The 72089-nt window shown below is 38.5% G+C and overlaps 1 protein-coding gene and 1 pseudogene across 1 annotated transcript in view; one reads left to right on the top strand and one right to left on the bottom strand.

Annotated features, from left to right (window-relative positions):
* Positions 1-31154: 31154 nt before the first annotated feature.
* Positions 31155-32205, top strand: LOC109437953 (bifunctional methylenetetrahydrofolate dehydrogenase/cyclohydrolase, mitochondrial; annotated as a pseudogene).
* A 35952-nt stretch (positions 32206-68157) lies between these two features.
* The window catches only part of PAX1 (paired box 1), an 8860-nt gene continuing 4928 nt past the window's right edge, over positions 68158-72089 (bottom strand). Inside the window, exon 5 of the mRNA XM_019717476.2 lies at positions 68158-68383. Within this exon, the coding sequence (XP_019573035.1) occupies positions 68292-68383 (92 nt within the window). The 3' untranslated portion in view covers positions 68158-68291. The remainder of the gene's footprint in view (positions 68384-72089) is intronic.

Raw genomic sequence — 72089 nt, 5'->3', positions numbered from 1 at the left:
CTTCAATAGATGAATGGATAAAGAAGTTGTGGTATAATGGGATTTATAGATGATGTAATACAGAATTGTACACCTGAAATCTATGTAATTTTACTAACAATTGTCGCCCCAATAAATTTTAAAAATAAATTAAGAAAAAAAAAGCAAAACAAATAAAAAGAAGTTGTGGTATATATACACAATGGAATACTATTCGGCAGTAAGAAAAGATGAAATAGGACCATTTGTGACAACATGGATGGATCTTGCAAGTACAATTCTAAGCGAAATAAGTCAGAAAAAGCAGAGAACCGTATGATTTCACTGATATGTGGTAAATAAACCGAAAACAACAAAAGAACAAGACAAACAAATGAGAAACAAAATCTCATAGACACAGACAATAGTTTAGTGGTTACCAGAGTGTAAGGGGGTTGGGGGGGTGGGAGATGAGGGTAAGGGGGATCAAATATATGGTGATGGAAGAACTGACTCTGGATGGTGAACACACAATGGGATTTATAGATGATGTAATACAGAATTGTACACCTGAAATGTATGTAATTTTACTAACAATTGTCACCCCAATAGACTTTAAAAAAAAAAATGGGCAGAGGATCTGAAGAGATATTTCTCAAAAAGGACATACAAATGGCAAATGAACTGGAATTTTTAATTCACAACCTCAATTGTGGGCCATTTTGCTAGATTGTGCATTGCCACAGAGTTGCCAAAAAGTGAGATTCACCAGTGACCCTCCTGTGCTAACATTGCTTAGTTACTCTGTGTGGTGAACTGCACGCACATTTTCTGCTAACAACTCTTGTTTTCTTCTCACCCTTGCAGTGTGAATGGACTTTACTACCTCATGCAATGAGTGTCAGACTTGGCCATATGATGTATTTTGGCCAATCAAATGGGGCAGAAGTGACAGTGTACAAGTTCAGAATCCAGACCTTAAGAGTCATTACATGTTCCTTCATACTCTTCTTGAACTTCTGCAACAACCAGAAGAAGACTAGGCCCTGAGTCATCACTGTTCCCAGGATGAGAGACAGATGCAAGAAACCAGAACCCACAAGCAGCTTGAAGCTAATCTACTCTCACTGATCTTCAGTCCCACAATAAAGAAAAATTAATTATTATTGTTTGTTGTTGCTGTGATTTTTATAATGTTTACTACATAGTTTTATTGCAGCTGGTATCTGACCAATACACCCTGCCAGAGCTACGAATCATGTGAATCTGTTTGGTCTCTGTTTTAGTGAGTCTTGTACCTTCAGCTCCATCAGCAACATTATCAATTTATTTGAATTGATGTTACTAAGAGAAAAAAGATGTCATAGAAACACTGTCAGCATTTCAAGAGAGATTGTTCCATATATCTCATGTCTAAGAACTTACTGGTAAATAGATAACAGTTTGACTACCTTATAAATGAATGTGAAGGCTGATCACTTCACTGTACACCCGAAGCTGAAGCTGAACAATAATTAATGTCAACTACAATTTCATATATATATGTAGTTACAAGAAGCAGAGTACAGCATTAGGAATAGACAGTGGAAATGTAATGGCTGTGTGCGATGTCACAAGGGTAGTGAATGGAGGGAGAGAGGTTGTCACTGTGTGAGGAATGTAAATGATAAATGTCTGACTATTACATTGTTTTGTGCACCTGAAAGTAATTTAAAAAGTTAAAATTAATTAATTAATTAATTAATTAATTAATGTGGGGGAAAAAGGGAGGAGGGATTGTCCTTCCTTATTATCTGCTCTTGGTTGAAAGATGTGAATATTTCTCCATTATGGCCCGTATAGCTCCAGGATTTGGGACTCAAGTGTGCTCCCCTTCCCCCAAAAAAAACTTCGTGGGAAATAAAGACATCAGGATTTACCGTGTTTTTGTAACTCTGTGTGAAACCCATGACATCTTAACAGTTTGTTGATAAACTGTTCCACTGGCTGGATGTAAATCTAGACAGATGCCTCCTGCCTCTTCCACCACACCACGGACTTGTGTGGTTTCTGAGAAGCTCTTCTCTTCTCACATATGCCATGAAAGCCTCTTTGGTCAGAGTGGGAAGCACAAGTATAGCTTTCGAGAGTTGGAGAGATATCTCAGTGTGTTGCTTCTTTGGGGTCACACTTAGTGACCCAATTAAAGAAATTGTGTTCAGGCAGCTTTCTGACAGAACATGGCCTGGATCAATAGAGAGAAGAGCTTCTGGCAAGACCATGTCCCAGCAGGACCCCCATTTCTTCTGTGAAACACTTGGAGACCATATAATGTCATTGGCTCTCCCAGATGTTTATATAGTGCTGAATTAAGATATAAATATCTCTCCACTTTTCTAAATGGTCCTATGGTTTTATGATATGCTATTTACCATTTTCAATCTTCTTCCAGCATTTAAAGTAAAAAAAGAGGAAATTAAGACTCTGCAGACATGAGCAATGAGGATAGAGAATATTTACTGAGTACTTATTAGGTACCCAATGCTGCCTTGTATTTTGATATCTCATTTAGTCCACACAAAAAGCCTAGGATGTAGACAAGATTATTAGCTCCATTTTTCCAATAAAAAAAAACTGGACTTAGAAAAGTTAAACAACTTGGCCAAGTCTACAAGACTGGAAATGGTATTGGTACATTAAGGTCCCTGTCAATATGACATCAAGGTTGGTTTACTTGACTGCTACTTTGAGTTAGAACAGTGTTTGTGAATTGTGCTGGCCTTTAAAACACATCTGTCATGAGATGAGTAAGAAATAATCAGCACAAGACAGGGCTACCTTCTGCAAGTGTTGGTATAACCCAGAAAGCCAATGATCCAAGCATCATTTAATTGATTAATCAATAGAGAACTGAGCAACTTCTGTGTGCTGCAAGATTCTAGCACCTGTAAGCACATTAGTGACAAGAGTGTCACAGCCCCATCTTGCAAGAAAGTTACATCAAATATTAAGAATTTATTAATACATTTAAGTATGGTATTTTGGGGTTTCTAAAACTACCTTATCTGTTAAAGGAACATGTCAAAATATTTACAGATGAAAAGATATCTGAGATTAGCTTCAAAATAATCTGGGGGATGAGTGATAAAGCTAGTGATGAATATAGGGGGTTCACTATAGTATTCAGTCTATTTGTATACATGTTTGAATATTTCCACAAGGAAAATTAAAGAAAAAAAAACCTTATTATCTAATAGGTATGCTTAAAGGTTCTTCATAAATTAGTTGAATTAAGGAAAAGCAAGTTAATATTTAAAAAATAGAAACAATTTTTATGGACAATAAAATATCAATTCAGCATCAACTGGTATTTGTATAATAAACTGAAAATAGTCTCTAATTCTTTACATAATTTTGATTATAGAATCATAAAATGATTCTTCCATAATTATAAAAAAACAAAATGGTATTAGGTTCTGCCCCAAGGAAGGACTGCTGAAGCACCAAGTAAAGTAACCTAAAACCCCAGACCTTCCTCACATTAGGATGACATGGTAATTCCAAGAAGGGAGGGAATGTATAAGTTTAATTTGGGCCCAGAAATAAACAACTGTGGGACCACGCAGGAGACGGCACTTATCTTCCAAGGAGAGCTTCTAGGTGGCATCAAAAGCAAAAACAAAGAAAGGAAGAGCTTAGAATTTTCTTATAAACGTAAATGCAACCTTGTGTTTGAAAATACTGAAGCACTGGGCATTTCTGGTAGCCCTGGAAATTGGACATCCAGCTTGCCTGCCCCTTCTACTAACAGGTGGACTCCCTGCAAGGGGGAAGGCAAAGGTACAAAAGAGGCAGAGGCTCCTCTTCAGGTGCCCCAATGCAGGAGCAGAACAGGGATCCAGAACTTCATCTGGCTGGAGAAATAAGATAAATAACATAAAAGTCCAACAGATAACTCAAGGCCAGATAGGACACATACAAAGTGGTGTAGAGGAAATGTTCCCACTTGCTTAGATTCAGGGAGGACCTGAGGAAAGATATCAATGAACTACAATTGATGACGTTAGGGAGAGGATCACACAAAAAGGAGCAGTAAAGAGAGGCTTTGTGATCACTGGAAATGGGGAAGGGACAAGTATTTCAGGCTCAGGGAACTTAATACATAAAGGTCCAGAGGCATCAGAGTACAGAGACCCCTCAGGAAATAAATATTAAATCAATGTGATAGGTTATGGATTTGTGGAGAAAGCTGGTCAAACACCCTGAAGTTGGTACTTTGTTCTGTAGACAATGGGGAGCAACGACTCATATTTCAGGAAGGTAATGGTGGTGGCTGCATGAGATTAAGTGGGCAAGGAGAGATACCACTGGAAGTAGGTGACCTAGGTGGGTAATAGGCTGCAGTAAGTTCTGAAGGGAAGAGAATTAAGGAGATTTTGTGGATGCATCTGAGATTCTAAAAGGACAGGCTGGCCAATGGGATGGGTCTAATAGAGAGGGACTGCTGACAGGCCATCTGCAACACCTTCCTCCTGTACGCTCCTGTCTGGTGGGAGGCAGTCTCTAATGTATGAGGCACTGCAGGATCTCCTGCTTCTGACCCCACCACTCTTCTACCAAGGTTTGTCATGGTGAGGACTGCACTTCAGGAGCTTCAGGACCAACCTTCAAAACAGTCCTCCCCATCCATCAGGAGTTAATTACGTTTCTGATACTCTTGAGTTTAGCATGTTCTTAATTCCCTGTTTTTCCTGATTAACAATGACCATGCCTTGAAAGGAGCCTGTTCTACAGCTTGAGCAAGATGAGAGAGCTCTCCAATAAATCATGAGATTCCCTCATAAATCCAACTTGATCCAATCATACGAAAGATGGATGGATGACTTCAAGTTTTTGTCTTTTCCTTGGAGCATGAAGCTCTGTTTATATGTGTTGGACATTTGGACATCCAACTGCAGCAATGGACACAAATGAGGGCTTGGGGTGACAGCACAGTCACCCCAAAATCTCATCTGATGAGGAGCTTGGAAAGATCAACCATCAGTGAAATATTGTACATAAATTCTCTCACATCCAGAAAAGGCAATCACCATCCCACGGTCACCTGTGGTCACAACTCCTATGTGTACATTCCTGGTGTCTGGATGAAAGCTTGAGGCAGGATCTAGGGGTAAACTTTGGTCCTTGGTCACCAATTTGGAAGAGTTTATGTGGACAGAAAATATGAATCAGCAGTGAGAAAAGGAGTAAGGATAAAGCAGGTATGAGGTTGAAACCTGCTGAAAGGAACACTGTGAGTTCTGAGACAGTGGAGCTACAGGATGGAGTAAGATGACAGGTGACTAGAGTCTCTCCAATTGGTGGTAGCAAAACCTGCATTAGAAAACTTGGCATTTCAAGACATGGAAACAACCAAAATGTCCTTCGATAGATGAATGGATAAAGAAGTTGTGGTATATATACACAATGGAATACTATTCGGCAGTAAGAAAAGATGATACAGGAACATTTGTAACAACATGGATGGATCTTGAGAGTATGCTGCTAAGCAAAATAAGTCAGACAGAAAAAGCAGAGAACCATGTGATTTCACTGATATGTGGTATATAAACCAAAAACAACAAAAGAACAAGACAAATAAACGGGAAACAAAAACTCATAGACACAGACAATAGTTTAGTGGTTACCAGAGGGTAAGGGGGGAGGGAGGTGGGAGATGAGGGTAAGGGGGATCAAATATATGGTGATGGAAGGAGAACTGACTCTGGGTGGTGAACAACTGTCACCCCAATAAATTTAAAAAATAAGTAAATAAAGCTCTTACATTACTTTCAAAAAAAAGAAAACTCGGCATTTCAAAGTGACTTCAATTTTTTTAAATTAAAGTTTATTGGGGTGACAATTGTTAGTAAAGTTACATAGATTTCAGGTGTACAATTCTGTATTATATCATCTATAAATCCCATTGTGTATTCACCACCCAGAGTCAGTTCTCCTTCCATCACCATATATTTGATCCCCCTTACCCTCATCTCCCACCCCCCTCCCCCCTTACCCTCTGGTAACCACTAAACTATTGTCTGTGTCTATGAGTTTTTGTTTCTCATTTGTTTGTCTTGTTCTTTTGTTGTTTTTGGTTTATATACCACATATCAGTGAAATCATATGGTTCTCTGCTCTTTCTGTCTGACTTATTTCACTTGATAGATAAAGAAGTTGTGGTATATATACACAATGGAATACTATTCAGTGGTTAGAAAAGATGAAATAGGACCATTTGTGACAACATGGATGGAGCTTGAGATTATAATGCTGAGCAAAATAAGTCAGACAGAAAAAGCAGAGAACCATATGATTTCACTCATATGTGGTATATAGACTTCAAATTATTTGATTTTTTAAAAATAATTGGCATTTTCTAAACTGTCATAAGAAATACTCATAGGCTATTTAAATAAAACACACATGTAGGCTTGGTTTCAAACTTGTATTTCCCCCATTAGCATGTTAGTATTCTCTAACATTGCATAGCTGTCCATGTGTGTTCTGGGGCTATTGGTAGTGTTCAGTTGACTTAGATGATAAAATAGTATTTTTAAAAATCCCTCAATCTTCACATGATAACAGGAAAATAAGTATCATTTCCTCACTTCTCAATTACACTTCTTATCAAAGGTGTTTAAAGGTATGTTTCAGCCCTTGTCTCATTCACTAAAACATAGACTGTGATGGGAAATAGACTACAAAGCTAGCCCGTGTAACACTGAAAGGTCACATTTTGTTTGGGGTTGGAAGTGCTTATGCTGAGATTTTACTGCTAACAGCAACAAAAAAATACAGTTTAGAATGAAAAACACAGTATTTTTTTAAAATCCCACTAATTAACTCTATTTTGAGTGTCAGTTCAGGAAAAGATTTCATAACTGACTTGTGGAGAAAAGTAAACTAGACAAGGGGGTGCTTTATTTTACCATGTCTGTTTCTCATAAGCTGATATGTCACTAGTACTCTCGTCACTGTACAAAAGAATATTCTATTTGAATTTTACTTTTCTACACCATGTGGACTATCATTATTGAACTCTAGAAATCTGTTTATAATTTAATCAGGGTATAGATTACACTGAGATGAGACCTGAAACTTCTTTAGTAACCATCACCAACAAATTGATTTTTGTACTGATATCTAGTGTACAAAACAGAATACCAATAACACAGGATAGAAGACTCAGAAAGAATGTCACTGGGACTTTCATTGTGAAAGAGAAGATATTTTTGATCGACGCCAGTCCGGCCTGTCTAGGTCACTATTTGCTGTCAACCCAAAACCTCTGATCCAAATAAATTCGATTTGTCTGATACATTTGTCTTCTGGAAAGGAACCCACAATTCACACCCTGCCTTTAGCATTTTCTTCCACTGTGACAAGAATGGACTTTACTTGCTCAGCCCCCTCACTGCTTTATTTCCTTTCAAATTTTGCTGTCATGGGTAATAAGTAAAGTGAAAATGAACCCTTGTTTACTGTTCAATGTGTTTTCTGGCTTCCTTCCCACTCTCTCCCTGTCCTCAGTGCTCAGTATAACACACACACACACACACACACACACACACGCACACACACACACACGCGCGCGCACACACACACTGGCAAGTTAGTACACTGTGTCCCGATAGGAAATGCACATTTATGCCTCTGCAATTCTGTGCTCTTCTGTGCTTTCCAGGTTGTTCTTTTCGCCTCTGTTGTTTGCTCCTCCTCTTTCTCTTTAAAACCCTGTGAAAACACCAGAATGTCCCTGCTACTTGGACTTTAGTCAGAGGTTTCTACGAATCACGGACACCCTGCCTTCTCCTTTACTCACCCACCTATATACCCCAAAATGTGAGCTGGGCTTTAAACAGTGTTATATCCTATACATATTGTTAAATATCACTGAAGATCCATTAAAATAACAGAAATAAAGTATGTAAATTACATAAATACATAAATTCTAAACCCACAGAGAGAGGGGGAAATATAATAAAAAGTAAATCATAAAACTTTACTCCATCTAATCAGTAGCAATAAAGAAGGAAAAAGAAGCATAGAAAATTTGGGTTGAATTGAAATTGAAAAGTAGGATGAAAATAGACAAGTTCAGTCATATCAATAATCACAACAAACAAGAATGGATGTAACTCATCGATCAAGTGGAACTTATGTGATGAAATAAAAACTAAATCTTGCTCTATACTGTAAGTCATATAATTTAAGCTAAAGACATGTAAAGGTTGAAAAAAAAGAAGGAAACATAAATGCCAGGTAAATATTAATTAAAAACAAACTGGACAGTCTGCAATAATAAAAAAATATGATGGACAAACTTTGTTAAAATCAGACAAAATAGATTTGAATACAACAAGCATTAAGAGGGACAGAAAAGGCTAGAATATCATGATAAAATGTCTACATCTTTAAAAAGTTATAATAATTCTAAACTTGAAATCACCTGATGAGTACCCTTGAAACTTTTAAAGCAATACATTTTAACACCATAATGAGACACTGACAAATTTATTATAATAGTAGAAAATTTCACATTATTGCTGTCAATTATTTATATGGTCTACAGAACAAAATAAATCAGTAAAGATTTAGTAATTAAACAAATGTGAAGAAGTCACAGAGTCAATATGGTGACCACATTGATATAAAATTAGAATAATAAGAAAGCATAAAGAAAAAGAATATGAAAATAAAAAGAATTGCTTGAAAATTTAAAACACTGATTCAAATAGCTACCAAAAAAAACCGAATTGTAAGTTATAAAGTCTTTATTAAAAAATAATGAAATATTTGATATCAAACTATATGGAGGAAGACTAAGGTGCACTCCAGAGAGCTTACAGCACTACTGCATTTATATAAAAATGAGAAAGACTAAAATTAAATTATCTAAACTTTTAACTCAAGAAGCTAGAAAAAGATCAAAATAAACCTACAAGTAGTAGATAAAAAAAGAATAAAGGTAAAAAAAAATATTAAAATAGTAAACCAAACAAAGTAGAATTAATCTATTAAGCCAAAGCTACTTATTTGAAGACCAATAAAACAGGCAAAGTCTAGGAAAATCTGATTTAGAAATTGGAAAAGAAGAAACAAACAAGTTGAGGAATAAGAAAGGAAACATAGAGTTATAGGGAAGAATTTTTTAATTATCAAAATTAGCTTAAGAAAAAGCAAAAATGCTGAGTAGATAATAAACTTTTGAGGAAATTACATCATAGCTGTGAGAGGCCTGAGGTGATGGACACAGAATGTGAGCAGGTGGATAGTGGAGAGCGAGATTGGTAGATGAGCTGGAGTCAAATGTGAGAGACCTTGAATGCCATCCTAACACGTTTAAATCTTCCTCTTTCAGAGATTATGGAAGGAGGTTGCCATGCTCCGCCCTATGATTCACAGGTAATTCAGGCAGCCATGAGAATGATGGACACAGTGGGATTAATGGCTGGCAGGAGGGAGACCAGTTAGGGATATAATGGGCTGTTTAGGGAGAAGTAAGGAGGACTGCAGCTGAGCAGTGGCGTAGGTGTTAGAGACAAGAAGCTGGATAGGAGCAGCACTGTGGACACATCCTCAAAGGCCTGCATGGGCAGTTGACACTGACTCACCAGCTTTGTCTCCACATACTCTCAAGCAAAGATCTGTGGTTGCACCTGTTCCTGCAATGTATGGACTCAATTTTTTCCAGGTACATTTGTCATAAGTCTTGGAGTTTTAAAGAGGGAGGTTTTCTTCTCTATTGTTCTTCAGAGGAAACTGGAATAAAATTTCATGGTTGAACTAATCCTTTCACTCCATCTAGTAAAAAGATTACTGACAACCTATGTGCAGTGCTTCTAATTTGCATAACCACAAGGTAGCAGGTTTTCATCTGAGGTCATTCATCTTGTATAATGAAGATGATGAGATGGTAATAATAGCAACAACAATAGCTACCATTCATCACAAACAAGCCACACACTGGGCTAAGGACTGTACATATGCTGTCTCATTTCATTCTTACAGCCCAATAAAGTATATCACCATTATCACCACTTTACTGGTAAGGAAACTGAGATTTTAAAAAGATTATTTTGCCCCACACCTCACAATTGGTAAGAGATGGTGACAAATGCAAGATTGAACACGTAAGTTTCCTTCAATCCAGCAGTTTTTGAGTTCCCTTTTCTGTGTTAAATTCCATATCTCTTGCAATCTCTGTGAATAAAAATAACACAACTAGTAAATATTTTTACTGCCTCAGTCTACAGCATCATGTAGTGGTTCAGTAGACTAGGGACTCTAGTGAGACTAAAAAGCTCAGATCCCAGCCTCGATTTTGTCATCTGTAAAATTAGAACAATAACACATCACATAAAGTTGTTGTGATGATTTAATTAAATTATGCTTCTAATGTACTTAGTCCCAGGCCTGGCACCTGGTGACCACTCAATACATGTTGTCCATATTGTGGTTTTGAGATTGATTGTTTTCCAAGTACAGTGCTAAGCCCCTTCTATACATTAGCTCATTTAACTTTCACAACAGCCCTATAAGAAAACTGGGACTCAGAGAAGCTCCATAGACTGTCAAAGTCACCAGCTGTTAATCAGCCCTGCTGGAATTTGAACCAGATCTGACTGAAAACAAATCATTCTCCTCTGTTGCTTGGACAGACATCACAGGGAATAATGAAATAATTGTGAAATCAATTCAAAAAAGAACTTGCTCACAAACTATCTGAGGTCAATGTACTTTCACAGCACCGTAGGTAACATTTTAAAAAAGGAAAATAAACATGCTTTTCCTCAAAGATCTTGAAGTTAAATAAGTATGTAACTTAATTATATTACAAAGAAAAAGAAAAAAAATCACTCCTGTAACAGAGGTACCAAGAAGTACTGGGTGGGAGCAAGCGAAGGCAAGGATGTTAGTATTTGTGAGAGGAGGCTTTGCGGTGAGTGTGGCATCTGAGCTAGACCCTGAAGAATGAGTTAGGCGTTTGAGTGAAACACTGAAGTAAAATCATTTCAGAGTACAGCTTGAGGGGAAAATGGAACAAACAAAACTAGTTCTGGAGTCTGACGTGTATTTCAGATGTCAAGACTGGTGTGGTTAGAAAAAGTGGCATGTATCCCAGGAACACTAGGTCTTCACAATATTAATAATAGCTGCCATTCTGTAAAGGCAAAAAAGAGATTCCGTGGCTAAATAAGCACTGAATTAAGTGAAATTAAACGGATTGTTTTTTCACTTCAGGACTTCTGAGTCTACAATGTGCTAATGCACATTTTGAATATGCAAGAGTGAGACCGAATGGGCAGTTTTGTCCAACTTCTTGCCCTGAGAACCCTTTCGCAGAGAAGCATCTCAAAGTATCCAAATTCCTGAATACATTTTGGGAAATGCATGTCTGGAGCACAAGGAACACAGATATCCTTGCAAGGTAGGGAAAGAAATAAAACAAGGACATGAAAATCCTCAAATGCCAGACTCAATTATTGAAACTTTTATTTGTAGATAATGGAAGGCTATTGAAGATTTTAGGGGTGGAAATGATATGAACAGATTTGTCATTTAGAAATACTGTTCTGGTTGCAAAATGAAGGAAGGACAAATGGGGTGAGAAGTGGACGAAGTCATGAGACTATTGAAAAGGTGAAATGAGGGATAATGTGGTTATGAAACAGGAGATGGGGAGGAGAAGACTCATCCAGAAAGACTTCAGAGGATAGGGTCAAGTGGTTTGGGTGAAGAGTGGGTGGAAGATAGGGGAAAAGGAATAGCACACAGCTCAGGATTGTAGAGCTTGCTTTTCCTTTTTTTTTTTTTTTTTTTCTTTTTTTTTTTAATTAAATTTATTGGGGTGACAATTGTTAGTAAAATTACATAGATTTCAGGTGTACAATTCTGTATTACATCATCTATAAATCCCATTGTGTGTTCATCACCCAGAGTCAGTTCTCCTTCCATCACCATATATTCGATCCCCCTTACCCTCATCTCCCACCCCCCACCCTCCGCCCCAGAAAATAGTGTTGAAAAAGGTAAAGATCTGGGACATTTAGGGCGTGGGTGAAAGGGAGGACTACAGAGAGAAGATGAATTTGTTTCAGGACATGCTGAGTTTGAGGTACCCATAGGGCATCTGGGTGCACTTGTTGTCAATAATGGTGAAGAACACTGTAAAAATCCATGTGGGGTTTTGTAGAGGTGGAGCTAGCCATTTGAGAGTTGTCAAATAAACTTTCAGATGACAGGTAAAGAGACAGAAGAGGATAAAGTACTTTATCAAGTATGTGGAGAAAGAAGAAAAACCTAAGAGTCTCCTGGCTAGTGTCCTGTGGGCCCCTTTAAACCTCTGCTCCCAGTCATTCAAGTTCTGTTCCTCTTTATCCATCCCCCTGCTGATCAGCACCCAATTCTTCGCTCCCATCTCTACCTTGCCTCTACAGAAGCTGGCTTTGGGACGCAGTTCTCCTAACTGCTTTTGGCTGGATCCTTCTGCAGACAGGCCCACCAGTAATTATCTAATCATCTGCTCAGCACAAGAGACCTTACTCCTCAGGTTGAGCCCACCAAGACAGCCCTGGCAGGACCAGAGATCAAGGCCACTATCTTGATTTGAATTCCCCCAAAGCAGATCTTGAGACAAGGATTCACATACATAGATTACTTGGTAGGTGATCAGGAAAGTGGGAAAGTGAGTCAGGGAGAGGAAGGCAACTAGTAAAGGATTGTGTAAATGAAAAAGTTCCTTCTGTAGTCAATCCCACCGGGGAGCCATGGGAGACTATATAGAAAGCACCGCATTGTTGTGTATTTACCCACCAGCTCTCATCCATCATTGTGCAAAGGCTACTTCCTGATGCATTAATCCCTCAGAATTTACAGCTTGCATGTGTCCAGGACTACATGCTCCTAAGTCCAGGCAAAGCTCAGGAAGAATCTGTTTTCAGTAAGAGGACATCGGTGCTACGCCCAACAGCATCTGCTGCAGCCACTGATAAGTTAGGTAGTCTGTTCAACTGAAGATAGAATCTTTGGGAAGGGAGAATTTTCTCTCCTTGAAAACTGGCCAATACCACCCCAAAGGAGAAATCTGAGTCAAATGTGCTTATTTCATGTAGTTAGCAGTATGCTTTAATGATCCTGAAAGTTCAGCAGTCACCACCGACACCAAATTTCTCTTGGCGCTCTCCCTCATTTTCTATACACAGGTCAAAGAACTCTCAGACTCAAATGAAATCATTATTGACCAAAATTGTTTCAAATGTCAAATACACATCCCAAAAATGAAAACCAATCAAACTAAAGATTAGAGAAAGTATGTGTATGTCGGACTTACCCTATAAATTACTTTTAGCCTTGATTAAATTCCTTTCTCTCTAACAAGTTTCCAGACTATCAATTATTATAATGGACAGGACTGCTGGACTTCTAAAGGAGGCTTAGTAATTGCATTCAAATGTATTCTTTCAAAACATGCTCAGGACCTGGCATTTGAATGCCAGCCTGGAGTATCAAAAGACATGAGGAAGACTGAACACAAAGAAATGGTTAGCAAGCTGGTCAACGAGCAAGCCTGATTCATCACAGGGTATGCTTAATATTCAAATACAAAACCTGGGTAAACTTAATTTCCATGGAAGTGATGTTTACCCAACTGAACACTGCACTCCTCTGAATTCTGGGAAATGTAGAATTTTGTAACCCATGTATCTTAAGCACCTTTGGGATACCATTTTCTTTAGTGGAATAAATGGGCATACAAAACAATTGCAACCACTTGACCTTAAAGGGAACAAGAAGAAAAATATATTTGTTGATTTTTTCCAACTCACTCAAATTTAAGTGAAAATAATCTAATGTTGTCTTTTCCCAATCTGAACAGGGTACTGAAGTTTTGGGCTTGGCTTTTGATATTTACCGCTTTCAGAAAATTTGTCTCCAGAGTAATATTTTTACAAAGATGGATTCTCCATAAAAAATAAATTATGGACATGAGTTTTCCCTAAGGCAAAAAAAAAAACACAAATTATTCGAACTAGCCCTAAGAAAAAATGAGCTGCCTCACCTATAAAATGGTAATACCTGTTGTAAAGATTAAATGCGTTAACAGCACCAAGCCCAAGGCCTAACATAGGACAAGAGTTGAATAAGTTTTATTCACTTCTCCCTGGTCCCTTAAGGGGTTGTATGACCAAGTGTAAGGAACATCTCTCTGAATCTAATGACTTCTATATCAGTCAGGTTTCACTCAGGGATCTTGAGTCCCGTGAGTGACATGGAATAAGGGATTTATTTATTACAGGGACTAGATCTTGTGCAATGTGGGAGCTTGTGGGAAAGTCTAGACAGGCCATTGCTTCTGTATCTGGTGGTGGGCTTGAAGTCACTGAGGTTAGTAAGGTGGGATATCTGGAAGAAAAGCTGGACATGAAGAAGGAACCCACAGGACACACTGGAGCCCACATCTCTTCTCACAATTTTCCATTTTGATGACACTGGTGACTTTTAGAAGAAACTGGCACCTTCACCACAAAGGTAAAGTGCAAATTATGCACCCACACAGCCCAGGATTTGGAGAAGGTGAAAGAGGAGATGGTGGGAGCTGGAGGAGTCGGTACCCACTAGGTGAGCCTGCACAACTGTGCATCACACAAAGGTTGCTTCTTCTGTCTGCCTTTAGGTCTCACACAACCAAAAACTAGAACAATGCATGACAGGGAGTTTTGGGAAACATAGTTCCATGTAAGCTACACAGAGAGAGGAGCAAGCCATCATAATTTCCCTACATAATGAATTGGTGTGCCTGTCCCCCGGAGGGCAACTGAGGCAATTAAACAAGATATTGCATACTAGTATAACAACCCCCTCCCCCACCATTCTCTGTACAATGTAAGTCTGCACAGAGATCTACAGCATACAAGTATCCCTTGCTTAACGACTGTAATTTATTCTTGAAAATCTGTCCATAAGTGAAAAGCCATTAGCTCTTAAATTTTTTCTTTAGTATTAATTAGGAGTAAGGGGAGTATAATGCATTCCATTTCAATCCAAGTTAAAAATATTTACAAACAGAAAAACATGCCACTTGAAAAACAAAGCAACTTTATGTTAGTAATAAGCAACAATGTAAAAATAACAAATTGTTTACACATAAAATGTAAAGTAAAGATTTATTACTCTTATTCTCTTTCCTTTTTTTCTGCACATTTTCTTCACTAATTTCTTAACTTTGGGGTAGGTAATGGTGATCTTGCACACAAACTGAAGATAAATGCACAGTGCAGAAAAACAGGGCAAAATGTAGGCTGAACATGGAAGTACTTCAACATGTATAGGAATGGCATACATGTACAAGAGAACTGACACTAGTTGAAGTTGCAGCCACTTCATCCCTCATTTGGCCTCAATGCACGCAGCAAAACTTTGTGGGTTCACTAAATAGGGCACACAGTTCAAGTGTATCCCATTGATGTTCTTTGGCTAATGACTATGGAATTGAGTAAATTGATGTGTGTGCCTTTGCCTGAAACTGTAGTGTCAAAACCTTACTGCTTACAATATATTTATTTAGTGCATTTTGGGGTAAGAAGCTTATTATTATTTTAAAAAATTGAAAGTAGGGGAAAGCCTGGAAAGTGGTATAATTTTCAAGAGCTGTTATGGTGCAAAGTTGATATCTGTGCAGTCATTATGTGAGGGAAATCTACATAAGATCCTTCACCTGCATTATTCATTCAATTCTCAAAACAACTGTTGAAGTGAAATTTTCATTTAAAAAGTTAAATAAAGTATAATAAGTGCCTCAAATACTATTGGATTGCTAGAAATGTTTTCTGTATTCAGAAATCTAATTAGCAGTCAAAAGACCTTAGAGAATGTGTAGACCCTGCTAGTTGCCTCCTCAATATCAATTCTCCCCTTTTCCTTATTAAGAAATAGCTAAATTTGTTTGGTAGAACAATGTGCTTAGTTAAAAATACTCAGCCTTCTAGACTCTGTTGCAGGTAGGGATTCCCGTGTAGGAGCTAGTTCTGTCCTATTTGACATAAACAGAAATATGCCAACTGGAGCTTCCAGGGAAATATTGTTTTCCAGATAATTAGGTTCAGATTCAGTTGGATTTTTACCATTGCTGCTACCTCCTCTGAGCACCTGGAATGCAGTCACAATGCCTGAAGATGCAGGGCCCATCCTGTGACATTGAGTGCAAAAGTCCCCAATTTATGATGCAGAATGTAAAGAAGAAGGGAGCCTGGGATGTTTATAATATCAAGGAGCCCTATGCTGGCCCTGAACCACCCACCTCTGGCCTTCCTGTTCCTTAAGAAAAAAGAGCTGCTGTTATTTAAGTTTTATGCCTATACAGCTAAATTAATTTCCTAACTCTTACAGGAAACAAATTATTTGAGTTTGCAGTTTGTATTACCAGAGTTCCACATATTAAAAACAGGGTTTACTGTTTTAAAAAGTAAGCTGGTTTTGTAATGATCTGAAAAAAAAAAAGACCTAATTTACCCAAAAATATCAATTTTTTAAAATATGCTTAAAATAAGAAAAATCTTAAATCTGAACTAACAATTATTTCATTGTCATTGCCCAAAAAGAAATATTTTGAAAATATTCCTTCTGACTTGAGTGAAAATTTCATTTCAGGTTAATGATAATAAAATATAATGACCCCAAGATCAATTGGGTCATGGTTATGGGATTTCATTTATTGATCCATGTACCTAGAATCTTCAAAATAAAAAGTTTTTCATGTAAGATGGATATACAACAGTGACATTAAAACAGGGATTAAAAATTAAGAAAACATTTGAAAGAGAAAGAATGATTAAATTGAAAACTAACTCAAGAATAGGGAGTATGCTTAAACATGACATTTTGCTCTGAGCTTGTAAATGAAAGCAAAAAAACAAACATTGAGTTGCAGTGCTCTTTTTAGCTGACAGAAGGAAATGTCCCAGTTTGTCAAAAAATACAATCTGTTTACCAGCAAAAACACAACTCTGAGAGGGATCTATATAATAGGCTTCACTGATGTAACAGTAACTTGCATTTATATATCACTCTGCAACTTGCAAAGCATTTTTATTTTATTCTACAATAACCCAATAAAGTAAGCAAGACAGGTATCAAAATTGTCCTCATTTTACAAATTAAGAAACTGAGGATGTAAGGCTAGTACTATTAACATAGCTCCATTAGAGAGTTAATAAACTGGGGTTTGGCGTGGTAAAAAAATAGAGACTTGAGGGTAAAGCAGTGTCAGTGCAATGAAGAAATTGTGGAGTCCAAGAGGAGGGCTGTAGAAAGGATAAAATGCTCATTTGAATGTAGGTTAAGCTGGAGTTTCCTAGCAGACACCAAGGAAGCAGTTTTATGCATAAGGCTGGTGTTCGGGAGAAATACTAAGGCCGGAGAAATTAATAATGAATCATAGAGTAATAATGGTATTTAAAGCCATGACTTTGCTGATGTCATCTAGGGAGAAAGTACAGATGAATACCAAGAACAGAGTTCTAAAACTTGCCAAAATGTAATGACCTGACAGCAGAGGAGAAGCCCTCAAAGGAAGCAGAGGAGAGGCCAGGACACAGAAGGTAACCCAGAGGAGGATCATGATGGCACTTTAAGAAAGAGAAGGTGATTTACAAAGTCAAAACTGCTGAGAGGTCAGGTAAGATGTAGACATTGGCTTTGCCAAGACCAGGCTACCAGTGGCCTTGACAAGAGACAGCAGAGTGGTGGGGATGACACAACCAGACTTGAGGACGTAGAGGAGAGACAGAGGCCAGGAACAGAGAAAGCCCCCATGAATATCTCTCTGGGCTTCTTATTACAAACAGGAGCAGGAAAAAATGGAGGATAGCTAATTGTTGACTTTGAGTCATGGAATAAGTAGAAAAAATTCAGGGCAGGGCTTTTTGGAGAAATATCACCCCTGTGTGAGGAAGATACCAACCCTTCAGGCACCCAAACTATCCAACGCAAACTCCAAAAAAGCACAAAGGAAGAAGAAACTTACCAGCTTTTTTTTCTGAGAGCCTGAGGTCATGTCTCTGTGTTTTTATAAATTTGTTATATAACGGGATTTATTTTACAAGCCAAGGCAATGAGAATATGCAAAAGATATTTATCCTATCCGTCCAAAATCAAAATAAATGATATCTTACAACTCAATAAATTCCTACAGTGTCCTTCTTTGATTTTCTGTGCTTAAGACCACCATTTTTACCTCCAAATGATGCCTCCTGGCCCCCACCTTCCTCATCAGATAAGCCACATCTTCCCAGTTCTCAGAATAACTGGAGAAAACCATGAGCATAGCTCTGCATCTCTAGGCCCAGAGGACTACAGGGGAAGGGGGGAAGGCAGGAGGTGATGGGAGAAAAGGGGCGACATTTAAACATTGTGTCATGTTCCTGGTGCAAAACTAGTTCTCCCCAATTCCACACCCACTTCTCACTACACCTCACTAGTAAGATTTCCCAGCACAGTTTACAGGCAAATTTATCTCCAAAAGAGCTCAAATTCTTTGTGCCATGTAGGTCAAAGATGAACAGATGGAAACCCTAAACCCCAAACCATGTAAAGACATAATCCCCAGAAGACCCCATGTAGACAACGTATTCTCTGAGAGAGCTATTCCTTGCCCAGGGAAGGGGTGCAACCAGGTTTCTGGGGTCCATTGGACCAGTAGAAAACTATCTGGGGAGATGAGCATCTCCTCCCAAAATATAAAATTTCTATACAGTTTTATTTTTATTGTTTATTTATAAAATTGTGCTTTGAACTATAAATAATATTGAATTATGTATAATAATTCAATGTACGATTTTATAAATATGTTAATATATATAATAAATATACAGCTTAACAAATTGAATGCTCCCATGGAACTGGCCAGTGGATCAAGAGTCAGAATCTTCCAATTTCATTTTCAAGGAGTTATAGTCTATCTGAGATCAAGAATTCTGAGGAGAGGGCAGCCGGTTGGCTCAGTTGATAGGAGCGCTGTGCTCATGGTGCTAGGGTTGCCGGTTGGATTCCCACATGGGCCAGTGAACTGTGCCCTCCACAACTAGATTGAAAACAACGACTTGACTTGGTATGATGGGTCCTGGGAAAACACACTGTTCTCCAATATTCCCCAATAAAAATTTTTAAAAAAAGAACTCTAAGGAGACTAAAATTAGACAATGATTACAACAAAACTAAATTTTGTAATTTGTTGAACAAATTACATTTTGTTCTTCAGAAATATTTATGCTGTTCTCATTTTCATCAAATATAAATTTAATCACGTGTTCTCAAATTATTCTGGATAGTTCTACATGAGCTTGGTGCATAGGAACTGTTGTAAGTCAAAATCAATTTATGAAGAGTCATAAATCATAATAAAATCCCCATATTCAGATTGATAGGTATATGATGAAGGACAGTAAAAGGTTAAAGGCAGAATCTAGGTGGTGGGTATAACAGAGTTTACCACAGAAATTTTTTCTCTTTGCTACATACTTGACAATTTTTATAATAAAACTCTTCACTGTTCATTGTGGTAATATTTTGAGTTTTAGCCACTCCCTTAGAAAAAAATATAATTGAATTAAAGTTTTTCTGGTTTTTTTATTTTGTTTTTGTTTTTTTGTTTTTTGCATGGGTTACTATGAATCTTATTATGTGGACATCTAATGTTGTATGCGTTTGTACAAACCTCTGAGGCAGTGGTCCACAGATAAGTTATGAATAAAATGACATAAGTTTTTCTCTCATTTTACTACAATGAACATTAACAGTACAGAAAAGTCACATGAACTTGGTCGGGAATGAGACCTCCTATAATGTCCCAAGGTAGCCGTTACTGATCTCACTTCATAGAATCTAATCTTTTCTCAACTTGTGCAGTTTATATAGCCAAGCTTCCATCAGTAAGGCTTGTGACTTTAATAAACATTATCTTCCCACATACCAGGAACTATCGGACATTTATTTTACATGGGAAAAATTATTTGGAATGATAAAGCAGGAACTTTCCCTGAAGTTGCAATTTATACTGCATGGCTTCATTTTTTTTTAATTAAATTTTATTGGGGTGACAATGATTAGTAAAGTTACATAAGATTCAAGTGTACAATTCTGTAACACATCATCTATATATCACATTGTGTGTTCACCACCCAGAGTCAGTTCTCCTTCAATCACTCAATTTCATTTACCCTCATCTACCACCCTCTCCCCTGCTTACCCTCTGATAACCACTAAACTATTGTCTATGTCTATGGGTTTTTGTTTCTCTGTTTGTTTGTCATGTTCCTTTGTTGCTTTCAGTTTCATATCCCACATATCAGTGAAATCATATGGTTCTCGAGTTTTTCTGTATGACTTTTTCGCTTGCTTTTCATGTTTCATCTAGGTTTTTAGAAGTAAAGTATAGTAAATGTGGTTCATTATATTATGAAGGTGCTGGAATTACACGAACACACCACTTTAATAAAGGCAAGTTCTGTAAGCTTACATTGCTATTTGTAAAGTTATGCCTTCATAGCATTTCAGATAAAAGTTGATTTTAAAAATGATCAACTTGGTTTTAAATATATAGATTTTATAATAATATGGCATACAAATACTTCTTTAATGTAAGTTACAGTAGTGCCTCGGTTTTCGAACATCTCCATTGATGAACATTTCGGTTTATGAATGCCATAAACCTGGAAGTAAATGCTTCAGTTTTCGAACACACCTCAGAAGTCAAATATGTCATGTGACCTCCTCTGAGTGCAAGATCCTGAGGCCAACGTTTCAGAACTCAAACAGTCTTCCGGAACAGATTACGTTAGAAATCCAAGGTACCCCTGCATTATCATTAATAACAAAATAGAGAGCTTATTGTGTATCTTTTCTAGATCGTACCCCTGTGCCAACCTTTCACTGTCTCCTCCAAATAACTTTGTGATGAAGTCTCTACCTCATGCATCAAAGCCTAGAAGACCTAGAAGACCACAGCACACCTAGTACAAGCCAGTCCTTTCCATTTGGGATCATCAAAAGAGAATTTGAAGCTTCATTTCACTGATCCCACCAACCAGTGGTCAGAAGGTCACATTCCAGGGGCCAAGGAGCCTTAAACAAAAGATAATGTCACCAGTGGTGGCCAGAGCACCAGCCCTTCCAAGAGCAAATCTAGACATCAGGTGCCCCCGTGGTAAGCACTTTTGGCAACAAAGGAAATCCAAATATGTGTGTCTAAAGAGAATGCTCACACAATAGGCAGGTGAAACAATTCTTTTTTACTGTAGTTCTAACCTACACATCTTTAAAATGTCTAGAACAAATAGGAAACCTGGCAAACACGTGTATTTGAGGGTTGTTAATTCATGTGCTGGCTCAGAGTCAGTAATGGTGCAAAGTTTGCACTGCTCTGTGGAAAGCTGAGTCAGAGCATAATGCAGCATCCCAGCATCCTCCCAACAACTGCCACTCCTTGGGGGTACCCACTTATAATATCAAATGAAAAAAATAAATTTAAAAATAAATTTTATAGAGACATCATAAAAATGGCAGCATGAGGTAAGCCTCTTGAAAACTCCCCTGGAATTTACAACAAATTGAAGAACTATAACTCTACAAAGGTCTCCCTGCACAGCAGACAGGCAAGAATAAGAGGCACACTACAGAAATAACGTAATTGTGGGCAAATTACGCGAGCAGGGGAAGAGGAAAGAAAGAAGTGCGGAGACAGGGCTGCGACGGTACAACACACAGACCTCGCTCAGTGCTCTGAGCTCCCTGCATCCTGGAACTACTGCATCTGTGGGAAAGGGAAGAACTCAGACTCCTAGGGCTCCGCATATGGCCCACAGGGCTAAGGGGACAGCATATAACACAGCTAAACCCAACGCTCACGACAGAGACCTCAGAGCAAAGACTGAGGGAAGAAGGCTGAAAACAGTAGTTTAAGCCCTCACTGCAAACCAGAGAACGGAAGCATTAGACACTGAGATTAACCACCCCCTCCCTACCCTCAGGATCTCACCCCACCCCCACCTACCCAGTGCTAGGAGCGGAAAAGTAGGAGTGTCAGATCAAAAGAACACAATATTTGCAGTTCTGAGAACTGTGGTCCACAGACACAAATTCGAAGCCCAACTAGTTCCAGCAAAGGGGAGGGGGCTGTGCAAGCAGGACTGGCTGTGGTGGTGGTCGCTGCCATTGCTCTGGGCCACCTCTCACAACCCACCCCGTGCTGGTCCTCACCTATCTGGGAAGATCCCTGCAGGAGTAAACAGATCTGCTAAAACACATGGGCTCTGAATCTGGTGCAGGAAAAGCTTTGGAACTTCAAAAGTTCTCCACATCCCCATACATACCAGGCACCCTATGACCCAGGCAAATTGTTAACAGAGGAGAAGCCCGCCTCCCAGGGAATTCCCACATTGTGTGAGAAGCTGGAATAGTGCATAGAAAACATAACACTACAGTGTGAGAGAGAGAAAAAGGCTGCACTCAGAGAAAAATAAAACATTCTACCAACTAGTTCTGGAAAACAAAAGAAAGACCTCTTCCTATCAACCTATTGCAGAACCCACTCCTGTAGATGTCTAGGCAGAGAAATAATAAATCATTAATTGCCATGAATAACCAAGGCAACAAGACAGCTCAGAAAGAAAGTGAAAAGTCTCCAGAAAAGGACCTCAAAGGTATGGAAATATGTGACTTAAGTGACAGAGAATGCAAGATTGCAGTTCTGAAAAAAATCAATGAGATGCAAGAAAATATAGAAAGGCAGTTAAATGAACTCAGAAACACAATCAAAGAACAGCATGAGCATTTTACAAAAGAGATTGAAACTTTAAAAAAGAACCAAATAGAATTTCTGGAGATTAAGAACTCAATAGAAGAAATTAAGAATGAAATAGCCAGCTTAGGAAGTAGAGTTGACCAGATGGAGGAAAGAATCAGTGACATCAAAGATAGAAACCTGGAAAAGACACGGATGGAAAAAGAAAGAGACTTGAGACTTAAAAGAAATGAAAGAACTCTACAAGAACTTCCTGACTCCATCAGAAAGAGCAATATAAGAATAATGGGCATACCAGAGGAGAAGAGAGAGAAGGAAACAGAGAATATATTCAAACAAATTGTCAATGAGAACTTCCCAAACTTGTGGACAGAACTGGACCCTCGAATCCAAGAAGCAAATGAACTTAAAGATATGGAAATATGTGACTTAAGTGACAGAGAATTCAAGATTGTGGTTCTGAAAAAAATCAATGAGATGCAAGAGAACAAAGGAAGGCAGTTTAATGAACTCAGAACATAATCAAAAGAATAACATGAACATTTTACCAAAGAGATTGAAATTTTAAAAAAGAACCAAATAGAATTTCTGGAGATTAAGAACTCAATAGAAGAAATGAATGAAATAGCCAACTTAGGTACTAGAGTTGACCAGATGAAAGAAAGAATCAGTGACATCAAAGATAGAAACCTGGAAAAGACACAGATGGAACAAGAAAGAGACTTGAGACTTAAAAGAAATGAAAGAAATCTACAATAGCTTTCTGACTCTATCAGAAAGAGCAATATAAGAATAATGGGGGGCCGGCCCGGTGGCTCAGGCGGTTAGAGCTCCATGCTCCTAACTCCAAAGGCTGTCTGTTCGATTCCCACATGGGCCAGTGGGCTCTCAACCACAAGGTTGCCAGTTCGATTCCTCGAGTCCCACAAGGGATGGTGGGCTCCACTCCCTGCAACTAAAATTGAACATGGCACCTTGAGTTGAGCTGCCGCTGAGGTCCCGGATGGTTCAGTTGGTTGGAATGCATCCTCTCAACCACGAGGTTGCCTGTTCAACTCCCACAAGGATGGTGGGCTGTGCACCCTGCAACTAGAAAACGGCAACTGGACCTAGAGCTGAGCTGCATCTTCCACAACTAAGACTGAAAGGACAAAAACTTGAAGCTGAACAGCACCCTCCAAAACTAAGATTGAAAAGACAACAATTTGACTAGGAAAACAGTCCTGGAAGTACACACTGTTCCCCAATAAAGTCCTGTTCCCTTTCCCCCATAAAATCTTTAAAAAAAAAGCAGAGACAAGTTACCCCAAGGGAGAAAAAAAAAGAAAAAGAATAATGGGCATACCAGAAGAAGAAAGAGAAGGGAACAGAGAGTACTTTCAAACAAATACTCAATGAGAACTTCCCAAACTTATGGAAAGAACTGGATCCTCGAATCCAAGAAGCAAATAGAACACCTAATTACCTCAATCCCAACAGGCCTTCTCCAAGGTACATTGTATTGAGGCTGTCACAAATCAATGACAAAGAGAGAATCCTCAAGGCAGCCAGGGAAAAGAAGGCGGTAATCTACAAAGGAAAGCCCATTAGAATATCATCAGATTTTTCAGCAGAAACTCTACAAGCAAGGAGGGAGTGAAACCAAATATTCAAACTATTGAAAGAGAGAAATTATGAGCCAAGAAAAATATACCCAGCAATGATATCCTTTACATATGAAGGAGGAATAAAGACCTTTCCAGACATACAGAAGCTGAGGGAATTTACTAATACACGAACCGCTCTACAACACCATCAACAGGGACAATTTGTGGCAACCAAAACATAAAAAGGGAGAGAGTAAAGCCTGAACCAGAATATGGGAATGGAGAAAGTAAGCATGATGAAGAAAATGGAATACTCTAAATATCATTTACATAAACTTAATGGTAACCACTCAAAAAAGATCCAGAACTGAAATATACTGTAATAAAAGAAGAAACAGGGAAAAATCATACAATACCACCACACAGAAATAATAAACAACAAAAAGGCAAAAAAACAATGGAGTCACAAACTTACCAGAAAACTAAAGATAGAATGATAGGAAATCCTCACATATCAATAATTACCCTAAATGTAAATGGACTGCACTCACCAATAAAAAGGCACAGAGTAGCAGATTAGATTGAAACTAAACCCAAACATATGCTGTCTCCAAGAGGCGCATCTCAGCTACAAGGACAAGCATAGACTCAAAGTGAAAGGGTGGAAATTGACACTCCACGCAAATGGTACCCAGAGAAAATCAGATGTAGTCATACTGATATCAGATGAATACAGACTTCAGGGTGAAAAGGTAACAAGAGACAAAGATGGACATTTCATAATGGTAAAGAGGACTATACAACAAGAAGACATAAGAGTCATCAATATTTATGCCCCCAATCAGGGAGCACGGAAATATACCAAGCAACTACTAAAGGAAAAAAAGGGAGAAATTGACCAAAACACAATTATATGAAGGGACCTAAATACATCATTGACAGCCATAGATGGATCATCGAAACAGAAAATAAATAATGAAATAGCAGCCCTAAATGACTCATTAGATGAAATGGACATAATTGACATTTATAGAGCACTTCATCCTAAAACATCAGACTATACATTTTTATCTAGTGTACATGGAACATTCTCAAGGATAGACCATATATTGGACATAAAAGTAGCCTCAGCAAATTTAAGAACATTGAAATCATACCAAGCATATTCTCTGATCACAAGGCTTTGAAATTGGATATTAACAGCAAAAAGAAAGCAGGAAAAACCACAAATACATGGAGATTAAACAACATACTTTTAAAGAACGACTGGGTCAAAGAAGAAATTAGAGGACAGATCAAAAGATACATAGAAACAAATGAGAATGAAAACATATCCTACCAAAATTTGGGGGATACAGTGAAAGCAGTTTTAAGAGGGAAATTTATATCATTACAGGCCTATTTCAAGAAACAAGAAAACCCCAAATACCTCCAGCATTATTCTTTTTTCTTAAGATTGCTTGGGCTATTCAGGGTCTTTTGTGGTTCCAAACAAATCTGATGATTTTTCATTCTACTTCTTTAAAAAATACCATAGGGATTTTGATGGGGATTGCATAAATCTGTATATTGCTTTGGGTAATATGGCCATTTTAACTGTGTTGATTCTACCAATCCATGAGCATGGAATGTCTTTCCATTTCTTTGTGTCTTCTTCAATTTCTTTCAAAAATGTCTTATAGTTTTCAGCATATAGGTCTTTCACATCCTTGGTTAAGATTATTCCTAGGTATTTTATTCTTTTTGCTGCAATTGCAAAAGGAATTGCTTTTGTATTTCTTTCTCTGAGATTTCATTGTTAGTATATAGGAATGTAATGGACTTGTCTATGTTGATTTTGTAGCTGGTCACATTACTATATTCGTTGATTGATTCTAATAGCTTTTTGGTGGAGTCTTTCAGGTTTCCTATATACAGCATCATGTCATCTGCAAAGAGTGATAATTTAACTTCTTCATTCCCAATTTGGATGCCTTTATTTCTTTCTCTTGCCTGATTGCTCTGGTGAGGACTTCCAACACTATGTTGAAAAGCAGAGGTGATAGGGGACAGCCCTGTCATGTGCCTGCATGTAGAGCAAAGGGCTTCAGTTTTTCACTGTTAATTATGATATTTAGCTGAGAGTTTGTCATATATGGCCTTTACTATGTTAAGGTATTTTCCTTCTATACCTATTTTATTAAGTGTTTTAAACATAAATCGATGTAGTACCTTGTCAAATCCGCTTTCTGCATCAAAAGATATAATCATATGATTTTTGTCCTTTATTTTGTTTACGTGATGTATTACATTGATGGATTTGCATACCTTGAAACATCCTTGTGCCCCGGGGATGAACCCCACTTGGGTGTGATGAACAATCTTTTTAATGCATTGTTGTATTCGATTTGCTAGAATTTTATTTAGGATTTTTGTATCTGTGTTGATCAGAGATATTAGTCTTTAGTTCTCTTTTTTTGTGTTGTCCTTGCCAGGTTTTGGTATCAGGTAATGTTGGCCTCATAAAATGCGTTGGGGAGTACTGTCTCTTCTTCAATTTTTTGGAAGAGTTTGAGCAGGATTGGTATTAGATCCTCTTAGAAGGTTTGGTAGAATTCACTAATAAAGCCATCTGGTCCAGGACTTTTGCTTTTGGGAAGGTTTTGGATGACTGATTCAATTTCGTTACTGGTGATCAGTCTGTTTAGATTTTCCTGTTCTTCATGGTTCAACCTAGGAGGGCTATATGTATCTAATGTGTCATTTAGGGCTGCTATTTCATTATTTATTTTCTGTTTGGATGATCTATCCATAGCTGTCAATGATGTATTTAGGTCTCCTAGTATAATTGTGTTTTGGTCAATTTCTCCCTTTAGTTCTGTTAATAGTTGCTTGGGATATTTTGGTGCTCCGTGATTGGGGGCATAAATATTGATGACTGTTATGTCTCCTTGTTGTATAGTTCCCTTTACCATTATGAAATGTCCACCTTTGTCTCTTGTTATCTTTTTCACCTGATTCATCTGTCTTTTTCATCTGATATCATTATGGCTACACCTGATTTTCCTAGGATACCATTTGCTTGGAGTGTCACTTTCCACCCTTTCACTTTGAGTCTATGCTTGTCCTTGTAGCTGAGATGTGTCTCTTGGAGACAGCATATGGTTGGGTTTAGTTTTAATCCAATCTGCTACTCTGTGCCTTTTTATTGGTGAGTTCAGTCCATTTACATTTAGGGTGATTGATATATGAGGATTTCCTATTATTCTCTCTTTAGTTTGCTGGTAAGATGGTGACTCTATGGTTTCTTTGCCTTTTTGTTGTTGTCTATTATTTCTGTGTTGTGGTATTCTATGATGTTTCCCTCTGTTTCTTCTTTATTACAGTACATATTTCAGTTCTGGATTTTTTTTCAGTGATTACCATTAAGTTTATGTAAAAGAAAGTTTGATATTTAGAGTATTCCATTTTCTTCATCATGCTTACTTTCTCCATTCCCATATTCTGGTTCAGGCTTTTACTCTCCCCCTTTTTATGTTTTGGTTGCCACAAATTGTCCCTGTTGATGGTGGTCGAATAGCCTCCTTTAGTGTTTCTTGTAGTGCAGGTCGTGTATTAGAAAATTCCCTCAGCTTCTGTATGTCTGGAAAGGTCTTTATTCCTCCTTCATATCTAAAGGATATCTTTGCTGGATATATTATTCTTGGCTCATAATTTCTCTCTTTTGATAGTTTGAATATTTGTTTCCACTCTCTCCTGGCTGTAGAGTTTCTGCTGAGAAATCTGATGATAATCTAATGGGCTTTTCTTTGTAGGTTATCGTCTTCTTTTCCCTGGCTGCCTTAAGGATTCTTTCCTTGTAGTTGATTTTTGACAGCTTCAATACAATGTGCCTTAGAGAATGCCTGTTATGGTTGAGGTAATTAGGTGTTCTATTTGCTTCTTGGATTCGAGGGTCCAGTTCTGTCCACAAGTTTGGGAAGTTCTCATTGACAATTTGTTTGAATATATTCTCTGTTTCCTTCTCTCTCTTCTCCTTCTGGTATGCCCATTATTCTTATATTGCTCTTTCTGATGGAGTCAGGAAGTTCTTGTAGAGTTCTTTCATTTCTTTTAAGTCTCAAGTCTTTTCTTCTTCCATCCGTGTCTTTTCCAGGTTTCTATCTTTGATGTCACTGATTCTTTCCTCCATCTGGTCAACTCTACTTCCTAAGCTGGCTATTTCATTCTTAATTTCTTCTATTGAGTTCTTAATCTCCAGAAATTCTATTTGGTTCTTTTTTAAAGTTTCAATCTCTTTTGTAAAATGCTCATGCTGTTCTTTGATTGTGTTTCTGAGTTCATTTAACTGCCTTTCTGTATTTTCTTGCATCTCGTTGATTTTTTTCAGAACTGCAATCTTGCATTCTCTGTCACTTAAGTCACATATTTCCATACCTTTGAGGTCCTTTTCTGGAGACTTTTCACTTTTCTTTCTGAGCTGTCTTGTTGCCTTGGTTATTCATGGCAATTAATGATTTATTATTTCTCTGCCTAGACATCTACAGGAGTGGGTTCTGCAACAGGTTGATAGGAAGAGGTCTTTCTTTTGTTTTCCAGTACCATGTTGGTAGAATATTTTATTTTCTCTCTGGCTGCAGCCCTTTTTTCTCTCTCACTGTAGTGTTGTTTTCTCTGCACCATTCCAGCTTCTCACACAGTGGGGGTATTCCCTGGAAGGCAGACTTCTCCTCTGTTAACAGTTCGCCTAGGTCATGAGGCACCACATCTGTGTGGGGATGCGGAGAACTTTTGAAGTTCCAAAGCTCTTCCTGCACCAGATTCAGAGCCTGTGTGTTGCAGCAGTTCTGTTTGCAGGGATCCGCCCTGATAGGTGGGGCCAGGGGCAGGGTGAGTTGTGAGACGTGGCCCAGAGCAATGGCAGCGACCACCTCCACAGCAGGTCCTGCTTCCACAGCTCCCTCCCCTTTGCTGGAACTAGTTGGGCTGCAAATCTGTGTCTGCGGACCCCTGTTCTCAGAACTGCAAATATTGTGTTCTTTTGATCTGACACTGCTACTGTTCAGCTTCTAGCACTGGGCACGTGGGGGCAGGGCAAGGTCTGGGAGGGGAGGGAGGGGGTGGCTAGTCTCAGTGCCTAAAGCTTCCATTCTCTGCTCGACAGTGAGGGCTTAAACTGCTGTTTTCAGCCTTCTTCCCTCAGTCTTTGCTCGAGGTCTCTGCCATGAGCGTTGGGTTCAGCCATGTTATATGCTGTCCCCTCAGCCCTGTGGGTCATAAATGGAGCCCTAGCAGTCCGAGTTCTTCCCTCTCCTGCAGCGGCAGTAGTTCCAGCATGCAGCGAGCTCAGAGCACTGAACTAGGTCTGCATCCTGTGCCCACCTGGGTCCGTCTCTGCACTTCTCTCTTCCCTCCTCCCCTGCTTGCACAATTTTCCCACCTTTAGGTGAATTCAGTAGTGAGCCTCTTCATCTTGCCTGTCTGCTGTGCAGGGAGTCTTTTGTGGAGTTATAGCTGTTTAATTTGTTGTAAATCCCAGGGGAGAGTTCCAGAGGCCCACCTCATGCCGCCATTTTGATGACCTAACAAAGCCACTTTTAAAAAACTTAACTCACCTTTACAACAGTGTATGTTAAGCTTGAAAATTACTGTGGTGATAAATGAAACTTGTCTGTTTTACGGAAATGTCAGGATGCAAACTGTATTCTTGTTTGAACAGAGCTAAACGAGAGGCCACTGTGTGTGCCTGACAGTGACAAATGGCTTCCAAAGAAAATAAGGCAGTGTCTGCCCATTTCTGCCTTCAGCAAACCTGTTTTACCAGCTATCAAACCTTTGGCCTCTTTGCTGTCTGTCTCAAGTGATCACAGGAAATGATCGTGAATTGCTTACTGTCTTAAAATTTACATATATTCCTCCATTTCAAGACTCCCACATCACCTTAAACTCTTCATGACAAGAAAAAAAATTTACCTCAAATATAGTTAATAAATAAACGTTGAAGATATTCAAACCAGTTTTTGACAGTTTTTCTGTCTTTGCTGACCACAACTTTTCCCCAGCTGTCTATGGAACTTTAAGAAAGTATGCTTAAGCCTCAGTATCTCAAGGTCACCAGAATAAAAAGAAGAAAAAAAGATGCTTATCTCACAAGTGAGAAGATACACACTTAGGTCAAATTCTGTGACTATTTACTGCAAAGGGTGATCCAAATTCGCTGAGTTAGTTATATCTGGAAAACGATGAAAGAATCTAGAAAGCATTTTTTTTTAATACTGTGCAAGGATATATGGAACAGTATAGGTAATAAAGTTTACCAAAATGTTATTTAAGACTATGGCTGTCCCATCAACAAGAAAATGAATAAATAAATTGTGGTTTATTTTTACATTATAATACTACACAGCAATAGAACATAATAATCTGCTGGTACCCATAAAACATGGATGAACATCACAGACATATGTTGAGCAAATAAAAAAAAAAAGCCAGACACAAGAGTGGTAGCAGAGTAATTTCATTTATATGAAGTTGAAGAATAGTCAAGATAACATATGGTGATGGAAGTCAGGGTGGTGGTTAATTCTGGGTGTAGATGGAGATAAACTGGGAAGACGAATGAGTGAAACTTATGGGTTCTTAATCTTGGTGGTGGTTACATGGATGTACACGTTTTTAAAATTTCATCAAGCTGTACACTTCAGATTAGTGTACTAGTACTACAGTTTACTGTATCTATGCTAATCTTCAATTTTTTAAATATTCAAAATAAAGAAATAAGAGCTCTCCCAACATGAACACCGGTGTGGGTCATGGCTGCTGCTCGCCTGGTGTCCACATTCACAACCAAGCTGCTCTGGCCCACACAAAACTGCCACGACCACCATCGTCTCTTCTACCTCTCAGAAGTTTGAAATGAAACTGTTTTCATTTCTGGAAGGAAACTTGCCCAGCAGATCAAGCAGGAAGTGTGGCAAGAGATAGAAGAGTGGGTGGCATCAGACAACAAACAGCCAGACCTGAGCATTGTTCTGGTTGACAAGAATCCTGCAAATCATTCCTATGTCCTCAACAAAACCAGTGCTGCTGCAGATGTGGGAATCAACAGTGAGACAATTGTGAAACTAGCTTCAATTGCAGATGAAGAACTGTTGAATTTTATTAATAAACTATATAGTGATGACAATATAGACGGCCTCCTTGTTCACCTGCCTCTTCCAGAGCATACTGATGAGGAAGATCTGTGATACTGTTTCTCCAGACAAGGATGTTGATGGTTTTCATGTAATTAATGTAGAGCGAATGTGTTTGGACAAGTATTCCATATTACTGGCTACTCCATGGGGTGTGTGGGAAATAATTAAGCGATCTGGCATTCTAATCCTAGGGAAGAATGTGGTTGTATCTGAAAGGACAAAAAAAGTTAGAATGCCCATTGCAATGATACTATACACAAATGGGATGCGGGAATGTCCTGGAGGTGATGCCACTGTTAACATAATTCCTCAATACACTTCCAAAGAGCAGCTGAAGAAACATACAATTCTTGCAGACCTTGTGGCCTCCGCTGCAAGCATTCCAAATCTGATCACAGCAGATATGAGCAAGGAAGCAGCAGTAGTCATTGATGTGGTAATAAATAGAATGCAAGATCCTATCACTGCTAAACCCAAGTTGGTTGGAGATGTGGATTTTGAAGGAGACAGAAAGAAATCTGGTTACATCACTCCAGTCCCTGGGGGTATTGGTCCCATGATGGTGGCAATGCTAATTAAGACTGTCATTATCACTGCGAAAAAGGTGCTGGGGCTTGAAGAGTAGGAAATACTGAAGTCTAAGGAGCTTGGAATGGCAACAAATTAATTGTTGTGTCTTCTGTGTTGTAAACAGTAATACATGCCAGTTCAAGAGGAAAACAGGACAATAGAAATCCAATGCTTTTTTTATTTTTTTCATTTTTTTTTTTATTAAATTTATTGGGGTGACAATTGTTAGGAAAATTACATAGATTTCAGGTGTACAATTCTGTATTACATCATCTATAAATCCCATTGTGTGTTCACCACCCAGAGTCAGTTCTCCTTCCATCACCATATATTTGATCCCCTTTACCCTCATCTCCCAACCCCTACCCCCTTACCCTCTGGTAACCACTAAACCATTGTCTGTGTCTATGAGTTTCTGTTTCTCATTTGTTTGTCTTGTTCTTTTGTTGTTCTTGGTTCATATACCACATATCAGTGAAATCACATGGTTCTCTGCTTTTTCTGTCTGACTTATTTCGCTCAGCATTACACTCTCAAGATCCATCCATGTTGTCACAAATGTTCCTATATCATCTTTTCTTACCGCCGAATAGGATTCCATTGTGTATATATACCACAACTTCTTTATCCATTCATCTATCAAAGGACATTTTGGTTGTTTCCATGTCTTGGCCACCGTAAACAAAGCTGCAATGAACATTGGAGCACACGTGTCTTTATGTATAAATGTTTTCAGATTTTTTGGGTAGATACCCAGGAGAGGGATTGCTGGATCATATGGCAATTCTATTCCTAATTTTTTGAGGAACCTCCACGCTGCCTTCCATAACGGCTGCACCAGTCTGCATTCCCACCAACAGTGTATGAGGGTTCCTTTTTCTCCACAGCCTCTCCAACATTTGTTATTATTTGTCTTGTTGATGATAGCCATTTTGACTGGGGTGAGGTGATATCTCATTGTGGTTTTGATTTGCATTTCTCTGATGATTAGTGATGTTGAGCATTTTTTCATATATCTATTTGCCATTTGTATGTCCTCTTTGGAGAAATGTCTCTTCAAGTCCTCTGTCCATTTTTCAATTGGGTTGTTTGTTTTTTTGTTGTTCAGTTGCATGAGTTCTTTGTATATTCTGGATACTAGCCCCTTATCGGAGGCACTATTTGCAAAAATCTTCTCCCATTCAGTTGGTGGCCTCTTTATTTTGTTGATGCTTAAGTCTTTGATCCATTTTGAATTAACTTTGGTACATGGTGACAAAAAGCAGTCCAGTTTCATTCTTTTGCATGTGGCTATACAATTCTCCCAGAACCATTTATTGAAGAGACTGTCTTTCCTCCATTGTATGTTTTTAGCTTCTTTGTCAAAAATTATCTGTCCATATTTATGTGGGTTTATTTTTGGGTTCTCAATTCTATTCTATTGGTCTATGTGTCTGTTTATCTGCCAATACCATGCAGTTTTGATTATTGTAGCCCTGTAGTACAAGCTAAAGTCAGGAAGTGTGATACCTCCATTATCGTTCTTTTTTTCTTAAAATTGCTTTGGCTATTCGGGGTCTTTTGTGGTTCAAAACAAATCTGATGATTTTCTGTTCTATTTCTTTAAAATATGCCATTGGGATTTTGATGAGGATTGCATTAAATCTTTATATTGCTTTTGGTAATATGGCCCTTTTAACTATGTTAATTCTTCCAATCCATGAGCACGGTATGTCTTTCCATTTCTTCGTGTCTTCTTCAATTTCTTTCAAAAATGTCTTATAGTTTTCAGCATATAGGTCTTTCACATCCTTGGTTGAGTTTATTCCTAGGTATTTTATTCTTTTTGCTGCAATTGCAAAAGGAATTGTTTCTTGTATTTCTTTTTCTGATATTTCATTGTTAGTATATAGGAAAGCAATGGACTTTTGTACTTTGATTTTGTAGCCAGCAACTTTACTGTATTCGTTGATTGTTTCTAATAGCTTTTTGGTGGAGTCTTTAGGGTTTTCTATGTATAGCATCATGTCATCTGCAAAGAGTAATAATTTAACTCCTTCATTCCCAATTTGGATGCCTTTTATTTCTTTCTCTTGCCTGATTGCTCTGGCAAGGACTTCCAACACTATGTTGAAAAGCAGAGGTGATAGGGGACATCCCTGTCGTGTTTCTGAACTTAGAGCAAAGGGCTTCAGTTTTTCTCCATTAATTATGAGATTTGCAGAGGGCTTGTCATATATGGCCTTTGTTATGTTAAAGATATTTTCCTTCTATACCCATTTTATTAAGTGTTTTAATCATAAATGTATGTTGTATCTTGTCAAATGCTTTTTCTGCATCAATTGATATAATCATATGATTTTGTCCTTTATTTTGTTTATGTGATGTATCACATTGATGGATTTACGAATGTTGAACCATCCTTGTGCCCTGGGGATGAACCCCACTTGGTCGTGATGAATAACTTTTTAGTGCATTGTTGTATTCGATTTGCTAGAATTTTATTTAGGATTTTTGCATCGGTATTCATCAGAGATATTGGTCTGTAGTTTTTTTTTGTGCTGTCCTTACCAGGTTTTGGTATCAGGGTAATGTTGGCCTCATAAAATGAGTTAGGGAGTACTGTCTCTTCTTCAATTTTTGGAAGAGTTTGTGCAGGATTGGTATTAGATCCTCTTTGAAGGTTTGGTAGAATTCACTAGTGAAGCCATCTGGTCCCGGACTTTTGCTTTTGGGAAGGTTTTGGATGACTGATTCAATTTCGTTACTGGTGATCAGTCTGTTTAGAGTTTCCAGTTCTTCATGGTTCAGCCTTGGAAGGATATATGTTTCTGAGAACTTGTCCTTTTCTTCTAGGTTGTTGAATTTGGTGGCATATAGTCCATCATAGTATTCTTGGATGATCCTTTGTATTTCTATGGTGTCCGTGATAACTTCCCTTTTTCGCTTTCTGATTTTGTTAATCAGTGTCTTCTCTTTTATCTTAGTAAGTCTAGCCAAGGGTTTGTCAATTTTGTTAATCTTTTCAAAGAACCAGCTCTTTGTCACATTAATTTTTTCTATTGTCTTTTTGTTCTCTATTTCATTTAGTTCTGCTCTAATTTTTGTTATTTCCTTTCTACTGCTGACCTTGGGTTTTACTTGTTCTTCTTTTTCTAGTTCTTTAAGGTGTAACATGAGGTTATTTATTTGGGAGTTTTCTTGTTTCTTGAGATAGGCCTGCAATGAGATAAATTTCGCTCTTAAAACTGCTTTTGCTGCATCCCAAAAATTTTGGTAGGATGTATTTTCATTGTCATTTGTTTCTATGTATCTTTTGATCTCTCCTCTAACTTCTTCTTTGACCCAGTCCTTCTTTAAAAGTATGTTGTTTAATCTCCATGTATTTGTGTTTTTTCCCGCTTTCTTTTTTGCAGTTGATATCCAATTTCAAAGCCTTGTGATCAGAGAATATGCATGGTATGATTTCAATCTTCTTAAATTTGTTGAGACTGATTTTATGTCCCAATATATGGTCTATCCTTGAGAATGTTCCATGTACACTAGAAAAGAATGTATAGTCTGATGTTTTAGGATGAAGTGCTCTATAAATGTCAATTATGTCCATTTTATCTAATGTGTCATTTAGGGCTGCTATTTCATTATTTATTTTCTGTTTGGATGATCTATCCATAGCTGTCAATGATGTATTTAAGTACCCTAGTATAATTGTGATTTGGTCAATTTCTCCCTTTAGTTCTGTTAGTAGTTGCTTGATATATTTCCATGTTTCCTGATTGGGGGCATAAATATTGATGACTTTTATGTCTTCTTGTTGTATAGTCCCCTTCACCATTATGAAATGTCCATCTTTGTCTCTTGTTATCTTTTCACCTTGAAGTCTGTTTCATCTGATCTCATTATGGCTACGCCTGATTTTCTCTGGGTACCATTTGCTTGGAGTGTCAGTTTCTACAGTTTCACTTTGAGTCTATGCTTGTCCTTGTAGCTGAGATGTGTCTCTTGGAGATAGCATATGGTTGGGATTAGTTTTTTGATCCAATCTGCTACTCTGTGCCTTTTTATTGGTGAGTTCAGTCCATTTACATTTAGGGTGATTATTGATATGTGATGATTTCCTGTCATTCTATGTTTAGTTTTCTGGTAAGGCTGTGTCTCCATTGTTTCTTTTCCTTTTTGTTGTTGTCTATTGTTTCTGAGTGGTGGTATTCTATGATGTTTCCCTCTGTTTCTTTTTTTATTACAGTACATATTTCAGTTCTGGATTTTTTTTTTAGTGGTTACCCTTAAGTTTATGTAAAAGTAATTTCAATATTTATAGTATTCCATTTTCTTCAGCACGCTTACATTCTCCATTCCCGTATTCCGGTTCAGGCCTTTACTCTCTCCCTTTTTGAGTTTTGGTTGCCACAAATTGTTCCTGTTGATGGTGGTCGAATAGCCTCCTTTAGTATTTCTTGTAGTGCAGGTCATGTATTAGAAAATTCCCTCAGCTTCTGTATTTCTGGAAAGGTCTTTATTCCTCCTTCATATCTAAAGGATATCTTTGCTGGATATATTATTCTTGGCTCATGATTTCTCTCTTTCAATAGTTTGAATATTTGGTTCCACTCCCTCCTGGCTTGTAGAGTTTCTGCTGAAAAATCTGATGATAATCTAATGGGCTTTCCTTTGTAAGTTACCGTCTTCTTTTCCCTGGCTGCCTTGAGGATTCTTTCTTTGTCGTTGATTTTAGACAGCTTCAATACAATGTGCCTTGGAGAAGGCCTGTTGGGATTGAGGGAACTAGGTGTTCTATTTGCTTCTTGGATTCGAGGGTCCAGTTCTGTCCACAAATTTGGGAAGTTCTCATCGACAACTTGTTTGAATATATTATCTGTTCCTTTCTCTCTTCTCCTTCTGGTATGCCCATTATTCTTACATTGCTCTTTCTGATGGAGTCAGAAAGTTCTTGTAGAGTTCTTTCATTTCTTTTAAGGCTCAAGTCTCTTTCTTCTTCCATCTGTGTCATTTCCAGGTTTCTATCTTCGATGTCACTGATTATTTCCTCCATCTGGTCAACTCTACTACCTAAGCTGATTATTTCATTCTTCATTTCTTCTATTGAGTTCTTAATCTCCAGAAATTCTATTTGGTTCTTTTTAAAATTTCAATCTTTTTCGTAAAATGCTCATGCTGTTCTTTGATTGTGTTTCTGAGTTCATTTAACTGCCTATCTGTGTTTTCTTGCATCTCGTTGAGTTTTTCAGAAATGCAATCTTGAATTCTCTGTCATTTAAGTCACATATTTCTGTATCTTTAAGTGCCTTTTCTGGAGACTTTTCACTTTCTTTCTGAGCTATATTATTGCCTTGGTTATTCATGGCGATTACTGGTTTACTATTTCTCTTCCTAAACATCTACAGGAGTGGCTTCTGTAACAGGTTGATAGGAAGCGGTCTTTCTTTTGTTTTCCTGTACTTGTTGGTAGACGTTTTATTTTTTCTCCAACTGCAGCTAATTTTTCTTCTCCCACACGGTAGTGCTATGTTTTCTCTGCACTATTCCAGTTTCTCACACAATGGGGGGATTCCCTGGGAGACGGGCTTCTCCTCTGTTAATAGTTCGCCTGGGTCACAGGGCGCAGTGTCCCGGTGGGCATGTGGAGAGCTTTTGATGTTCCAAAGCTCTTCCAGCTCCAGATTCTGAGCCCGTATGTTTCAGCAGTTCTGTTTACTCCTGCAGGGATCTGCCCAGATAAGTGGGGCCAGGCTCGGGGTGAGTTGTGAGAGGTGGCCCAGAGCAATGGCGGCGACCACCACCACAGCTGGTCCTGCTTCCACAGCTCCCTCCCCTTTGCCGGAACTAGTTGGGCTGTGAATTTGTGTCTGCGGACCACTGTTCTCAGAACAGCAAATATTCTGTTCTTTTGCTCTGACACTGCTACTGTTCCGTGTCTAGCACCGGGCAGGTGCGGCGGGGCGAGCTCTGGGAGGGGAGGGAGGGGGCGGCTGGTCTCAGTGCCTAAGGCTTCCGTTCTCTGCTCGGCAGTGAGGTCTTAAACCACCGTTTTCAGCCTTCTTCCCTCAGTCTTTTCTCCAAGGTCTGTGCCGTGAGCGTTGGGTTCAGCCGTGGTATATGCTGTCCCCTCAGCCCTGTGGAGCCCTGGCGGAGCCCTAGCAGTCCGAGTTCTTCCCTCTCCCGCAGCTGCGGTAGTTCCGGGAAGCAGCAGGCTGGGCGCACTGAGCTAGGTCTGCGTCCTGCGCCCGCGCCGCTCCATCTCTGCGCTTCTCCCTTTCCTCCTCCCCTCGCTCTCGTGAATCTCCCACCTGTAGGTGATTTCAGTCGGTAGTGGGCCTCTTCGTCTTGCCTGTCTGCTGTGCGGGGAGTCCTTTGTGGAGTTATTGTTGTTCGATTCGTTGTAAATTCCAGGGGAGCTTTACAGAGGCTCTCCTCACACCGCCATTATTCCTCCAGCCCCAATGTTTTTTATTCTACTGAAATGCGTTTCAATGATGCTTTGCACTTATTGAAAGCTTAAATGGCTGGTTGTTTGGGCACATAGCTCTGCAGCTCCTCACCATGGAACATGCCGGTATCATACTGGATCATGTGATCTAGCCATAAGAGAAGCCATTATCCTCATGTTTAACATGGGGGACAGTGTCACATTGAAAATGGCTACTTAACTTTGCCAGACCAATTCAGTTACAATTTTTCTTTTCTAGGATTGCATTTCCCAAGTGTTATTCCAATAAGAGTTGACACTCTAAGTTCCAAACTTTCTGAGTTCAACTGGTCAAACCAAAGGGAAAATGTTGCTAGAGAAAATTAGGGAAAAGGTAAAAAGGAAGAAATGATTGAGTAGGAAAAAAATTACCCTAATTTTATACTTATTGATTGATAACCAGAAGAAAAACTACATGTTATTAGTATCCTGAGTTGTCATTTTATGGCTTAGTCATTGGAAAAATGTCTAGAGTTTTCCATGTGCTATTAGCCCTTGTCTTATTTGTGTTATCATTCATGAAGTCTCTCCATTTTAGTTTTCTAGGATTGAAAGGCTTATTTTATAAATGATTTGTGTGTATTGTCGTATTTGGTTTTTCCTATATCCATAAACTTCATTGTTAAATTTTTGTACTGTTGGGAGTGTATATATGGTTTCTTTGGTAGATCTTGAAACCTATTTTTGAAAAAAAAAAAAAAAAACTTGGGCTTCATATTCATTAGGGCAGCTTGGATAAGTATGCCACTTACTTTTCCACAAATGAATTGTCAGCAGCTGCCTGCTTTTCTCTGAAGCACCTGTTGATTTTCCCTGATAGGTTTCTGAGAACTTGAGCTAATATTGAATTTAATCAGACTTTCTAATTAAAGGATTTTCCTTTCTTTCTTTTTTTCTTTCTTTCCTTCTTTTTAAATAAAACACTTCTGACTGATAAACAATTAAGAGATTGTAAATAACTCTGACATAAGAGATAGTAAATGTAGGAAAGATCAAACAGAACACCAGCAAATCAATAAGCAAGAAATGCAAACTCAAGAGTATAAGAACAGAGGGAGAGAGATGAAAACATAGGAAAGAAAAAGGAGTGGAAGCAGGAAAGAAAAGCACTAATTGTGAGTGCAAGACAAGAAAGAAATTAGCTGTGTAATAACATCTACAGAATCCTATGTGATCTATAATTTCTTCACAACTATCTTTTAATCTTCTATTTTCTTATCAGGAAGAACAAATTGACAAGAAAAGCTAGAACTTTTAGAACAACAACAACAAAAAAGGAGTAGGAGGGGGAGAAGGAGTTAGGAGAGGCAAATATCCCTATAATTGATTATATATCAAAACATACCAGAAAAAGCACAAAAATCCAATGAGTGTGGTAATGTTGCAAAAATATACAGGAAAATTCAGTAAGTAAAATAGACAACCCAGAAACAAACATCTTTAATTTAATATATTATAAAAGAATTATCAGACATGAATGAGATGGCAGAAATATTTAATAAATTATGTTAAAACAATTGGTTAAATCATGGATATTATTCTTAATGTGGAATCAAATACATTCCCTGAGGGGTCAAATAACCCAGAGGTCTTAGGAGATCTGATAACTATGAAAGAAAAGCATTTGAAGAAAGGCTGAAATAAATACGGGCTGTGAGCATGGAATTAACCAAGAACATGTTTGAAGAAGTACAAATGTTTGTGTTGTTTCAGAAACCTATAGAGAAACATCCATAGTTCTTCCTCTCCCTTGGGGTCAGAAGTTACCCAAGGGAGATGTGCTACAGAAGAGCATGAGCACTGAGAAGAAAGAATCAGCGGAGGCCTTCTTGGGTCTTCAGGAAGGTGCTTCCTGGGGTTTCACTGGGGAAATAAAACTAAGCCAATATTTTGAATATTTTCTGTTGCTGAGTATATTCTACCCAATTTTTGGTTGCTGCATCTCTCCAAGCCATTCAGGATGTCATTGCTTCAAAAACTGAGAAACAAATTCTTTGATGGAGGATGTTAGAGACCTAGTTGGTGTTGATGAGTCAACATGCACATAGAATACGTGTATGGTCTGAAGACAAGATGGTAAATTGGTTGTGCCTTCAGATATAGCCAGCTCCCACAGAGGAGTACCCCTTTGGTCCATGACCCCTTTTCCTCCTTCAGGCTGTAAATTTCTCACCTTTTCCACATATACCTTTACCACACAGCATAGGTTGCGTTCAGTGGGTAAATTGTGCATGACTTCATTCAGCAAGTAGAATTGAGTAACTGTTACCTGCCAGGCCTCCCTGCCAGGTGCTAGGGACTCAATGCTGAGCAAGACAGACAAATGAGAGCAGAATTCCAAAATCTGTTGGTGTCACCAATGTAGAATTCACACAACCATCTACAATTTAAGTCAGAGGAATTCAGTCCAGTTTTCCAACAGTAATTCCATCATTCTTCTTGTTGCCTCCCCTTCCACACTCTGCCCTGAGATAGCATTCTCTATTCAGCCTCCAACTAAAGTCAGACTTCAAGTCACATTGGTGATGTCTATTGGTTCATTTCCTACAGAGGGAAAAATGGTAACTGGGGAGTTCTGTGGCTTGTGCTCCCTGGTGTTATGAATAAAGCCCTTATGTGCTTAATTCCTTTTAGGCCAAGCCAATTGTCTTTCATGCCCAAGGTACAATTTGCCTCACAACATACATGTCCAAAAGGCAATAAAAATCCTTGCCCAGTTTTCTAAATCAACTAATCACTAGAGACCAATATCACCTGAGAAGCTTTCCTACTGTTTGTACCTTTTAGATGCAGGTGGTCACATGTGTGGCCACAAGTCTTAGGTTGTATCCATGAATGAGTGATAAATGTGACTGTCTCAATCAAAAGTGTGTCTTTGGCCAAGCTCAGGATGAGAATAGCAGCTAACGTGAACAAACAAGCTGGTTGACCCTTTTTGGCACTGCAGCCATCAACTCAGCTTGCTTCTCTTCTCGCCTTCTGACATATTCAAACACTCTCTTTGTTGCCATGCCTGAAGTGTCAATCTTTAGATGTGGTTGCTACAGGAAGCTGTGAAATCTTGAGAAGACAACTGGAAGGAAACCCAGTCCACATTCTGTTTCTGCACTTAACTAGACATGTCACCTTGGGAAAATCAGTCAGTCCTCTTAGTCTCAGATTTATGACCTGCAAGATAAGGGTAAGTAAGAATTTTTACTAAAAATTTCATACGTGATTCCAGCTTTGGTGGACTAGCTTATAATAAGCCAAACCTCCCATATAGGACAACTAAAGAAGTTAGATAGAATATTTAAAAATCTGTTTGGAGGCATCAGAGAGTAAAGGAGGCAGTAAGAATTTGAGGGGTCATGATCCAAGAAACAAGAAAAGCAGAGGTGAGTATGCATTTGGTAGAGCCTGTCTCCTTGAGAGATTTCTGGATTCCAAAGCAGCCGCCTATGTCCTAAAAATTGAGTGGGGAAAAAAGAAAACAAAAAGCAGAAAATGACAGCCAGAAGTCTGAGATATATTATGTTAGGTGTCACGTTAAACAGTTACACAAAGCTGGGTGGAGGGATCAAAAATTAGAACTAGCATGCCAAAAAGGAGAAGCCCTGAGTAAACAGCACTGGCTTTGGGATGGGACCACAGGAGACATACACCCTGGAAGTAAAGGCAGATCAGAAATAAACCAGTAGGACAAAGCTGGATGCAGCTCCTGGTGGCACCAGGATGATTTCCCCTTCTTTAGCAGTCTGTATGAAACACAAGTGAAGTCTATGGAGAAGAAAATAAGACTGTCCAGAGCCACAATTTATCTCTAATATTTACCAAAAATTATGTCTGGCATTTATTAAAAATTAAACATAGACCAATGGAATAGAATTGAGAACCCAGAAATAAAACCACATAAATATGGACAGATAATTTTTGACAAAGAAGCTAAAAACATACAATGGAGCAAAGACAGCCTCTTCAATAAATGGTGCAGGGAGAATTGGATAGCCACGTGCAAAAGAATGAAACTGGACTGCTATTTGTCACCATGTACCAAAGTTAATTCAAAATGGATCAAAGACTTAAGCATAAGACCTGACACAATAAACTGCATAGAAGAAAACATAGGTACTAAATTTATGGACCTTGGGTTCAAAGAGCATTTTATGAATTTGACTCCACAGGCAATGGAAGTAAAAGCTAAAATAAACGAATGGGACTATATGAAACTTAAAAGCTTCTGCACAGCAAAAGAAACCATTGACAAAATAAGGAGGCCACCAACTGAATGGGAGAAGATTTTTGCAAACAGTGCCTCCGATAAGGGGCTAGTATCCAGAATATACAAGGAACTCATGCAACTCAACAAGAAAAAAACAAACAACCCAATTGAAAAATGCGCAGAGGACTTGAAGAGACATTTCTCCAAAGAGGGCATACAAATGGCAAATAGACATATGAAAAAATGCTCAACATCACTAATCATCAGAGAAATGCAAATCAAAACCACAATGAGATATCACCTCACCCCAGTCAGAATGGCTATCATCAACAAGACAAATAATAACAAATGTTGGAGAGGCGGTGGAGAAAAAGGAACCCTCATACACTGTTGGTGGGAATGCAGACTGGTGCAGCCATTATGGAAGGCAGTGTGGAGGTTCCTCAAAGAATTACGAATAGAATTGCCATATGACCCAGCAATCCCTCTCCTGGGTATCTACCCAAAAAATCTGAAAACATTTAGAGATAAAGACACGTGTGCTCCAATGTTCATTGCAGCTTTGTTTACGGTGGCCAAGACATGGAAACAACCAAAATGTCCTTCAATAGATGAATGGATAAAGAAGTTGTGGTATATATACACAATGGAATACTATTCGGCAGTAAGAAAAGATGATATAGGAACATTGGAGCACACGTGTCTTTATCTCTAAATGTTTATCTCTAAACATGGATGGATCTTGAGAGAGTAATGCTAAGCGAAACAAGTCAGACAGAAAAAGCAGAGAACCATGTGATTTCACTGATATGTGGTATATAAACCAAAAACAACAAAAGAACAAGACAAACAAATGAGAAACAGAAACTCATAGACACAGACAATAGTTTAGTGGTTGCCAGAGGGTAAGAGGGGCGGGGGGTGGGGGGTGGGAGATGAGGGTAAGGGGGATCGAATATATGGTGATGGAAGGAGAACTGACTCTGGGTGATGAACACACAATGGGATTTATAGATGATGTAATACAGAATTGTACACCTGAAATCTATGTAATTTTACTAACAATTGTCACCCCAATAAATTTAATAAAATAAAATTAAAAAAAAAAAATGTTGGAAAATTTACATCAGATATTAATAGTATCTGGACTTCTTTTTCTTTTTTTTTTTGTTTTGTTTTGTTTTTTAATTTTATTTTATTAAATTTATTGGGGTGACAATTTTTAGTAAAATTACATAGATTTCAGGTGTACAATTATCCAATTGAATAAGCAGAAAGAATAAATAAAAATGTATAAAGTCTCAGAGACATATGAGACATTATCATACAGTCTAACACATGTGTAACTGGAGTCCAGGAGGAAAAAAGAGTGAGACTGAGGCAGAAAAAATATATATTTAAAGAAATAATGGCCAAAATATTCCTAAGTATGGTGAAAAATATCAATTCTTGTATCCAAGAATTCATCAAACCTTAAACAGAAGTACAAAGAAAGCACTACTAGATATATCATAGTTAAACTGCTAAATATCAAAGATAAAGAGAAAATCTTAACTTATTTACAAAAAAAAAAAAAAAATAGAGAAAAATTGAAAACCAGGAAGGGGGGAAAGACACATTACATAAAGGGAAAAAATATAAATATCAGCTGACTGAACACCATAGAAAGCAGGGGCCAAAGGACAATAGAACAACATATTTTAAGTTCTGAGGGGAGTGAGTGGGTGGAGGGGAGGGAGACTGTCAACCCAGAGATCAATATCCAGTGAAAATAACCTTCAAAAATGAGGGTAAACTAAAGACATTTTCAGACTAAATAAAAACTGAATAAATTTATCTCCAGCAGACCAGTAAATACTATAAGAAATATTAAATAATGTTTTGCAAGTTCAAGGGAAAAATACCAAATAGAAATTTGGATCTACAGGAAAGAACAAAGGGCATGAAAGATAATAAATGAGTGGGTCGATATAAAATAATATGGACGATTTGTTTCTTCTCATAAATTCCTTAAAATACAACTAACATAGAAAAATATAACATGGTAAGGTGAGATTTATAATATACATAGCAATATAACTTACAAAAATAGTACAAATGACGGGAATAGATTAAAGGAATTTTACTATTGCAAGATTATTACATTTGTAAGGTGGAAAGTGAGATATATCAGGCCAGATGTAAAGTACAGTGGGAAATGACATATTGACTTTAAGAAAACTCTGATCTTGGAAGGAAGCATATTTTTAGCTATAAAGCAACCACTGAAAAATTAAATAGAAGTCATAGACATGGCAATGTGAGGTGAGCTTCTTGAAATCTCCCCTGTAATTTACAACAAATTGAACAGTTATAATGCCACAAACGACTCCCTGTGAAGCAGACAGGCAACACTAAGAGATGCACAACTGAAATCATCTAAAGGCAGGCAAATTGGATAAGCTGGTGAGGGAGAAAGGGGTAGTGGGGAGATGTGGGCCCCACAGAGCCGCAGGACGTAGCTCCGGGCTCCAAGCTCCCTGCATTCCATAGCTAAGCAGTCACAGGGCAGGGAAGCATTCAAACTGCTATATAGTGTGCTTCTTATGGCCCACAGTCCTGCCTGAGAGATCAGCATATAACACAGCTGTACCCCACCCTCAAGACAGAGACCTCAGAGCAAAGATTGAGGGAAGAAGGGTGAAAGTGGTGGTTTAAGCCCTCACTGCCAAGCAGAGGACAAAATGCATAGGCATGGAGCCTAGCTGACCCCTCCCTACCCTCCCAGAGCTCACCCCACCCCCACCTGCCCAGTGCTAGAAGCAGAACATTAGCAGTGTCAGATCAAAAGAACAGAGTATTTGCAGTTCTAAGAACTGCAGCCTGCAGCCCGCGGCACAACTACCGTGTTTCCCCGAAAATAAGATAGGTCTTATATTAACTTTTTGCTCCAAAAGATGCATTAGGGCTTGTGTTCAGGGGATGTCATCCTAAAAAATCATGCTAAGGCTTATTTTCCAGTTAGGTCTTATTTTGGGGAAAACACAGTAGTTCCCGCGAAGGGAAGGGAGACTTCAGTGCAGGATTGGCTGTGTTGGTTGTTGCCTCCATTGTTCAGAACCACCTCTCACAACCCACCCCACCACTGCCCTCACCTATCTGGACAGAATCCTGCATGGCTAAACAGAGCCACTAAAACACACAGGCCCTAAATCTGGTTCAGGAAGAGCTTCGGAACTTCAGAACCTCTCCATATCCTCCCACACAGGTGGCGCCCTGAGACCCAAGTGACCTGCTCAAAGAGGAAAAGCCCACCTTCCAGGGAATCACCTTACCCCATTGTGTGAGAAGCTGGAACAGTGCAGAGAAAATATAACATTACAGCATGAGAGAGAATTAAAGGCTGCAGTTGGAGAGAAAATAAAGCATTCTACCAACACCTACTGGAAGGCAAAGGAATCTTCCTACCAACCTGTTGCACAACCCACTCTTGTAGATGCCTACAAAGAGAAATAATTATTCATGAATTGCCATGAATAACCAAGGTAACAAGGCAGCTCAGAAAGAAAATGAAAAGTCTCCAGAAAATGAACTTAAAGACAACTTGCTACTGCATCACAGAAATCAACTTATAGCACAAATAGGGACAACTTGTGACAACAAAAATATAAAAGTGGAGAGTAAACATCTCAACAAGCACAGGGGAATGCAGAAAGGAAGCATGCTGAAGAAAATGGAATACTCTAAATGTGAAACTTTCTTTTACATAAACTTAATGGTAGCCACTCAAAAAAAAAACAATAATAATAGAGAATTGAAATATATAACATGAAAAATGACAAAACAGAGGAAAAAATCATAGAACACCGCCACACTGAAATAATAGACAGCAATAAAAAGGGAAAGAAAAACTGGAGACACAGTCCTACCAGAAAATCAATGATAGAATGATAGGAAATCCTCATACATCAATAATCACCCTAAATGTAAATGGACTGAACTCACCAATAAAAAGGCACAGAGTAGCAGATTGGATCAAAAAACTAAACCCAGCCATATGCTGCCTCCAAGAGACACATTCAGCTACAAGGACAAATACAGACTCAAATTGAAAGAGTGGAAATTGACACTCCAAGCAAATGGTATTTGGAGAAAAGAAGATTTAGCTATACTGATAGCAGATGAAACAGACTTCAGGATAAAAAAGGTAACAAGAGACAAAGATGGACATTTCATAATCATAAAGGGGACTATACAACAAGAAGACATAACAGCCATCAATATTTATGTCCCCAATCAGGGAGCACTGAAATATAGAAAGCAACTCTGAACAGAACTAAAGGGAAAAATTGATCAATGATGTATTTAGGGGACCTAAAAGCTATGGATAGATCATCCAAACAGAAAATAGAGACATATCAGCACTAAATGGCACATTAGATGAAATGCACATAATTGACATTTGTAGAACACTTCATCCTAGAACATCAGACATTATTTTCTAGTGTACATGCAACATTCTCAAAAATAGACCATATATTGAGACATACAACTAGCCTCAGCAAATTGAAGAGATTGAAATCAAACCAAGCATATTCTCGATCACAAGGCTTTGAAATTGGATATCAACTGTAAAGAGAAAGCAGGAAAAACCATAAATATGTGCAGATTAAACAACATACTTTTAAAGAACGACTGGGTCACAGAAGAAATACGAGGAGAGATCAAAAGATACATAGAAACAAATGAGAATCAAAATACATCCTACCAAAATTTTTGGGATGCAGCAAAAGCTATTTTAAGAGGGAAATTTATATCATTACAAGCCTATCTCAAGAAACAAGAAAAATCCCAGATAAATACATCTTAAAGAATTAGAAAAAGAAGAACAAATGAAACAAATAAACAAAGTCAGCAGGGAGGAAATAATAAAAATCAGAGCAGAACTAAATGAAATAGAAACAAAAAGACAATAGAAAAAATTAATGCAACAAAAGTCTTGTTCTTTGAAAAGATTAATAAATTGACAAACCCTTGGCTAGATTCACTAAGATAAAAAGAGAAAAGACATGAATAAACGAAATCATAAATGAAAGGAGGGAAGTTACCACAGACACTATAGCAATACAAAGGATCATCCAAGAATAGTATAAAGGACTATATGCCACCAAATTCAATAACCCAGAAGAAATGGACAAATTCTTAGAAACATAACCTTCCTAGGCTGAATCACAAAGAATTGGAAAATCTAAACAGACCAATCAATGGCAAGGAAATTGAATCAGTCATCCAAAACCTTCCCAAAAGGAAAAGTCCGGAACTAGAGGCTTTCAACAGTGAATTCTACCAAACCTTCAAAGAGGATCTAATACCTGTATTATTCAAACTCTTCCAAAAAATTGAATAAGAGACAATACTTTCTAACTCACTTTATGAAGCAAACATTATCCTGATACCAAACCCTGGTAAGGTAACACAAAATAAGAAAATTACAGACCAATATCTCTGATGAATGCAGATGCAAAAATCCTAAATAAAATTCTAGCAAGTCAAATGCAACAATGCATTAAAAAAAATTATCCATCACAACCAAGTGGGGTTCATCCCAGGGGCACAAGGATGGTTCAACTATGTAAATGAATCAATGCAATATGCCACATAAACAAAATAAAGGACAAATATCATATGATTACATCATTAGATGCAGAAAAGCATTTGAGAAAATACAACATCCATTTATGATTAAAACACTTAATAAAAAGGGTATAGAAGGAAAATACCTTAACATAATAAAGGTCATATATGACAAACCCTCAGCTAATATCATAATTAACAGTGAAAAACTGAAATCCTTTGCTCTACGTACAGAAACATTACAGGGCTGTCCCCTATCACGTCTGCTTTTCAACATAGTATTGGAAGTCCTAGCCAGAGCAATCAGGCAAGGGAAAGAAAGAAAAGGCATCCAAATTGGGAATGAAGAAGTTAAACTGTCACTTTTTGCAGATGACATGATGTTACATGTAGAAAACCCTAAAGACTCCACCAAAAAGCTATGAAAAACAATACACAAATACAGTAAAGCTGCCTGCTACAAAATCAATGTACAAAAGTCAATTGCATTCTTATATACTAACAATGAAATCTCAGAAAAAGAAATTTTTAAAAAAGCAATTCCTTTTGCTATTGCAACAAAAAGAATAAAATACCTAGGAATAAACTTAACCAAGGATGAAAGACCTATATACTGAAAACTACAAGACGTTTTTAAAACAAATTGAGGAAGACGCAAAGAAATGGAAAGACATTTCATGCTCATGGATTGAAAGACTCAACATAGTTTAAATGGCCATATTACCCAAAGCAATATACAGATTTAATGCAATCCCCATCAAAATCCCAATGGCATATTTTAAAGAAATAGAACAAAAAATCATCAGATTTGTATGGAACCACAAAAGACCCCAAATAGCCAAAGCAAACCTAAGAAAAAAGAACAATGCTGGAGGTATCACACTCCCTGACTTCAACTTGTAATATAAATCAACAATAATCAAAACAGTATGGCATTGGCAGAAAAACAGACACACAAGCCAATGGAATGGAACTGAGAACCCAAAAATAAACCCACATAAATATGGACAGATAATTTTTGACAAAGAAGCAAAAAACATACAATGGAGAAAAGACAGCCTCTTCAATAAATGGTGCTGGGAGAATTGGAAAGCCACATGCAAAAGGATGAAACTAGACTGGTATCTGTCACCATGTACCAACATTAACTCAAAATGGATCAAAGACCTAAACATAAGACCTGAAACAATAAGCTGCATAGAAGAAAGCATAGGAACACAGGTATTATACTTATGGACCTTGGGTTCAAAGAACATTTTATGAATTTGACTCCAAAGGCAAGGGAAGTAAAAGCTAAAATAAATTAATGGGACTATATCAAACTAAAAATCTTCTGCACAGCAAAAAAAAAACATTGACAAAATAAAGAGGCAACCAACCGAATGGGAGATTTTTGCAAACAATGCCTCTGCTAAGGGGCTAATATCCAAAATATACAAGGAACTCATACAACTCAACAACAAAACAAGCAATACAATTAAAAAATGGGCAGAGGAACTGAATAGACATTTCTCCAAAGAGGACATACAGATGGCCAATAGACATATGAAAAGATGCTCAACATCATTAATCGTCAGAGAACTGCAAAGAGAAACCACAATGAGATATCACCTCGCACCAATTAGAATGGACATCAACAAGACAAATAATAACAAGTGTTGGAGAGGCTGTGGAGAAAAAGGAACCCTCATACACTGTTGGTGGGAATGCAGATTGGTGCAGCCGTTATGGAAGACAGTTTGGAGGTTCCTCAAAATATTACGAATAGAATTACCATATGACCCAGCAATCCCTCTCCTGGGTATCTACCCATAAATCTGAAAACATTTATCCATAAAGACCTATGTGCTCCAATGTTCATTGCAGCTTTATTTACGGTGGCAAAGACATGGAAACAACCAAAGTGTCCTTCGATAGATGAATGGATAAAGAAGTTGTGGTACATATACACAATGGAATAGTATTCAGCAGTAAGAAAGGATAAAATAGTACCATTTACGACAACAAGGATGGATCTTGAGATTATAATGCTAACCGAAATAAGTCAGACAGAAAAAGTTGAGAACCATATATCACTGATTTGTGGTACATAAAACTGATAACAACAAAAGAACAAGACAAACAAATGAAGAAACAAAAACTCATAGACACAGACAATAGTTTAGTGGTTACCAGAGGGGAGAGGGGAGGGGGTAGTAGATGAGGGTAAAGGGTATCCAATATATGGTGATGGAAGGAGAACTGACTCTGTGTGGTGAACACACAATGGGATTTATAGATGATGCATCACAGAATTGTACACCTGAAACCTATGTAACTTTACTAACAATTGTCACCCCAATAAACTTTAACTAACAAAAAACAGAAAAGAAATATTAAATGAAAGAGATATATACGAAACAAAAACAGGAAATACAATTCTTGCAATTCAATTAGAAGACAAACAACCCAAGTAAAATATGGGTAAAAAAATTTGCACAGCACTTTACAAAAGAAAATATACAAATGTCCATAAGATTATAAAAGGTGTTTGACATCATTAGTCATCAGGAAAACACAGATTAAACCACAATGTGGTACCACTACACACCCACGCAAACAAATAAAATGAAAATTACTCAGGGTCGTTGAGGATATGGAGTAACTAGAAAGTTCAGTTTTTGCTGGTGAAAAGTATGTTGGACGACAATTTTGGAAAAGAGTTCAGAAGTTCCTTATAAACATATGTTTATTTGTTGTACATATTCTATGACCAAGAAATCCCACTTCTATTCGTCAAATAGAAATGAAAAATGTTAATGAAAAATGTTTTAAATATTCACAATACCTTTATGCATAGCAGCCCCAAACTGAAAACTACTCAAATGTTTGTTTATCAACTTTATAATGGGTAAATAGGGATATAATCATACAATGGAATATTATACAGTAAATGAAAATAAATGTTGACTAAGAAAAGTCGGACACAAAAGAATTCACAATGAATTGCTCCATTAATATAAATCTCTATATCAGACAAACTAATATTTGGTGTTGGAAATCATGACAGTATTTAGCTTTGAGAAAATGTGGGATGTAGACTGAAAAGGAGCATATAGAGGTTTCTGGGTTCTGATAATGTTCTTCTTGAGCTAGTGAGAAGCCACACAAATGTGTTCACTGTGTGAAAATTCACTGAGCTCTAAACTTCTGATTTGTGTACTTTTCTGTGTATGTTTTACTTTGACAAAATAGTTTGTTTTAAAAATACATTTGGCAATCAGCACTGTAATCACTGTTTCAGGCAAGAATCATCAGTGGATGCTAGACTAAATAGGGTAAAAGCATGATGAGGAACAGGATATTTGAATGGTCTCAAACTGTCTCCTCACAAGATATTATTAATTGTAAATGGAAAAGTAGTAACTTTTCAGTAGATGAAATTGATAGGCACCACAAGTAATAACTTGTATATTAGTTTGCTAGGGTTGATATAACAAAATACCACAGACTAGGTAGACTCAAACACCAGAAATTTATTTTCTCACTATTTTGGAGGCTAGAAGTCCAAGATCAAGGTTTTGAGAAGATTGGTTCCTTCTGAGGGCCATAAGAGAAGGATTTGTCTTTCCAGGCCTTTCTTTTTTGCCTATAGATGGAGGTCCTCTCTTTGTGTCTTCACATCATCTTCCTTCAGTGTGTGTCTGCGTCCAAATTTCCTCTTCTTAGCAGGATACCAGTCTCATTGAATAAGAACCACCCTAATAACCTCATTTTAATGCAATTACCCCTGTAAAGACTTTGTCTCTAAATACAGTCACATTCTGAAATACTTGGAGTTAGAATGTCACATATGAATTTTGGGGGACACAATTCATCCCATAACAACATGTATGAATAATGGGACAACTGGACAGCAACCTGACTCATGATACAATACACTGAAATGGACACAGCATCACTTTTGTGACATTCTAGCCAAAAATTCATAACCGGAATCTCATTGTGACAAAACATCAGAAAAACCCAAATTGAAAGACATTCTATAAAATAACTGACTTGTACTCAAAAGTCTCAAAGTTATGAAATACAAGGACCAAGGAAATGAGAAGGAGCATAAGGAGGCTAAACAGATATACAACAAAAAGTAGCCTGTGATGCTAGATTGACTCATGGGCAGATAAAAAGTGTAATTGGCAAAATCTGAATAAGAACCATCAGTTAGATAATAGTATACTGTCAAATTCCTAATTTTACTAATTGTGCTATGGTTACAAAAGAAAATGCCCTTAACTTTAAGAAATACACACCTAAACTATTTGTATATAAATCTAAGGAATCTCAGTGAAGAGTTTATAGAAATTCCTCGTATCTTTGTACAACATTTTTGTAAGTCTAGAATTATGTAACATTAAAAATTTAACAGAAAAAATAATAATTCAATAAAAACCCTGCAACTGGAAAAACCACGTATAGATTTATGTGAAAGACCCTAGCATCCACCAAAGTGCCTGAGAAAACCAAGTTTCCATTTTCTTTTTCGTGTGTTTTTAAATGAATGGCAATGAATTATGGAACCAAAAGCAAAATATGCCTGAACTTGTACCATCTGGGAATCACACTAACTTGCAGGGTGGCCCCTTAAAATGAGGCTCGGTGTGATTCCCCCAGAGACCTTCTCTTGTGTTCCTCAACTGTTGCCATAGCTCGGGCTCAAATTCTGGTTAAAACATAAATTTAATTTATATAAAACCAAATCATAGTATAAAGATAAACTTCCTGTGACAGTTTTCTTTTGTTTCACCTCTGAAAACAGTTACCATCACACAAGCCCCAAAATTCAGATAATTGACAAAAATTTACCTTTCCAAGATAATTATTTCCACATTGTATAGATCCAAATTATGACCCATGCCCAATTAAGATTTGATTCAGGAACCTTCCAGTTAGTTCACTGATTATCAGTAAATAATTCAGCAATTATTGAGTGCCCAAAATGTACCAGACATTGTGACAAACCATGTGAATGGAAAGATAAAAAAAGCACAGTACTTGTCTTTGAACAGCTCATCTTTCCTTAAGATGTTGAGAATAAATGTTTTCCTTTCTTTTTAAAATTATTACTAAAAATAAGAATTATCCAGGATTAAAATCTTGAGTACCGTATTAGTTTCCTGAGGCTGCTGTAACAAATTACCATAAACAGGGTGACTTAAAACAACAGTTTTTTTCTCATAGGTCTGGAATCTAGAAATAAGCAGGACAAGATTCCCTCTGAGAGTCTGGGTAGAATCAGTCCTTGCCTCTTCTTAGTTTTTGGGGGTGATCATCAACTCCTTGGCTTGTTGCTGCATCATTCCAATCTCTGTATCCATAGCGTCTTCCTTGCGTGTCTCTGTCATCACATGGTGTTTTCCTCTTCTGGTAAAGACACCAGTCATATTGGATTAGAGTCTACCCTAATGGCGTCCTCTTAACTTGATTACATTTGCAAAGACCCTATTTCCAAATAAGATCACTTTCACAAGTACCAGGGATGAAGATTTCAATTTATCTTTTTGGATAATAAAATTCAACCCATAACATGAACATTTCAGTAAGCGAATTTGATAGTCTGCTCTGGGAATTTAAATCTTCCTAATGAGAAGACAACATTAGTGTGCTTTCAACTTGTTTTCCATGATATAAATGAAACTCTCCATGATTTAAATGTAATATTTACTCAGTGGTATGAACTGAAATGGACTGTTTGAGAAGGGTGCCAGGTAAGGGGTCTCAAGGGCTCTTAGAATTGTCATAAATACTAATATCTATGCTTTGGGCTGAAAAGGGGGATATTGGAAGGAGAGAAAAGGAGATTGTGTAACTGCTAGGATGGGTGCTGCCCTGTCCCCACCATCAGCCATACACTCAGTGGGTTTCTGCAGAAAGATTCCTCTTAGAAAACAAAACAAAACAGTTCTCAAACTTAAAACATTTGAAAACCAATGGCTTAGGTTACTGGGAAATTTTTCAACACAGCTAAATTTCATTCTTGCTGGTAATGTTTTTCTTCTTCTTAATAAAATTAAGCTGGTCGATTTATTTTCTATTTTAAATTATATTTTCCATTCCATTGTTTTTCTGCTCTTGTACTAATAAAATGCTATTGTCCTAGGTTCCTACTGATGGTAAAAATGTTTGAATAGTGGAAGATCAGAACATTTTGCCTCAATTTTTTTAACAAATTTTTAAACATTTTAATTTTAAAAATCAATAACTTCCTTTTAAAACTTCAAATTCCGGTACTAATTAAAATTTTATTACTATTGATACATGAGATTTTTTGGATTGACTGTTTTTCATTTTGAATGTTTTCTCAATAAACTTTAGCATCTAAGATAATTTGTTGTTTTGTAAAAGAAAACTTATTCTTCTTGCATTTTAAATTTCTTTTTTTATTGTTGTTGTTTTTGGGGGGATTTTTTGTTGTTTTTCCTTTCTTTTTTTCTTTTTTTTTTTAATTAAAGTTTATTGGGATGACAATTGGCATTTCAGTTAAAAAAAATCTCTTTCTTTTTAAACCTTCTTTATTCCTAATGTCATAGCCCACATTTTTTAATCTTATACTTGTTATTCTATTTTTTCACTTTTTTCTTTATTCTTCTTGTACCATCTTTAGTAAAAATAAAAAGTATTATTTTGTCTTATTAAATTAACATGATTTTTACTGGAAAATGTTCAAAATACAAATAAACAAAGATATTTTAAAAACTCTTAAGCTACCACTGGACAGCATTTTCAATATTTTGTTGTATCTACTTTCATCCCTTTGCTTACCATAAATAGTTATTTTATAATAATGTAAGCATATTGTGAACTGATAAATTGTAAGCCTAATGAAGCTATATGAAATCCAGCAGGGAAATCTACAATTGGGAGCAGGGAGTGTGACCTTTGGTCCCTAGGGCTCACAGTGGGTGGAGGATGACACAGCTTCTCGCCAACTCACGGATGTAAGCGTCCACGCCCGGGTTCTGTGCTCCTTGGGCCTGGCCCAGAGTGTGCGATTGGCCGCAACCACTAAACCGTAGACTTGCCGTTGAGAAGCTCAGTGGAGCACCAGGGAGTAACATCTACCCGCCAAAAGTCCTTAACCTGGTGGATCCTCTGCTCTTCGCATGTAATAGTGTGGAATGTGCTGGAACACAGAACCCACCACGTAGCTGCTGGGAGTGCCACAAGCGCATAGCACACGCAGCCTAATTTAGGGGGTGCCTTAGCTGTGGAGAGCCACCTGCCATCCTTTCCCAACGTGGCTCACACGTTCCCAACGTGACGTCAGGGATGTCAAGTCCTGAAGCTCTCACCTGAGGTTGGGACAGCCCTGTAGGGCCACTCCGTCTTCAGAGCTCTCACCCACATATCACACTCCTGCTCTCCCCCAGCCACTCCTGCTTCCTTCTGTCCTTTCCAGGGACCGAGCCCAGGAACACACCCAGATGAACACCCCTCACCCTCCTTTCCATCTGAGTCCGCTTCCTGAGGACCACCCCCTGTGCCATCATCAGACTGGACACCAGAAACAACAGCACCAATCTCTCCTCCCTCTGCAGATACTAGGCCCCCACCTCAGGCCCCTCCAAGTTTTAAAAGAATCTTTGTATATGCAGTGAACAAGAAAAAATGGTAACTGGCTTTATTTTGTCTTTCTTTGATTACTGCTAAGGAGCAATTTGGTTTTGTTTGCTCTTATCCTTTGTGGCTGTTCTGTAAATCCTGTTATGTTCAATTGCCCATTTTCTGATGCAGTGATCATCTTTCCCCTACTGACTGGTGTTTTCCCAAATGTATATTTATAATACTTTTAAATAAGCTGAGATTTTTGTTTGTATGTAGTCAGATCTCTGACTTTTCCTTTGCAATTTGTGTTTTTCATACCAGGAAAGTCCTTCCTCACCCTAACATTATATCAATATCCACCAGAAAGAAAAGATATTTAGAACTGTCTCAAAGAGTATGAAATTATCTATATAAATTGGGAAAGCTCTATTATGGTCTTATTTGTTCTGTCAGTGTTAAAAAACAATTATTATTTAGTCAAGGAGAAAAATAAAAGCCAACCACTGTGACTTCCAGAAAAGTCTGCTCTCCCTCCCACACGCTCTGAGGCCTCAGTCATTTCCATGAGCCAGGCAAGTGTCTTGATCAGTCTTCTCCAGAACTATCTCAGCCTTCGTGGCCTTTTAAAATGCCTTTTCTAGGACAAGGACCAGCTACATAATTCCATGGCCCAGTGCAAAAAGAAAAGGAGGGGCCCATTGTTCAAAAATTGTTAAGAATTTCAAGAGGGCAACAACAGAGCATTAAATCAAGCTTGGAGTCCTTCCAAGCACAGGACCCTGTGTGACAATATAGGTCAAAAGCCCATGAAGTCACCCTGCCAAACATATACAGACCAATCCTTCCAGAGAATTTTTTGACGAGGTAGATGAAGTCAGTCAAAAAATGTTTCATGAATTTTTCACGTGATGAGTTGCTAAAGGAATGTGACTGAATTCTTTTTGACCAAATTAGCTGACTGCAATGGGACAGAGGGTAAAAAGTAAGGTTATTAGGCCGAAAGTTCTGCACAATTTGGGGGTAATATCTGAAATCTGTTTTCTTTGAAGATCTCAAAGACATAATTCCAAAATTAAACAATAATTGCCAATAATGATCATCCTCCAGGTCCTGGGCTAAGTGCATTTACATGAAGGTTTGTTGTAGCCCTCATGGCCACCCCATAGGGCAGGCACTGTACAGACCCATTTTACAGATGAGGAACCTGAGGCCTGGGGAAGGAAGCAGTAAATTCCCCAGTTAACACAGTCCATCAGCAGCAAACAGGGGCTCAGGTTCAGGCCTGAATCCAGAGCCTCCCTCTTGGCCTCCATGTTGTTCTGGCACTGTAAAGACAAACTCTGTCTTCTACAAACATGAGTGAAACTCTGGAGTTGGGAAAACAGTGGGGTGGTCAATCTGGTGTTTTTGCACTTCACACACCCTTAAAATGGGCTTTGTGTTTGTAAAAGACGAGGAGCTGCTGAATAGATCTGAACTTGCATGCTCATATTTCAGGGCTAAGGGAGGTAAAGCTGCTGTTTTCAGCTAAAGACAAGGATTTTCTTCCCACCTCTGTACACACAGCAAGTTGTTTTCCTAGTTGTTAGTTAAATGCCAAACCTCAATTTAAAAAAAAATTTTAAATGAAAAATAAATTCTTACAAAGAATATTAAGGATTCAGCAAATGAATCTCAAAATATAAGAGGTCAGTTTCCAGGTACGCTAACAACATTTCAGGTACTTCGGTAAACTTTGCCTTCACCAACAGTGTTTAAAAGCTGGCAATTATGGGCTTTTGCATTAGATCCTATTAGAAATAAAGCTAAAATGACCTATTCACAGTAGTGTGTGCTACTTATCAGCTTTCACAGCTGCCTCCAAACCCAGGGCAAAGTTTGAAAGCAAGAATTGAACTGTCTACATGAGTAAAATATGTATGTGTGTGTGTGTGTGTGTGTGTGCGCGCGCGCGCACGTGCGCGTGTGTGTGTGTGTGTGTGTGTGTGTGTGTGTGTATTCCGCAGTTTTCCAGCTTACTGCTTACATAAATATCAAAATAAAACATCATACCTTTTCATAGTTACAGTGCTCCCTCCAGGATGCAGACAGTTATTTAAAAAAAAAAAAAAGGAAGCAGGCAGTTAGCTCAGTTGGCTGGAGTGCAGTGCTCTTAACAACAAGGTTGCTGGTTCGATTCTCACATGGGTCACTATGAGCTGCGCCCTCCACAACTAGATTAAAACAACTACTTGACTTGAAGCTGATGGGTCCTGGAAAAACACACTAAAAATTTTTTTTTTTAATTTAAAAAAAAGAAACTTAAAAAAGTATTTATTCTTCTCACTCATATCTAATTTGATAACAATCTAGAAGTGTCTCCCAATTCCATAGCTAACTTTTGTTTAACACAATGACTGTCAATGTCTTAATGAGAACCCTGAATAAGATGCTGAATGAGTGACTTCCAAGTCGTTAAAGATAACATTGTAAATATAGTATTGTAAAAACTATGTTTTGTTATGGTTAGAAATTGATGATCCTTTTAATTCTATCATTTAAATGGTGTCTACTACGGTAGATTGCAAAACTTGACCATAAATTCCTCCCAGTCAGGTATGCAATGTGACTTTGCTGTTCTCCCCTAAAGAGATGGAAACTATTTTATCATCTTTAAAATCTGGGATGGCCTTATGACTTACTTTGACCAATGGAAGGCTGTGGAAATGATGTTATCCAACTTTCAAGACTAGACCTTAAGAGACCATACAGCTTCCATTTTTGCCCTCTTAGAATGCTGCCCTGCGCCTGGTAGGTAAGGAAGTTGCTCTAGCCTACTGGATGAGAGGAGACCATACAGAGCAGACCTGAGGAGCTTTAGTCACGGTTAGCACCAAGTGCCAGACATGTGAGTGAGGCCACCTTGGGCCTTCCAGCCCGACCAACCTCCAGCTGAATGAAACTGCATAAGTTAGCCCAGGGGAAGCCAGCTAAGGAACCACCCAGCCAATCCACATATTCACGAGAAATAATAAATTGTTGTTGCTTTAATTCACTACATTTTAGAATGGCTTTTTACACTGTAGTAGCTAGCTATACTTCCATGATAATGTAGCAAATGTCATGTTCAAATGATAACTCTGCATTGCTTTGGAGCTAACCCAAATGTAAGGACTCTCCAAATGTAACATTATATAGACATCAGAAACAGGTAAGACATCAAGGGCAGAGACTTTCCACTTAGGAGCAGGGAGAAAAGAGAATGAAACAACTAAGGGACTTATCAGAATCTCTTGGTTTTGCAGGGATTAAGAACAAGCTCTGAGGCAATAGTGTATGGACTCAAGTTCTGTACCTGCCATTATCCGTTGCATAACCTCAGGCAAGTCATTTTACCCCTCTGTTCCTTAATTTCTTCACTTGCCGTTGGGAATAGAAATAGTACCTTCCCCAAGGTCTGTGAGGATAGAATTAGAAAATATTCAAAAAGTATTTTGAAATATGCATGGCTCTTACCTAATAAGAGCATAATAAATATTAACTTTTATTATTGGGGGTGGAGGAAATCTGTACACTTCATAGGGCAAATTTAATAATATAAGATGATAGCCTATGTTTGTGCAACCTGTTCTCTCACATCCTGGCTTTAAAAACTGTAACCTCCATATTAATTGTCACTGATGGTGTATCTTTCTCTGCAACAAAAGCTTGGGACAAACAAGGGACTTCACCTTTCCACCCATACAAGAGTGTACCATTAAAAAGAGAAGGAAAGAAAATGGCTCTTTCAAAATTAGAACATTTTCCTCCTAATATCACCCCCTTTTTAAATCCCTAATACTTATTTTGAAACAAGAATATTTTACATGTATGAGGGTATGGGAATTATTTTTTCGTCCAAGAAATTCTGAGTTTAAAGGCTCTACACTGATCAAAACAGATGGAAGTTAACTAGACCATTTATTATTTTCACGTGTATTAAACTCTCAAAAGAAATCTTTTACTGGACCAATACTTAACTGTGACAGCAATTGATAACTGACAGTGGAACTTGCAAGAAAAAAACTCTATGCTAATTTGTTTTCATTGAACTAAATGGAATGAAATTCTTGTAGCCAAAATTTCTTCTGATGCTGAGCCTAATACAACCTGAATAATTCCTTTAAGCTATGTTATCATGACAATTAGAAATAAAACATTGGCTACATTCTTGACTGAACTGTAAGTCTTTTATTGATTCCAGGAATTACTCAGATACAAACATTGTTTAAAAGTTTTGACAGAATCCTTTCCATGTGACCATAGGAACCCGAATATTGTTTTCCCTACACTTTTTTCCTTTCTCAGGCTTCTTTCGCTTCAGTGTAAATATCATGATGCCTCAACTGTTTTACTTGACTATGGTGTTATACAAATTTAAAAGAGAGTGATAGTTTGTTGAGCATAGCAACCTGGAAGTTTGTACAGGAAGAAATGAGTCATAAACTGCAGAATGTGCTTAAAAATGGAAATTCAAATTGCCAATGCCACTCTAGCTTCTTTCAAAAAAACACCCTTTTGGGGGCAATGTTAATCATTATCCCATGGTTCAAATGACATAGTAGGATAGAGGAGTCTGCTCAGTTTTGAATATATTAGCCACCTCTGACTATTTTTAAAGTCTAAATGTAAAGTCTAAAGTCTAAAAACACATTGTAGCCAGCATTTTTCTTTTAATTTTTAAATTCATGCATATCATAAGAGAAATGAAATACATATGCTTATAAAAATTCATTTACACTTTACACTTTACAATATGTGACAGAATCTTTTTATAAATCTTTCAATGTCTTTGTTTACTTTTGAAAGCATCTAGTTTGTGAGCATAAACTCCAAATAACTTCAAGTCAAAACCCAACTGCCATATTCAATTAATATGTACCTTTCACACATGATTAATACGGCTATAAACATTTGGAATAAATTCATGAAAATAAAGAAGCATTGTGAAGTAAGATCTAGATGGATGTATATGAATGTTACTAAAATACTAAATTCTACAGCTACCTTTTAAATGTTATTTTGTCACACAAATTTGGTGTGTCTTTTTTAAGGATTTGAACATTTGTGAATTTCCTCTAATTAATTTTCAGCAATATATGAAGGTCTCACCTACACTTTGAATTCTGAAATGGACATCTGATGGGGACAGGTCATTTCCTCTCCTGATGGCTCTAAAAGTCTCTTAGTATCGAACAAGAGGGAAGACTCTCATTGTGACTCTTCCTGAAGACACTGTGTTGGAGGCTTTTGTGCTACCTCTTTGTGTCCCCATTGGTGTGTGCCCAGTGGCAGCCAGCCAAAGGGATGGAGTCAGAAATAGGGAGGCATTATCTTAACAAACTTCATTTATTCCTCAAAGAGCAGGAAGACACAAGCCAAAGCCCAACATGGTTGCTCAAAATCAGCATGCTAAGGTCAGAAGCAGATGCAACAAGCTTTTTAACCCCCTTTATGTGAACAGAGTAGGACATGGTCTCTGTACACTAGTTTTGGGCGTGTTGAGTTGACAGGAAGCCTGGTCACACACATCAATCTAAGTGGACTTGCTACAGAAAATCTACTTCAAAGTAGTAATGATGGTTATTGGACCAGTCATTAATCCTCACAGGTCTAGTCATGAAATCATCAAGTACTCTTAAGGTCTTGGTGAATGTCCCATGGCTATCAGATTTTATTAGTAGTTGACAATGGCAGCTCCCTCTCATGCTGTTGAAAGTTTCAGTAAACTCAGAGACTAGCTAGCAGTCTCGATGGTTTCTGCAAATATAGTCTGCTATGGCATGACTAAATCCACCATAAAATGCTGACTGAGAATGCAGAAAGAGAGGAAAACAACAATAATAATAATACTAATAACAACTGACCAGAACCCAAAGTAAGTCTCTACTCTTTACACATCAAATGTAAACCTCACAACTGCCCAGGGAGTGAGATATCAGTTCCATTAAACAGACAAGAAAACTGAGGCTGGTACGTTTTGTCTAAACTTGCCCAAAGTGACACAGCTGCTAACTGTTAAAACTAAGACTTGAACCCAGCCAGCTCTGCTAACTTTTAGCCACCACATGTGTCATCTCTTCCCACTACTTTCTACAGGGTGGTGTTCCACAGCTGATAGTCTGAGTTTAATATAAGTAAAAATCCAGGTTAAACATAGTAAGAAAGGCTCCCTTTCTTTCTTAAAACTAAGGAAGAAATTCTCTTGACCCCACCTATGAGAAATCTTTCTGGATTTTATCCTAAAATGAATAGAAAAGTGAGGAAATAGTCATTTTCTTTGCTGTTTGCCGTCTTTCTATAATATATTGACCCTTACTTTAAATGTGAATTGTGCCTTTAAATGATTAAGAACGTCAAAGAGATCACTAAAAATGGACACGTCGCTTAAAATTAGGAAGCTGCAAACACAAATTAATCAGAAATATCAAAATTGCACAAATACAGATAAAATTTATTTCATTTCTTAAAAACATCAGTTTCAGTTACTTTTTAAAACTCATTTACTTGTTCTATATTCAAAGAATTGGATATATATATATATATGATATATATATGTCAAAGTTAGAAGTGAAACTTATTTTTGAAGTGCTCTTGACTTCTCAGTTAACTTATTTGATAATTTCCATGTGGATGAGCCTAGAAAATCCATTTTTCACCATATGCCCAGCCTGTCCTCTTTGCTCCAGAATCAAAGCATCTGATTATCAATTACAATAATAATATAAAAATAACACCAAAAGCACTCCTCTTGTAAGCAGATGTTCACAACTGGACAGGTTATCACTTTAACAAAATAATGAATTCTTTTTTACGTTTAGGGTTATCTTTGTTTACAACTTTTATCTTCATAGAACAATGTGTGCTCCCCCTGGTGGCCAGATGATACTTTTAGTGTATTAAATCAAGCAAATCATGTTACAACTTCTTTGCCACAGGAGCCTTTTGGGGTTTTTTTTATGTTTCACAAGTTTTAAGCTCCAATTCAACTCTTTTAAAAAAAAATCCGTTTCCTTCAATTTATTCAAATATCTTGTCCAATTTTCTTTTTTCTTTCTTTTTTTTTTTTTAAATTTTATTTTATTAAATTTATTGGGGTGACAATTGTTAGTAAAGTTACATAGGTTTCAGGTTATCTTGCCCAATTTTCATCCAAGAGATTTGTTGTTAAATCAAAGCCATCTAGTTAATTTTTTTTGTTTTGTTGTTTTTGTTTTAGATAAAATTTTATAAAGCTATAAACATATCCACCAAAGACTGGAAGAACTCCCCAAAATGAAAATTGTGTGGCCAATATAATAAGACTGAAGATAATCCATCAAGTCAATATATCTCACCGGAGAAAAATAAAATAAAATGTTGCAGTATGAAATGTAATTTAATAGCTGAATGAACACTTAATCAGCTTATTTCGTCCTTGAGAAGAAAATAGAGTGGAGGCAACCCAGGTGGTTAAATTGTTATGCAGTTGAAATTCCATCACCCATGAAAACTGTAATTGGGATTCCACTTCTGCATTTGACCAGCCCAGAAACAGATATGTGTCCCCAACGAGGACCATAGATTGCTTCTCCTGGAGAAAGCTGTTTAGAGAGAATCAGAGGTTTCAACCGGTTTCAACTCCAAAGAAGAGACTGGAATAAATTGAGTATAATTGTTCCAAGTGTTTAAAATTCCCAAGTTGGATTATGACTAAATGTGTGGTTTTCATTTTAATGCCTTGAAAAAGAAGACAGTGTGATTCTTCCTTGCTTTTCCATTTAAAAAAATAAAAGAATCTAATAACAGAATTTTTTTTAGTTGAGATTCAATAGTTTGGCCAGAAATATCTCAGCCACAAGACATTTCTTCAGTGAGTAAAGCTATAGTTCAGATGGCGAGGTCAAGGTGAAGACCAAATACCATTTTGTGCATAATTCCCACCCATTAAAAGAACAGAATCGAATGTTTCCCATTACATAGCCTGTCTGGATGCACAATCCTTTCATGTGCTCCTCAGGCACATTTTGGCAAGACTCTAAATTCATATTATCCAGCATAACATGGATCTGGTAGAGTTTCTTTTGAAAAGAAACCTAGGCCAATGTAATTCTAGCTAGGGAGGCTGATACCCGGAAACCTACAGAGTGCTTTAACCCAGACCACTGTTCAACTAAATCAATCCCATCTTCTTTAACAGGAGTCAAGAAACAAACAGGGAAACACACTTATCAATGAGCAGGGTTCATGCATCAGGAGGTTAATTCCACATGGATTTCAAGTAAACTTGGGATAGGTAAAAAGAATGCTTGTGCCAGTATTGGTTTTTATATCTTATTCAATATTTCTTCACAGTTCTTCCCCACCCCTTTGCCTCCATTTCTCTTTCCTGACCTAGAGGTTAACTCCCTTCAAAGGAAAGGAAAACAGCATTCCCCAGCCCCTAGCAGCTTTGAACCCACTTCAGTGACCTGCAGAACAAGTCTTGCTGTGTTCAGGAAGGACAGTTCTCTGTGTCTCTTGTCCCTTTGTCTCCTTCCCTTTGGTTTTGCTTCCCTTCTTCCTTGCCGAAAAGCAGCCACCTTTCCCAGAGAAATTCTAACAATCCAGCCTAAGCGCTTCCTCAAATAATGAATGCAACAAAATCCTGTCTTTAGTCATTTGAAGCATGAAGCTGGCCATCTTTACAAATACTGTATTTTTAATATACCCTTGTTGATAATGCATCCATTCAATAGAATGAAGTCAATACAGTGAATTTGAAGCTGCTAGTATGCAAAGATCAGATCTCCAGACCATATCTGTGTGTATTTAGCACAACTCTTTACTGTGAACTTTTAAATAGCATATATATAAAAGCAGAAATATTCTGCTGTCTGCATTTTTTCTTCCTGGGAGGATTCATAAAAGACTGTTACAATGTTCACCTTTAAGGACATAGATGAGGATAGGAAGAAACTTTCACTTTTCATGTCAATGTTTCCATACTGCTGGAATTTTCTAAATATATATATATATATATATATATATATATATATATATATATATACCATTTTGATTCTTTCAAAAAACCAAAAGGTTATTTGAGTGATTATATGTCTTTTATTTTTTAAGTGTTTCTCTATATTTAAAAAAACCTAATCTTAAATTCAAAAAATAAATAAATAAAAGGCAAGTGCTACAGCAGAAACAAATTGCCTTTGGGGAGTGATTCTCAAACTATTCTACCAAACATACCAAACATGGTACCATGTATTTTATCACATGTCCCCAGGACCTCCACAGATCCATATGCACGGAGAACTAAGATTCCAATGGGCTCTTTTGAAAAATGTTTAAATTCCAGGACCCCATCAAGCATAGAAATGACTCTCCTACCCTTTGTTAACAGCAAAATCACCTCCACAGCGGTGAAGCAACTCCAGAGCTAGTCTTCCTCCAGGCCAGATCACCGTGGGCGTCACCACATTGAAGGGTGCATTTCACAGAAACACGCAGGCTCAGAGAGGTCACAGGCCTCCATCGTATGTCAGTGGAGCAGGGATTTAACCCAAGCTCACTGGGACTTCCCATGGCCCTCAGCCTTAAAAGAAAAAGGATCTCCCAGCATATCCCACATGAAATGTCAAAGAATGCTGACACTGTGACTGGATGCTGCCCTCCTCTGTGAATGCTCACCCCGGAGCAAAGGAACTCAAAAAGACCCACCTCCAGCCACAAGTCATGGGGAACCACAGGGATATATTTAGAAAGCTCCTCACTTTGCAAGGGGCACTTACAACATAGGCACCTTCCATCCTTCCTGGGTTGCTTTTCCCAGCTCTTCTCACCCTTTACCCTGGGCAGCCCAAACATAGAAATGGGAAGTGGCAGGGAAATGGGAATTGTGGCAACTCAGGAAGAGAGGCTGGTTATATAGATTCTTCTCATTTCTTCCCAAAGGACTGAGATGCCTTCTTTCTGGCCCAGCAAGCCAGTCCTCCAAGCAGCAAGGATGGACGTGTGAAAATCTTGTGGGTGACTGAGCATGTAAAGCTCATCTAAGCACAGAAGGATAGGTTGAGAGGATGGGGAACTTGACAGTATACTTCTTTTTCATACTTTATTCCTATTATCTTTATGACCAGCTTCTCTGTAGGAAATGCTGGCACCGAAGGCTGAGGATTCCAGGCTCACACTTCAAGCCCCAATCCTGGCTCTCTGAAGAGATGGTATCATTCAGTTTCTGTGCTGAAGCTCTGTAATTCATAGCTTGCTATTATACAGTCCTGAGAAAATAAACCAAATGGCTAGCCCTCAATATGCCTATCTACAAACCTGAACTTTTTAAAAAGGCAAGTGACTTTGAAAACCTGGGAAGAAAACTTTCTATATTAAAAAGCAAAAGCAGATATTATTTTATGATTAATACCTTCAGCAGATATGGTCGCAAGATGCAACAAAAATAATTTCTCTACTGATTTCCTCCACACATCCAAACACGCAGCTCCATTTACAAGCAAAACCTTTAATTCAAAAGTTTCTTCTGTCAGTTTTAGAAAGCCAAATACAGGAAAGAGAAACAAAGCAACTAGCCAGAAACCCCTTTGGAGTTAGAAACCCCTAAATTATTTGGTAGCCTGGGATAATTTTCTTAAGATTTCAAATGTTAGAAATGTTCTGAAAAAGTCATCCTTTGTTGCTCACTGCCTTTTGGCCACTTTATTCCTCTAAGAATTAACTTCCTTTTAGGATGCTTTCTGCATAGTGCCTCTCTACCTCAGTTTCCCAAGGCTGACCTGGAGTTTCCTGAGACAATTCCCTCAAAATGCTCCTCCCATTTCACTTTCTCTTCCATCTCCTGCCCAATCTGGGCTGCAAGTGCTACTGAGTAATCAAATAAAATAATTTCATCTTAATAGCGTTTATGCTGGAAACTCAGGGCTTGAGTAGGTGAGGATTGTCTACATCACACTCCAGACTGGACACAGACTTCCTCATCCTTACACAGCATTCTTCAGATGATTTCCTTTATTCAAAGGCAGTCACGTTTAACAGGTGATGTCAGACTCTCACCAGTGACATCTTTTATGGCTACAAAAATTGCAGTTTTGTGTCCCGGGTCCCGCCACCAGTGCGCCAAAATTTGGGAGCAGTTAACAGCTCTTGTGTCCCACTCTAGATGCCCACCCCTTGCAAACCAGAAGCCAGATTGCACCTTTGTACCCGGAAGCAGTCTGTGGTTTAAATTAACAAGTGTGCTGACCCACCCCCACCCCCACCCCAGAAACAATGTTTATGCATTTACCATGTGCCAGATTCCCTTAGGTTAGGTGTGGAGGGGTGGGAAGGGGCACATCCAGGACTCGTGGTTTTCTAACTAGAGAAAACACCAATGGCCCCAGTACCCCCTCCTCCTACCCCAATCTTCTTCAGGTGACATCATCTCAGAGGAAGCAAAGAGAAGCCCAGCCACTGGGCACTGACAAAATACAGATTTCTGGACAATATCCTGGGAAGAGGGGTGAGAGGATAATTCGCAGGGGTTTTGTTCTGGTTCATTATAAAAATATAAAATAAAGGCTGTGGCCTCTCTGTCTTCTTCCTAGATTCGCGACCCCTCTATTAGGCCAGAAACTCCGAGGGTGTGGAGGCTAAAGAGTCCCAGCTGCCGGAGTGTGGACTGTCACAGAGACCAGTCTAGGACTCTCTTGAAAGGGGATGGTGGTCAGAGAAGCAGTAGGAACGAGGAGAAACAGAATCATTGACTGTAAAAGGCACGAAAGAGAAGGTGGTGGACGCGTTGGACCACGGAAAAGGGAGCACAGTAGACCGGTCAGAAAGGGAAGGAGAGAGGAAAGCAGAGGAGGTAGAGGGGACACAAAGGGAAGGAAGGGGAAAGAAGGAAGGAAAAGAAGGTAGGGTAAGAAGGAAGGGAAAAAAGAAGGGACTCGGGGATAGCGGGAAAGAGGGAGATAGGAAAAAGAAAGGGAGGGAGGGACGGAGGGTACAGAACAATTCTGGGAGAAGTAGGAAAAGGCAAGGAGAGGGAGGCCACGTCGGAGCAAAGATCGCGACGAGGGTACAACAGTCTAAAGCCAAAGCTCAGGAAAGCCTGAAATACTGGTCAACAACTGAACAGTGGCCCCGGGGCTACAGGGCAGAGCGAGGCCTGGGGCGGACCCGGCGTGTCCCAGCGGGCCGGCTCCCGGCACCTCCTCTGCGTGTCTTCGGGTCCTGCGGCGCCGCCTGGGCTGCAGGGCCGAGCTGCGCGCCGGGGTCCGCCAGCCACTCCACCGCCTCCTCCCAGCTCCGGGTCCGGCTCCGGCTCCGGGCCGCGCTACCCCTAGGAGGTCGAGGCCGGGATGGGCAGTCCGCGTAAACTACTGAGGCCGTCAGAGGCCTTGCCGCCGGGGCTGGGCGGCTTCCGGTCGGCCACTGCGAAGGAAGCACAGGGGCATCGGGTCACTGCCTGGGCCTGCTCAGAACCAGAGACCCGGGGTGACAGCGCGAGGATCCGGAGGTGAACGCTGCGGCGCGCGCTCGACACTCAGGGGTTTGGAGAAAGGAAACAGAGAGCCGGGCTTTCCAGGAGCTCCACGCGTCCCGCGGCGCCCATCCTTCCTCCTCCCCTAAGGAGTCACTCGCAAGGGCAGCCTTAGCAAGTGGTTGTTCTGGCAAGGCCATTTGACAGATGCTCCCAGATTGCTGACCCGGGGCAATTTCCTTTGCCTCGAGCCCACTTAATAAAGAAGACAGCTGAGTGCAGGTAGGTGATGCCGACCCGTGTACCCTAGGGCCAGAGACGTTCTCAGATCCGAAACCTCTGGGGAAGGGAGCAGGCAACTGAGATCCACACACCCTCCCCAGACCAGGGCCGCACACCAAGCCCGAGGAGCTGCCAGCGCGTCAGGTCCGCTGTCCCTCAAAGCGGCTCGGGGATGTCGCGGGGTACAGGGGTAATAGAGTGGGGATCGGGTCACCAAAGACGCTCCTTGTGGAGGGCCCGGGGCGGCCTAGGTTCCTCTGACAAAGGAGGCGGCCGCGCTTTAAGTGAGCGGCCAACTTCGTTATGCCTCCGTGGCCGGGGAATTCAGATTCCCTCACCACCGTGGGCACAGCACATCCTGAGGCCTAGGGGGCTCCGGATTAAGTGACAGGGGACTTGCCATCAGGCGGCATTCTGTGCGTTGCTATATTATTTAGGGTTTGAGGAAGGGGTCCAAATTTGCTACTGGAAGCCAGAAAAGTGATGCCAGGATTGCCCAACCTCTATTTTTCCTTTCCCAGTCCCCCTCCGCTCAGCTTCTCCAGCACTAGGAGGCACGAGGTTGTTTATATCTAAAGGCCCTATGTTCAGCTTTCTTCTCCACCCCTCAACAAGTCTTTCTTTAAAGGCGGGGATTGGAGCCCCTCATTTGGGAATGAAGGGCAACTCTGGAATTTTTTTTTCCCCTGAAGCTGCCCCCGCCCCAGCTCCAGGCGCAACTTGCTGTGGCTGCGCAAAGCTGAGTCATACACTTCTGTGCGAGAGACGCTCATACACACACGCACACGCATGCACGCACATCTGGTTAAGCAGAGGTTCAGAAGGGGTCTAAAGACCTTTCCAGAACAGAGTGACCGCTTTACTATGCCCCCTCTCCCGCCTCTTGGCTCTCTTTCCTAAACACAGTTGTGGCCACTGTTCTTGGGACAGTGGCCAACGAAGTTTTCTTTTCCACCTTGTACACACACTTCAAGGAGAGGACCTGTTTAGAAAACATCTGAGGAGGAGGAGGTTTGTAGGCCAAGGGCCAGTTACCTTAGAGACGAGCAAGAAAAAGTGTGAAAAATAAACACCCCGGAGCCCAGAGATAGATTCCACCCCTTCGGCAGGGCGAATCCTGCTGCTGCGTTTTTTAGCTCTGTCCATGCCAGTCTCTCTACACAGAGCCCTCCACCCCTCCTTTCCCACCCACAGGACCCGTGGCTACGTGAGTGGCTCTGTCGTGGGCTTCTGGAAGGCTTGGGCCCCAGAGAGGGCTGGAACTTTAATCTTAGGAAGACACGCATTGTTTAAAATATTGGGAATGCTAAGTTAGGGCCACTGGGACAATGGGAGTGGGGGGCGCACGAAGGTGGGGTTTGGGAACCAGCTCTCTCCCAGGGCTGGGTGAAATTAGACCAGGGTTGGTGGCCTACGTCCTAGTGCTTCCTGGCAAAGTTTGCTTTTTGGATTGATTTTTCAAGACCAAATCCCGATCAGAGATAATTGGAATGAAGATGTGAGTTACCTGTAACAAATATAAACAATACATTTTCTCTGAGCATATGCAGTATCTTATAGATTTGATTACAAATCTTTAGTCTTTCCAAAGCCCCGCTGGAAACGATTTTAGAATCATGAGGTTTTGAAGGTTTCTGAAAACACACTGTAAATACCAGTTGTCTTGAGGGAACATCTGGTGGGGTCTGTCACCTGTGTGTGGAGATGGGGAGAGATGATCCTACGCTTGCTGTGAAAAGACATTTGAATGGGTGTGGAGATTCCCAGAATATCAGCGCCCTTCCACATGTAGATATAGTGGAACTTTTCTATTCTCTTGGTTCCCAAGAATTAAAGTTTCCTTCAACAGGTGGGAAATGTAAAGTATACCTTCTTGCCTACATAATAAGGAACTCAGACTCATTACCCTTTACCAAAATAAAATTAATAAATTCTGATGTGTAACTTGACATTTGACTAGGCTTCCCTCAGGGTAAAGCTAACGTTCATTTGCACCTGGTTTGGAGGATATATGAACTAGATGATCGAAAATATTTGTTTTTACTGAGCATTCATGATATTAAATTTCTTTTGGTAGAGACATTTTTTTTCCTACTGAAAAAAAATAATTCAATAAATGTTATTCCTACTATTCTCTGAACTGAACAACAATTAGTGATAGTAGTTGTCTTATTGGATAAGTTTCTTTGAATATAATTTTAAAGCAATGAGTAGAAAAAAGGCAGTGATTCAGATTAGTTTGCTTTGTAATTTTTCAAAGGCCAGTTGTGGGTGTGAAAGTTCTTTGAAATCAGGTTCTCTGCCAGTGAGAAGAATAAAAACTCTTAACCCAAATGGGTATGTAATTCTCATTATTTTTATGTTACTTGTTCAACCACAAACACTTGTGTGCCAGTTTGAGAAATCATTTTTAATGATGGGCCTCATTTATTCAATGATCTTTACCTGTATCTTTAAAGAGAATCAGGAAATTAAGCTATTAATTTAATAACTAATGTAGCTAATTATTACTACAGACTTTGAGTGTAGAATGTTTCATAATAGGAAGTGAATATAATGGTAAAAGGGATATGAATGCAAGTGCCATTCAATGGCTCTGTATTTCTGAAAGAAAATTGTCTTCTAAAGAAAATCAACCACCAATGACTCCCCCCCATCCGACTAACTAGAATTAGCTTAGAATTCAGAACTGTGCGTTTTACCTTTGGATTGTTGCCTACAGGGCATAATTTGTTTCTAATGTAGAGCTTGAAATGCCCCAGAACAAAGTGGCTCTGTTAACAAAGGACTGCATTGCTCTGCAGACAGCAAGTCCTTTTTTAAGTCTTCCTTCTCCTTGGGATCAGCTTAGGGGAAATCTTGTATAAATTTGTGAATACATTTTTCTAATTCAATGAACCTGCTTAGTTAAACAATTTGCATAATGCACTAAATTCCATTTCAATTTCCAATTCAACAGGTAACTTCCGTTTTTCAGAAAACAGGCATATTTGAGTCAAGGACAAGACGTTAGGCAAAGCATTCACCCTGAGACCACTTATCAATCCTTAAGTGTAAAGTTTAAAGGAAATCTAATTCTCAATTTTAAAATCTCTTTTACTTTGATTTTCCTATAAATTATCCTATTATCCTATTATTTAAATTAAGTTTAAAGCTTAAAGAAGTTCTTATTCTCAATTTTTGTAATTTATATGCCATGATGTTTATGTTCTAGGAAAGGTGAAAATAAAAAATATTTTTGTTCCTCCACTTGATTTATTGATGGCTTCTTAATTTTCTCCCTCTCCCCCCAAGAGGTCGTGTTGTCATGTCTCCTTGGAAATAAAAGATTTTTGCCTGTCCGCTGCCCAAAGCCATCTGCCCTCCATTTCTGCC

The sequence above is a fragment of the Rhinolophus sinicus genome, linkage group LG13 (assembly GCF_036562045.2).
Source record: "Rhinolophus sinicus isolate RSC01 linkage group LG13, ASM3656204v1, whole genome shotgun sequence".
Classification (NCBI taxonomy): Eukaryota; Metazoa; Chordata; class Mammalia; order Chiroptera; family Rhinolophidae; genus Rhinolophus; species Rhinolophus sinicus.
This window is presented reverse-complemented; position numbering and strand designations above follow the sequence as displayed.